We start from the raw sequence: 72089 nt of genomic DNA on the forward strand, positions 1-72089 counted from the left end.
GCTGCCACGCTGGCAGAGGCAGCTTCGCCGGAGTTGCTCGCTGCAACTCCTGCCCTGCCGTCGACACCTCAACCTGACCATCGGCCTCAGGTCCAGCTTGGTGCTCCCGGTTCTTCAGCACCAGCGCCCATTCAGCCTTCCCAAAATGGACAACAGCCCGTAAGTGAACTGTTCTCTGGGCGGAGCACGGCTATGGCCACTCAGCTAACACGACGAGATGCACATCCAACAGTGCGTCCTGAGGAGACAAGCTCTTGAATGGACCTATCGGCTCCACCATCCGTATCAACGAGCACCCGTGCGCCTCACAAGCGTCCTTCGGAAGATAATCAACCGAATTCGTCCTCGGAAAGTGGTGGCTATCAAGGAAAGCGCTCCTGTTTAACTATCGAAAACCAGGTTGCACCTACACCGGGATCGCCATCTTATAAAGTGGCGATTAAATCTCTAGCCAACAAAAGCCTCACCGATATACCAAATAGGATCATCCAGGCCAACTTGGACGCGTGTCTCGGAACCAGAGGTTTTCGGGGCTTCACGGCAAGGAAGAAGTCAAACACTATAGCTGTGTGGCTCCCGACACTTACTGCGGTGGAACGTGTCCAAACGCTTAGTTATATTTCAGTCACAAGTGAGATCTCAGTGCCTGTGCAAGTGTATCTAGTTGAAGGCTCCGACTTGCAGCGTTGCGTTGTTTACAACGTCGACATAAACGAAGATCAAACCACCCTTCAACGTGAGCTGTAGTGCCCAACGCACCGAGTCATACAGGCCCGACACATAGGAAAGGGGCGTTCCTGCATGATCACCTTGCAAGGCCCTCCGACACTCCCAGCTTGTCTGTACTACTACGGCTGCATATTAAGGCCACGGCCGTATAAACCGAGTGTGGTTTACTGTTATAACTCTTTTCGGGCAGGGCACATGCGCAAATCTTGCCCCTTTGCTACTGCCGATGAAGGTGCGTCTGAAGGAAAAGTTACGTACCGATGCGGCCTCTGCAAATCGGACGACCACGAGATAACATCTCCAAGTTGTCCGACAAAGCAAAAGGCAACGCAGAAGGCTCGTCTTCGGAACACTAAGCGTTGGCCAATAGAGGACATGACACCGGTGCAGACATCCAATCGCTTTGCAGCTCTTCAGTGGAATGATGACGAGTGGCCATAGCTTCCTGAGCCCGCTTCGAATGCACCTCCAGCTAAGACAAAGTCTAATGATACGGTACTCAAGAAACGCCGTCGACAACAGCCAATACAGCAGTGTACTGATCTACCAGACGACGATATGGCTGTAGTGGATGAGCAAATCAATCGTCTCTTAGCAGAGGTCTCAAAGCTCCGACAACACCGCGAAATGCTTGCTCGACGTCGGCGAGTTGCAGAAGTAACCGCCAAATCTAGTAATTGCCCAACACAACCGCCTTCATTCCGCACAACAGGGCCATTTCCTGCCTCTTCCCAGTGTACCACAACGCCCAATGATAACTCTGCAACATCGCTGCTCCGCTATATGGTCAACCAGTTATCCAACCTGACATCTGTGATACTACATCGCTTGGACTAGCACACAAAAATGGCGAAATCCGGTCGTCCTGGTGTACTACAGTGGAACTGTAGAGGCATTTCCACGAAGGTTGCCGAGCTCAGGACCCGACTGCGATTTAACAAGCTTCGGGTGTGGGCTATGTTACTTCAGGAAACGAACGCCTTACCATCTATTCCTAGCTTCAGCGGCTACGTGTCTCCTTCAATGACCGACCGTCGCGTGCAGACTGCTTCTCCCCCGGGAAAGGCGGCGATATATGTTGAAACGAGTATTCCTCATGTACGCCTTTCTCTCGAAAACTGGTGCACATCATACCAAGAGGTAGTAGCAGTTGCTGCGAAATTTCTGAAAGGAACCGTTGTTCTTGTTTCTTATTACGTTAGACCAGCTGGAGGCGCCTCTTCCCGTATTAATCTTGGCTGGTTATTAAGTGTTCGTCGGCAATACCCCGGGTGTCCAATTTTAGTCGGAGGCGACTTTAACGCCCCTCACCCAGATTGGGGGTATCCGACTGCAAGCCCTCGTGGTAGGCGTGTGCGGGACGCCTTCACTGATGCCCTGTTTGTTCTGCTTAATCACCCTGGGACAGCAACACGGCCTGTGCGTCACATACATAGTGCTGCCTATGCTCCAGACTTGACGTGGTGGTTGGGCGCAGGAACTCCCTCATGGCACATGGAGCCGGACTGCTGGGGAAGTGATCACCACCCTATCCTCATCGGTCTCCATCCCTCCCGCCTCCGCCCTTTACGCCGCAAATGTTCTGTGATAAACTGGGACAGCTTTCGCTCATGTCTCGACAGTATGTCTTCAGATTCGCCGTCACTCCTTGTTGACCGTATACAGAGAGCACTAAACAGCGCTACGACTACTACCTGGATTGATGTAGGTCGACCGGCACCAGATCTCGGCCTGCTTAACTTGTGGGCAGCCCGCCGTCAAGCTGAGCTGGCTGCTACGCGAGACCCTACTTCGGGGCAGGCACGTACACGACTGAATTATCTTACCGCGAAGGCTCGGAGATATGAACGCGATCTATCGCGACGCCAGTGGCATGCATGGTGTGAACAATTTTCTGATAAATCATCGAATGCCTCACTATGGCGAACGTTTCGTGCAATGGAACATGGTCGTCGTTCTACTGACGCAGCAGCAACAGCATGCTTTGCGGCTAATCTGTCGCCGGGTGATTTCGCCAAAGAAGCTGCTCGAAAATTTTTCCCAAAATACGATACACTGCCTCCTTCAGCTGTAAACCTTAATTTGGCAGGTATCCCTGCAGACGCATGGAAATTACCATCTGCTGCCGACGCAGATGGAATTGCGAGCCCCTTTTCGATGTGCGAGCTGCTGGCTGCAATTGACGATGCGAAACGGAAAACAGCGCCCGGCCTGGACAAAATTCAGTATGAGGTTTACAAAAACCTCAGTACTGCTGCACTTCCTCAACTACTAGACACCATAAACAAAGTGTGGCTTGATGGTTTCGTACCCGAGAGCTGGAAAACCGCTGTCGTGATCCCTATTCCCAAACCTGGGAAGCCTCCAACGGACCTCGCCAACTTGCGAACAATCTCCTTAACATCAACGCTTTGCAAGCTCGCAGAGAAAATGCTAGCCACACGACTTTCTTGGTGGCTTGAACAGCACGGTTTTTATCACCCTGCTCAAATTGGATTTCGTCCATACATAGGTACAGAGGACGGGTTGGCTGTCTTGGCCTCAGCAGTTCTGTCATCTACCCGCAGCTGCGATGTACGTACCATATTAGCAATGGATGTTGAAAAGGCATATGACAACATCAGTCATGCTGCAATCCTGAATGCCATTGACATGCTCCATCTCCTTCCGAGAGTACGCACTTTTGTCGCATCATTTTTGGACGGACGAAAATTTGCAATACGCCTCAGCGGTGGCACTGTTGGTTCATTCGTTTCACTACGTGGCGTGCCCCAGGGATCAGTATTGTCTCCGACGTTATTCAATATTACTTTCATCCCATTGGCGTGGCGCTTACATGATATCCCTGAAATCAAGTTTTTGCAGTACGCAGATAATATCACGGTATGGAGCACTCACCATGATCTTCTCACTCAAGAGGCCGCCCTTCACTCAGCATTAGACGTAACCTCTGATTACGCATCCTCCATTGGCCTTCAACTTTCTGTGTAAAACTTCATACACGTCAGTCGCCAACCGCTGGGGACGCCGTAAACTTGCCTCAAATCCAATTCGTCTCTCTCTATCAGGCACCCCAATACAAGAAAGTTCGAGTCTGAAAATTCTGGGCTTAACAATTCACCAATCAGGATCAGCGACTGCTTGGCTCTCTCAGGCAAAAAAGCAAGCACTTCAAACTATAAGTTTAATAAGAAGAATTGCACCTAAAACGGGTGGCGCTGGCTCGTCTGTTGCACGCCAGTTAGTGAGGGCGGTTCTGCAGCCCGTATTGTTTATCAGGCCCAGTTCCAGCATCTTACAAGGGCACAATGGGATCGCCTTGAAGCCGTAAATCGAGAAGCTATAAGGACCATAACATGCCTTCCACGAATCACACCGGTCGTAGCTTTACAGGAGAATGCGCAGCTCAACACCATCGATGAACTGGTGCAGCAGCGCCGAGATGCTCGCAGACTCAAGGCCACCTTGTCACATTCAACGCAAGCACTGAGGGTGTATGCAACGTCACACATTATTCTTCAGCCACCTGCGCCAGTTCTCCCTCCCTGCAAATTTATACAGTTAGGAGACAACAAGCCAACTGACATCCGCAGAACGACGTCTGCCAACTCTGCATCGTTGCTACGCCAGAGATTTGAAGAGCAAGATACTAACCTGCCTCAAGATTCCATAGTAGTGTACGTAGATGGAAGCCTGCAAGGCTGTGAAGCCAAAGCGGCAATCTACTGTCCACGGAGACCTAGCCTGAACCAGGCAACTACGTTTCAGCTTTCAGAACCACTTACATCTTTCTGCGTTGAGCTTGTGGCAGTTCAAGAGGCACTCTGCTCCGTGACTTCTATAACCATGCTCCCTACAGCCCACATTGTCATCCGCACTGACGCATTACAAGCAGTACGTCAGCTCCGACGTGTCAGCCGCTGGCCTAAAATTTGCCAAGACATCCACCAGCTTGCGGCGCGCATCCCACAGTCAATACGCATTGAGTGGGTCCCACGGGATCTGCTGCCTTCCCAAAGTCAAGCTGATTTTGCAACCCGCCTCGTGAACCAAGACGCATCAATCCCACGGCTTCTCGAAGTCGACGACGCTACCCTCCTTTTGTCAAGAAAGGAGCACCTCCGGTGCCGCACACGTGCACTTATCCCTCCGTGTGCGATATCCCTTCCCCGCGGTCTCACCCGTGCAGAGGAGGTTGCGCTTAGGAGGATCCGGGTCGGTGTTGCCCTTACACCAGCAGTAACCAGGACGTGGTCATACTTCCAACACTTATATCCTCGCCCAGGATGCCCGATCTGTAACAACGAAGATGTCGAGGCCGACATCCACCACTTGCTGTGGGACTGCCCAGCACTCAAGCCAACACGAATCCGGCACCTGAGAATAGCTGGCCTTTCAGCAACCAATCCTGCCTCATACGTCACTTGGACGCAGGGACCTCATCATCGCTCACTTCTGGACTTCATAAAATCAGCCAACCTTTTTCCATTCATTTAATCATTTATTCATCCTTCATCTCATAACCTACTGATGCCCTGAGGCAATAAATATCGACTTAAAAAAAAATTCACTGTACATCATTTGTCAAGAGTTAGTAAATTTTTGTGCTAGTTTGTTATGAAAAATTCGTGCTAACAATAAAAAATTCTGTTTTCTTTAGCCACCAGAGAGGACAATGCCTTAACGATAACATGCCTAGGCACAATGTTTCAGTCACCGATAAGAGGATAAAGGCTGTTTTGCCTGATAGGAATGCCTATTGCCAAGTTTTATATCTGGAATACACAGGCATGTCCTTTGTTGAGGTAAGAGGCATCACTTTCCTTTTCAGGGAGTTAATTCGGTGCATTCTTTTTGCAGAATGTATAAATACAGCAAAAGACTCCTCCTGAATGATTGAGGCGATCCGTTAAAAATCCAGCAGTAATTTTTTATACCTCAGGAAAACAACAAAAATGGTTCATTTCCTGATTTAGCTGTGGCGTATTATTAGATAATGTTCTTATTGGGCAAATAGTTAGGGGAATCCCCCAAAGTGGAGTAGATTTCTAATAAGGGAGTAATTACTAATTGACATCCACCCAAGCGCATTCATACGGCTACGAAGGAAAGTTATAACTTTCTCATAAACTTCGTAAAGAAAAATTCGTCCTGATCCTAAAATTGAATCCGGCACCACCGCCATTCCGAAGCAGTCGCTCTACCGACTGAGCTAACGAAGACGTCCAGCAGATCAGACGGTAAGGCAAGAGCGAATTGATCTATAACTGGAAGTGGGAAAGGTGTTGGTGAAATATTTAGGGGAACCCCCCAAGGTGGAGTAGATTTCTAAAAGGGAGCACTTACTCAGTGACATCCACTCAAGCGCATCCATACGGCTACGAAGGAAAGCTCTACAGCTTTCTCAGAAACTTCGTAGTTAAAGAAAAATTCGACCTGATTCTGGAATCGAACCTGGCACCACCGCTTTTCCGGGGCAGTCGCTCTACCGACTAAGCTAACCAGGACGGCCAGCATATTAGTCGGTAGGACGGTAGCTTTCTCAGAAACTGCGAAATTTCTAAAAAAGTGTATAGCTTTTCTTCGTAGCCGTATGGATGCGCTTGGGTGGATGTCACTGAGTAATTACTCCCTTATTATAATGCTCTTATAATGAAGGCGTGGGTTTTCCTATAAAGCATGAAGCTCGCTCACGAATTCTTATTTTGTCTTGAAAGCCTTATTGTCACGCGTCTTCGTAGAACGTCGACGGAAGATGAAAAAGAGCGGTCGGGTAGATCGGTGAAGAAGAAGAAAGAGCAAGGGCAGAGGAATGTTTGTACGCTTCGCCGCAGTCCTCTTTGTACAGATCCCTGTAAATAAACCCCCGTGCGTACAAAGCACGTAACATCTTGGTGGAGGTGCGGGGTAGCGACCACGGAGCGTTTCATCTACCGAAGAAGCCGTAGACTTGCTGGCCTATCACCAATGCCATCAGACATGGCTGAAGACGGCAGTACCGAGCAGCCAGGACCATCCACGGCGAATTCAACTGGCCCCATTATCGAGAGCCGCGTACTTTTTCCGGAAAACCTGAGGAGGACGTTGATGAGTGGCTGAAGCACTACGAAAGAGTGAGTAAATACAATCACTGGACCGCCGCTACTAAGCTGGCTAATGTGGCGTTCTTCCTTGCCGCCACTGCCTTTGACTGATTCGATAATCACGAGGATTCATTAAGTACATGGGCTACCTTTACAAGCGAAATCAAGAAAAATTTTGGAGATGAACCTGCAAAGAAGAAGCGCGCTGAACAAACTTTGTTTCACCGGGCGCAAGTACCCGGAGAAACTTGTACTGCATATATCGATGCCATCTTAAAGCTATGCAGACTCGTGAACCCCACTATGCTTGAAGAAGACAAAGTCGGTCAACTCCTGAAAGGAATAGCGGAAGACGTTTATAATTTTCTTATTAGCAAAGAGAACCTGAGCACCACCGCTGATGTTATAAAGCATTGTAGAACATTTGAGGCTCTCAAGCTGCGACGAATTACACCTAAATTCGAAAGACTGGCCAATGTCACCTCTGTAGCCAGTGTTGAAGCCTGTCCTTCAGTTTCCATGGCTGATATGATACGAGAGATTGTACGCGAGGAATTGCCAAGATCTAGGGACGCCATCTATAGTGAAGAATATGTGCGGCAGAGTTGTGCACCGCAGGCAAATGTTGCCGCCCTGTCCACTCCGTGGGTTCAACCTAGCGGCGCTTCGCATATGGATGATCAGCGCAACTGTACTCAACGTTATGAGCACCAGCCGATGGAAAAGAGGCCCGCCTACTCTGAAAATGTGGTTCGTCAGCAGCGAGAGCCTCGCTACAACCAACGTCGCGACTTTGTTAGTGAGGACTCTTATGCTGATCGCTGGCGCCCTCAACCTGTGTGCTACAGGTGTGGCGTTGCGGGGCATATCGCTAGATACTGCCGCCGTCGTTTTCCAACTGTCCAAGATTACCGACCCCACGCGAACATTCACGGACGGCTGCACACCGAACAACAGCGATCCCCGACTATGCCTACTGGGGACTCACGCCATTCGACATATTTGCGGAATTCATCTCCTGCATCTGATCGTAGTGTGACGCCGCCACCCCAGTGCCCGCGCAGGTCACCTTCCCCTCGACGTCGTTCTGCCCCTCCGCCTCCGGGAAACTAGGGGGCGCGGTCGATGGAGGTGAGGCCGCCGGGGAGTCGATGACGTCCATACCTCTGCCCGTGTTTAGGTTAAAGAACAAATTGGAAATGTTTGTTGATGGTGTCAAAACAATGGCTCTTGTGGACACTGGTGTTACAGTATCTGTTATGAGTCTGAGTTTTAAGAACCGTTTAGGTAGAAAAGTAATGTTCAGTGGTGACCGTGCAGTGTTATTCCGTGGTGTTGGTGGTGAACCTTTAGTTCCTCTTGGTGTGTGTGCTTCGGATGTTGTTATTGGCGGCCTCAAGTTTAGAGTAGAATTTGCAGTACTGCCTCGGTCTACGCATGATGTGATTCTTGGGATTGATTTTCTGCAAGAGTGTGGTGCAACTTTAGACTGTGGTACGGGAGAGATTGTTTTGAATCCTTCACTACTTTCGGTTTTTGTGGATGACTCGACACCTGAATTTGGAGCATTTGCTGTGGAAGAAGACACAATTGTGCCAGCGTTATCTGCAGCATTCGTGCGGGTTTTCTCTATTCGGAACCAGTGCGAATCTTTTGAGGCTATAGTAGAACCTACGAGATTCACCTGCTCTAAGAAGAGTATCCTTGTGCCTCGTTGCGTCATTCCCGTGACTAAAGGCCGCACTGAGCTATGGACAGTGAACCCCTCCGAAAAGCCAACTGTGTTGCCTCGGGGCCTAAAACTCGCCCGTTTCGAGGAAGGTATATCCGGTTCCGTCGCGGCGTTAAACAGCTCTGTCACTGAGCAGCAGGTGCGACCAGGCATGGAGACCCAAGTTACGGCAATGATTAGTAAGTCTCTTTCTAGAACTGAGCGCCGTATTCTAGTAGAACTACTACTGAAACACGTGACAGTGTTCGACTTTGCCAAGGATGACTCAATACCACTGCCGACCAGTCGTAGTCATCACACGATCAACAATGGGTCCGCCCCTCCAATACGTCAGAAGCCCTATCGAGTCTCAGCAACTGAACGTAAGGTAATAGATGAGCAAGTTCAAGACATGCTAAAGCGCGGCATTATTCGAGAGTCCTGTAGTCCTTGGGCAGCTCCAGTTATCCTTGTTAAAAAGAAAGATGGCACATGGAGGTTTTGTGTTGACTACCGCCTTTTAAATTCGGTCACGAAGAAAGATGTCGACCCGCTTCCACGTATAGATGACGCAATTGACTGTCTGGACTCAGCTTCATACTTTTCTTCTATTGACTTGAGATCCGGTTACTGGCAAATCGCCATGCACATTGCAGATAAAGAAAAAACGGCATTCGTAACACCAGACGGACTTTACGAATTTAATGTTATTCCTTTTGGATTATGTAATGCACCTGCCACATTCGAGCGGTTCATGCATACAATTCTACGTGGACTAAAGTGGCAAATTTGTTTATGTTATTTGGACGACGTAGTAAATTTGGCGAAACATTTAGTGAGCACAACGGCCGTCTGGATATCGTACTTAATTGCATGGAACGAGCTGGTCTTGTACTAAACGCAAAGAAATGTCATTTTGGCGATCGTGAAACAATTGTCCTCGGTCACTTAGTTGACAAAGAAGGTGTTCGACCAGATCCCAAGAAAATTGAAGCCGTCAAAAGTTTTACCGTGCCCGAATCAGTAAAAGAGCTGCAGAGCTTTTTGGGATTATGCTCGTACTTTCGACGCTTTATACCAAGGTTTGCAGACATCGCTTACCCACTTACGAGTCTACTGCATAAAGATACACCATTCAATTGGACCAGCGAATGTGACTCAGCTTTCCGTCATCTGAAGTTTCTTTTGACCTCGGGCCCAATCCTCCGCCACTTCTGCCCATCAGCTCCAATTGAAGTACATACTGACGCAAGTGGTATCGGTATCGGCGCTGTACTTATACAACGCCATGGACGCGATCAGCACGTGATAGCGTATGCCAGCCGGTCATTGAGTAAATGTGAAAAAAATTACACGGTTACGGAGCAAGAATGTCAAGCCGTTGTTTTCGCTGTACAGCGCTTTCGTTCCTATCTGTACAGGAATGCTTTTACGATTGTGACCGACCACCATTCCCTTTGCTGGCTCGTGAGTCTTCGTGACCCCTGCGGGCGGCTCGCTCGAAGGGCTTTACGCTTACAAGAGTTTAATTTTACTGTGGTGCATAAAAGCGGCCGTAAACACTCAGATGCTGACTTTCTTTCGCGTTTGCCGCTTCAAACGACTGATAATGACTCAGACAATTTCGTTGAATATTTGGCTCCAATTTCACAAACCTTCCCCGATCTCCAAGTTCTCCGAACCGAGCAACGCAGACAAAACATTAACTTCACTGTTTGATTCCGCCAACGATCCTATGAAGAACACATTTAGCATTCGCGAAGGAGTGCTTTACAAGAAAAATTTCTCCTCTGGGGGAGCACGTATGCTTCTTGTCGTTCCGGAAAGCCTACGTATCACAGTTCTAGAAATGACGCATGATGATGCCACGTCTGGTCACCTGGGAGTGGCCCGAACACTCCACCGCACACAGCAGCGATTTTACTGGTCGAAGATGCGTTAAACGATCAAGCAATATGTAGCCAGCTGTGTGCAATGTCAGCGCTTTAAGCTGTCGACTTCAAGCCCACATGGAAAACTGCAGCCAGTCACACCTCTAACAGCCCCATTTGAGCAAGTTGGTATTGACCTTCTTGGACCTTTTCCACGGTTCTCTAGAGGAAACCGATGGATTCTAGTGTGTGTTGATTATTTAACCCGCTACTGTGAGACAGCCGCGATACCATCCGCTACTGCGTCTGAAGTATCAAATTTCTTACTTCGACTCTTCATTCTTCGGCACGACCCTCCTGCAGTCATCATTAGTAACCGTGGACGCCAATTCACAGCGGACATTGTCGAAGAACTTCTTCGCCTCAGCGCCTGCAGTTTTCGCCACTCCACGCCATATCATCCCCAAACGAACGGTGTGGTAGAACGAACTAATAGGACGCTTACCACCATGTTGGCCATGTACGTCGCTGCAGACCATAAGGACTGGGATGGCGTTCTACCGTTCATTACGCATGCATATAACACAGCGCAACATGAGACAACAGGCTACAGTCCCTTCTACCTTCTCTATGCTCGCACGCCTCGCTGTGCCCTCGACACCATACTGCCATTTTTTTATTCATGACGAACCTTCTCTTGCTACCACACTCTGCAGAGCTGAAAAAGCCCGCCAGCTGGGCAGAGTTCGAATTTTAGCTTCGCAAGAACGTTCTAAGAACCGCTACGACACCCGACGCCAACAAGTTTCCTATGCTCCCGGTGACTATGTGTGGTTGTGGACACCTCTCCGTAAGCGTGGTCTTTGTCAAAAACTGCTGTCACACAACACCGGACCGTTTGTTGTGTTAGAACGCATCAATGACCTGAATTACGTCATATCACGCATAACGGCGAATGGTCGACGGTCACGGCAGTCACAGGTGGTGCATGTAGCCCGCCTCAAGCGATTTCATTCCAGAGGATCTCTGTAACTCGCCCGACGGGCTTCGTCTGCGAGGAGGGAAATGTCACGCGCCATCGCAGAACGTCGACGGAAGATGAAAAAGAGCGGCCGGGTAGATCGGTGAAGAAGAAGAAAGAGCAAGGGCAGAGAAACGTTTGTACGCTTCGCCGCAGTCCTCTTTGTACAGATCCCTGTAAATAAACCCCCGTGCGTACAAAGCACGTAACAATATGAACTATCTCATTGAATCCACCCACTATTCTGGCATTGGTGTGGCTCACCTCAATTTGAGGACCATTTCAAAACTGGCGCCGTTGTTATCCGTCGTCCTGGTAAGTTGGAACAACTTGAAAAGCTAAACATTCGGGACACTCCAACGCATAATTAGTAGAGGAAGGCTCCTCTGATAATGTTATTTTTAATAAAGGTAATTTATTAACCTAAATGAGTTCTAAGTCGAGTGTAAACCCAGATATCGTGCGTTCGGGGCTGGCACAAGATGCATATGACAGTCAGGAAGTTTTGTATATATTGGAACATAAATAGTCATTGAACCACATTTTTTAGAGAAATACCTCGCGAATATTTTGGGTACGTATCGGTGTCAAAGTGGTATTATATAGACGTACATCACTCAGTCACAAAAATATAAATCATCAGTATTTAAAGACGAGTTCTGGGGCTCAGTGTACTGAAATAAATGGTCTGTATGTAAAGGACTATGTAGAGCCGTAGTTTAGAGTTAGTTTAACTACATAGAGAGTGCAAAATGAAGACTGCTGTGAGCGATTCGGAATTAGGTACGTAGATTCTTAATTATGACACTTGTCAACGACCATATTTATCAACGTGACGACACGGTGTCGTTTACATCACAAATGACACACAAACCATAATGAGCTAAACGTACCAAGCGCGCCGTCGTGTTTTGCCCGTCTGTAAGAACCACTGGACACTCATTGGCGTTACTAGGGCTTTTAAATTTTACGTTTTTCCATATTCACTTTTTTTGATCTAGTGTTCCGTCATGAAACTTCGTTAAACGAGATGATGAGTCAGTGACGCAGGAATTTATTCATCATTTGAATGTGTCGACCACCTAAAAATGCTTAACTGCGTGAAATCATGCGCAAAGCATCTTAGGTTGTTCCAACCTCTGCAACAAACCAACCGCTCCTAAATCGAGCAATTTATCTTTGCTTAACGTTAAAATTCGGAGTGTCAACAGAAATCTTTATGCAACTTTAGCAATGATGATTCGAAGTCATGTTCAATACGAAAATATGGTACTCTCATAAACCTAGCTTAAAGAAAATGAATTCATGAACATACCGTAATATACATATGTATCACTTTCAAGTAGAGATGGTAGAAGAGGCGTAAGTGTGGTGCTTTACATATCTTTATTAGAATACAAAAGTTCTGAACGACATACAGTAACATAGGGAGGAGAATATGACAAGTTGAACTATTAGAAGGTGGCGTCGTAATCTGGATATTATAAAGACCACCGAACTCATGGCTACATTCGTTTATTCAAAAATTAGAAGCAATTTTAGAAATTTTTTCGAAGACAGAAAGAAGGGTAATAATAGGTGGAAATTTCAATAATAACATAGGCGATCAATCGAGTAGTGAGTACCAAAACCTTACGTCGTCCTAAGGCGTCCAAAAGCGTATTGATCATCCGACAAGAATAACTCCCATGTTTTCCTTGCGCGACCATTTTCTCTCCAAATTCGAAGAGAATCTAGTGAAGGCTGTTGTAATAACAGTGTCCATAGCTTACCATTTTCCCATAATCATATCTTTAGATATCGGTGCTAAGAGCTTCGCTAACACAAACATCAGAAAGTAGCTCAAATGCGATCATGTAAAAACAAGTGCATTGCTTCGCGAAAAGAACTTTTCAGAAATTAATGACGATGATTTTAATGTAGAATATGAAAAGTTTTCCTCGCTGCTAAAATCAAACTGTGTTAGCATTAACTGCAAGACTTGGAGGTAAAGGTACTTCACCATCCCGATCTGTCCCTGGTTGACTGATTCAATACTGCAAGGTATTAAAAATAAACAGTGACATAAGATGAAGCAAAATAGAAATAGCACCTACTATAGAGAGCAATGCAGGATTACCCGAAACCTATCCCTCTCACAGATGCGTAAGCGCAAAAAGCAGTACTACAACATACTAGCCTCTAAAGGATAAGGTAATTCTCAAAAGATATGGCGTATCATCAACTCGAGCATGAAAGCATCATCCCAATCCCCTCTTTTAACGCATGTTAACAATAATCAGGTACATCTGGCAGAAACATTTACCCACTTTTTTTATTAAAATGGTCATTTTTCGTACACAAGCATATCATGCGACACTGTTCTGTGAAATGCGGTAGATGAGACGTTTGTATTGAAATTACCGCGCAAGAAATAGTTGACGCCACTCGCCAGATGAAAGCAATGAGGCTATTCATGGGTTTTGATGAAATATTGGCCCATATACTAAAGAAGAACGTTGATGTTTTGTGTAATGTTTTAGAAGAGATATTCAATCATTCTTGAAAATGGTTTATTCCAAACAGGTGAAAATTCGAATAGTAGCACCAGTATACAAAAGGGATAATACGAATATCATAGTATATTACAGGCCATTTGCAATTTCATAAAGCAATTCAGCATAAAGACGCTCTTTAAACCGGAAAAGCTAACAGAGTGACACATTTTATGGCGAAATATAACATTCTTAAGTCTAAGCAACAGGGCCATACGTGTATTTCTAGATATAAAAATGCATGTGACTCAGCTGATCATGATATATTTTTATTAAAAGTTGAACGTTTTGTTTCCGTGCGATACCCAATAATTTGTTCAGAAGCTACCTATCAAACAAATTTTACTCAATATGTAAAAATTAATGGTTATCAGTCTTCACGAAGAAAACCTATAATAGGAGCGGCGCAGGGCTCCGCCCTTAGTCAAATATTATTTTCTTTATTTATAAATGACTACCCTAGTTTCCTACAAAGTGCACACCCAGTTTTATAGACCGATGATACTGCTCGTATTATAGCGCACAAGTCCTTAAAGGGGCGACGACAGTACCGTTCGACATACAGCCATTGTTTTCTGTGAAAAATATGGAAGTCTGGTTCTACTCGCAATGTTTTAGTGCCTAGCGCGCGGCACATATTACAAAATCGCGATAGAAATTGGGATCTGGAAACTCCTCCCACCGAGCGTGACGGCCATTTATAAATGCTCGATTGTGCGATGTCACAAGAGAATAGGCGGCGGAACGTCGTCTGCAGTACTAGCTGCAATTTCAAAGGACACGTCTCCCTTACCTTTATGGGACGATCATCAACATGTTACTATATAATGTTTTCTTCTGCATAGTCAAGGCAGTCAATGGGCTGCGCGGTTAGGTTGCTTAGCTTATCGACACATTTGTCTGTCGCATTAAACCGGCCATAACGCCAACACGACGAGCGGTCGCCTATTGCCGTAGTGTGAGGTTTTCGGCCCCTTGACGCTGACGCGACTGATCAGCGGACGGTCGTCTGATTTCTTTTGGTCAGATCGTAGATTGAGCGAGAACTTGGCGCCGATATGAGTTAACGTCCTAACAGCTGCATTTGTCTGTAGCGTATAACCGCATTAGAAAAAGGAAAGCAAGCAACTGCACTTCATATATTTCCACTTGCTCAGGTGTGCAATTTCGGGGATTACGGAGCACACATTCACAATCTTTAGCGGTTGCATGTGGCCATTGAGTGTAGTTCTGGCAATTGTGGCCCCAAATTGACGACTGCTTACATCACAAAGCGTGTGAACATTGAGCGGGAAGCGTCGATACATGACCCAGCTGCCTGGCGAGCGCAGCCGGCAGCTGTCGCCGCCACTTGTGGGTATCCAGCGCAGGCAGGGGACCTAGCATTATAGGCGCTTCTTGCAGAACTATTGTAGTTTGTGAACAAATAAAGCTGGGAATAGTGTGAAAAGAAGAGATATTTTCGGTATTGTCAGCTCAGCTTTCCTTTTATGCCCTGCGCACGAGCAACATGCATCCAGTTTGTATATAAAAGCGGTGTAAACAAACACGCTGGAGGCGCAGTCTTAATCCGCGAATCGGCGCATTCCTGCTGGAGGTTAGGGCTCACAGATTAAGACACCCATGAGTCATTTGCTTGACAGAAATCAGAAAAAAGCAACTGAAGGCTCGATCGGGAGTCGGTCGCAGCCGTGCGTGCGCGCGGCTGCGTGTCAGGCGAGACGTAGACGGCGGGGGCTCGGAGGCTCTTGTCGTGTGCGGGCAGTGAAGCGCATTCGAATCGCGCTGGGTTTCGCGATGACGGGACTCAACTGGCTGCGCCGGCTCATGCTTTCGTGCGCTGCCCGCTACCAGTTTGAACATAGTTTTGTGGAAAATTTTTGATATCCGAAAATAATTAAGTTCGACAAACACACGCATGTAACAGTATCGCGAAAGGTACCACATCGTTTAAATGTTTTCTCTGTTTCTCAAACGTCGCAAGGTGTGCTTTCGCGTCAAAGCATTCTTTTCTGGGGTTTCAAAATAATTTTTAAACCAAACGAGAGACGGGTAATAGCTCAGTAATTTGCATTCCAACGCTAACCCCTACCCTCTTTCGTGGCGCACACGCTGGAAGTAGACGTTGAACACGCCTCTTTTTGTATGCGGGAGCTCGATCTTGTTCGTAAAAGAAGCTTACTCTTATAAGATACAAATAATATGCTTCTAATTGCACGCTTAAATAATACAGCATGAGCACATATATTTCGGCCTCCTCGACGATCTCAAGACAGATGCCCAAAACAAATCCAGGTCTCCGAGGATCACTAAGGTGGCATAATAAAGTGAAAGCTTTTCAAGACAAATATGCAAATAAAACATTTTTGCCAAAGAGAAAACTCTCCGCGACCACCGTCTACGGCGTCCATGCAAGGGTGCCGGTGACACCGCGAATAGCAGACGACACGGGGATGATATTGTTGCAGATTAAAGCAAAAATCTGCGAACATAAGAGGGAGAAGGAAAACGAAGAGGTTTTTGAACGTAGCGCGCGCGATAGAAACTTATTGCCATGTTGGTTTATCAGTAGCCGGAGACAGCCGGTAATTAAACGCATTCAGAGGTGGCCTGGCGCCTGCCCTTCTTTTATTGCGAAAGCAATATTACTTTCACTTTTCAGCCTTTCGCGTAGCGAGGCGGTAGCTACCACTGACCTTTAGCGTGACCTTCGGCGCGCCGCTAAACACAGCTGCGCAAAAACAGGGGCCCCGACTCACGCCGTCAACTCGCTAGGCGGTAGCTACCAACCGCGGAGTTGCAGTTTTGCCACATGCTCCTAAAGCTAAGAAGAATTATAGGGCTGCAGCCGCAGCTACCGCCGGGGTTGCAACGTTGGATACTATAGGAGGTGGTCTAGTGGCAGGTGGAACCAATGCAGTCTCCAGGGATGCTTTCATTTCTGCTGGTGTAAAGAATGCCGTTGCAGCCGGTGCCGGAGCGGCAGTTGTACATTCTGCCTTAACCTCACCCACAACCAAGTATATCGTTGCAGCCACGGCACTCCTTGCCTCGCTACTAGTTATACATAGAATAACCAGGTAGCACTCCGCAATAAACAATAGTTGAACCATATGCCGTGGCCAGAGTGAATCACTGTATAACCATACGCATAACCACAAGCACCACAACCAGCTACACCACCAGCTGAGCCTAGGCGTAGCCATAACTATTGCTTTCGCAATTACCAGGCTTAACCAAGCTAAGCCACTGCCAATTTTTTTTTTAATAGACATACTGTTATGACGTCAGCGGCCAATGCTTGCCTGACCAGCAAGCTGCTCTAGAAATAATAAAATAAATTCCTTTTAAAATATGTGGTAAACTTAATCACCTGACATTTCAAGGAATTATAATGACACGTGTGTGGTGTCAAATCCAATAAGCAGTTTATGCCCAAATGTTAGTTGTCATGACCCCATTAAAGGAACCAAAATAATCGCAAATCGTAAACTGGAGACTACAATGGAGTGGTTTAGCATAAAGAAGCTTTTATTTAAGAACAAAAAAATTGAGCTTTCGCCTCTAGCAGAATACAGGTGACTAAAACATTTGCATTACTGTTCGCAGTAATACCCCTAGAAAAGTTTGAAAATTTTAAATACTTAGGAATAACTTTAGCTGAATCTCTCCATTGGGTTGTTCATATAGAAACACTGTAAAACATAAACCTTTGGATACGCGAGTTTGATTAAAGCTAGAAAGCATTTCAACGCCGATACATTGCCTATGGCCTATTCAAGTATATTTCATTGTCACCTCACATACGGCCTTAAGTAATGGGGCTTCAATTACATATCGTACCTCGCACCGTACTCTTCAGAAAAGAGGGTTAAGAATAATAACATCGGCACCTAGGCACTCATCGCTAGAACTCCTATTCAGAGACCTTAACATCATGCGCTTTGATATAATTCGCGATCACGAAACAGCGCTTTTGGTAAACACTGTTATAAACGTAGATATAGCGTACATTTCTTTCTTACTGAAGCTTTCTGCAAGTCACACTAGACACGCTGATTATAGTAGCGTCACTTAACCATAACCCACAATGTATAGGAACGTAGAACCATAGCTTTTGTCAGCTGTAAAACTTGGAATGTCATGCCATTCATAATTAAGTCCCTCGCAAAAAGAAAAGACACGCTCTAAAAGGCACATGCTGTCAGAAAAGTATTTGTCTTATAACTTGTGAAATGTTTATTGCTACGGTAGGGTAATTGTAGATGAGGGAGACAAAGTTTCTCTGCGGATGGTGCCAGCGGATGGTGCAGTTTGACGTCCAGTGCACCCTGGGCTTGTGTCTCCCTTGGTGTGAGTGCGTCAGTGTTTTACGTTGCCTGAACGCATCCTGCCCCGTAACATCTTAGTGTAGCTGCTGACTTTTCCATCCTACGCGGCCTAGCTTATTGCATCACGGAGCTTCCCAGCGGTCGCTTCACCGGCACTGCCAACATGATTCAGCCCAGTGACTCGCGAAGCCCCACTGCCCCTACATTCATGGGCATGGCTCATCCACGTAACCCCAACATTTTTTCGGTGCCTGAGGTGATAACGTCAATAAATTGATCTCGATGTACGAACGTATCAGCACCTATAACAGGTGGGACTCCACCATAATGCTGGCACACGTCAGTTTGTATTTGTCTGGCAGAGCGAGGCATTGGTACTACACCGACGAGGACGAATTAACGAGTTGGAGATCATCAAACAAAAGCATCGCACTCTCTTCGGGCAACAAGAAGCTTTGAAGCTCCGGTCAAAGCACACCTTGAGTCGCGTGCGCAGTCCCCCACTGAAAGTTGCGTCACCTACATTCAAGACCTGCTAACCTTATGTCACCAGGTCGACACTGCACTGACGGAATCTGCAATGATTGGCCACTTCTTAAAAGGGATTAAGGACGACGCTTTCCATTTCCTCCTTTGGAAGCGCGCTGATACTGTGGATTCCCTCATCAAGGAGTGCCGTCTCTTCCAGAAAGTAAAGAGCCGGCCCATATTTCAACAGTTACAACGACTTCCCCGTACCGCCGCCACATCCTCATGTGTTGCGCAACAACTATCAGTTAGCACACCTTCCGCTTCGCCGCTTAACATCACCGTTGCCGCTACCCGAATAGTTCGCCGCGAAATGGAGGCCAGTGCACCAGCGTCATCTCAAACATCATCCCCAGCCCCTCCCCCACCTTTTCCCGATGTCTCTCTTATTGAAGATGTTGTGGACGAAGGACTTTCAAACTTGTCGCCTGCTGTATGTTCCATCGCTTACCCTAGCGTCCGGTCACCACGCACCAATATTTTCCGTCCCCGGGCCCCGTATTATCGTCCCTACCGAAACCCAGCAGAGTGGCGAACGCCTGATGATTGCCCGATATGCTTCAACTGTTCCTGTGTAGGCCATATTTCCTGGCAATGCCGCAATACCTGGCCTTCGCCTCCTCGCACAGAATTGTCCTATAATTGTCGTCCAGCACTGCCTCGCCGTTTTCCGCCTCAACCACAGCCTGACCAGTCAGATTCGGCCGAAGATTTCGCCAGCTCCCAACCCCGTCACTCTTCCCGCTCCCCTTCTTCACGAGCCCCTCGTTTTTGATCCCTGCAGCCTCCTTGATCCTTGGCTGCTGCCTCATACGGGATCTGGCTTGAAAACTTAAATGATGCAGCTCCCGTAGGTGACGCTGCATCCACGACGAGGCCCAAAAATCTGCTAAATAACTCTGACTTGAACCAACTAGACATCTGTGTTGATGATGTTCCCGTGCGTGCGCTTGTAGACACTGGAGCGCATATCTCCGTCTTGAGCGCAAACCTCCGGCCGGCTCAGTCTCAGGGGCGAGTCGCAGATGACGGAAAGGTTGGTGTCGACGAACTCTGCACCATGCGCGCTATGGTTGCTGGTCATCACCTCTAGGTGGAGTTCACTGCTTTAAACCCTTGTGCCGATGACCTCATCCTCGGACTCGACGTCCTATCAGAACAGTCTGCTCTTATCGACTGCTCGCAAAGCGACCTGAACCTAGATGTCGAATCATCAATACTGAACCGTTGAATTATTCTCCCGACTGTGTTAGCCCGATCAATTTTCTCTGCTCTCACTAGCCACCTCATTCGTTGACTTGAATCCTACTTCTTTCTCGATGGTTACTACATGGTTGTGCCTATTTCTGATCTCGTGCTGCGCAGCAAAGTTGCACTTCCCTATACCGTCACTACAGTCAAGGGGAACACTGTGTCACTACCGCTGGTCAAGGTCAGCTATTCGGCCCACTTGGCATAAGCGTGGCGGCGTTCACAGCTCTTGGATCCTGTCAAGTTGCCCCACTGGATACCGACCATGCCCCAGCTTATGCAGACCCCGCCGACGATTCTACTCAGACTGACGTGACCGTGGCAATGATGGCCTCCAATTTGCTCCCTGCCCATTCTTGTCAGCTGGGTACACTTCTTGAGTTCTATTCCGATATCTTCGGCCTTCATAACAGCGCCCTCGGCCAAGCTCTTACTGTCACGCACCGCATCGACAGCGGCGACGCTTCTCCTATCCGTCGCCGACTATACTGGGTCTCCAATGCAGAACGGCAGGTAATCCAGGCGGAGGTAGCAAAAATGCTGCAGTAGAACATTATTGAGTCCACTCATGGTCCCTGGCTTCGCTCGTCGTCGTGGTCAAGAAGATAGCTCTTGGCAATGCTGTATGGACTACCGTCACCTGATTAAGATCACTAAAAAGATGTCGCTCCACTTCCTCTAATCTACGATGCCCTAGATTGCCTCTACGGACCCCAATTATTTTCTTTCATTGACTTGTGATCTGGCTATTGGCAATTTGTAGGGGATGACCCGGACCATGAGAAGGCTATGTTTGTCACTCTGAAAGGGCTGCATCAATTTAAGGTTATGCCCTTCGGCTTGTGTTACATCTCAACCACATTCGAACGCATGATGGAGTCCTTGCTGCAAGGATTTAAATGGTCCACTTGCCTGTGCTACTTGGACAATGTCATTCTGTTTTCACTCACGTTTTCATCCCACATGGCAGACTTCTCTTAAGTTATTCCGCTATGCTGGGCTACAGCTCAAATCTTCAAAAGGCTGTTTTGTCCGTCATTAGCTCAAAATACTGGCTATGTCGTCAATGCTACGGGGGTTGGCCCCGATCCAGAGAAGTTCCGAGCTGTGAAGAACCTCCCAGTGCCCTATTCGAGCTATGACGTCCTAAGATATTTGGGTCTTTGTTCCTACTTTCGTAGGCCCATTTAAGATTTTGCAGACATTACTAGCCACTCACACATCTTAAAAAAGATGTACGTTTTTGTGAGGGTTCTCTCAAGGTCAAGCTTTTGCCCAGCATATAAGAAAGCTTACCACCGCACTTTGATGTGCTAGCTCCTACAGACGTCCGTACAGATGCTAGTGGCCTTGAATCGAAGCCATTTTTGCCAGCGTTAATCCATCCTTTATTGTAAACTCTCTCAAAACGACAAAATAAAAACAAAATAAATGTGACAGAAAGCCCGCACCGAACCAGAGGTTATCGCAGACAAAAACCAATTGAAAATAAACGAAAATGGGAAACTCCCGAGAGAAAATTTTAAAAAGTCAATCAAACGAAAAAGAAAACTATTGCAAAAATGTCGGGCAGCAAAAGTGGTTTTTAGAGCAGTAATGCCCCGAGACAAAAGGGCTCATTATAGAGACGAAACAAAATAAACCACAAGGCTGGATCCAGCGTGCCATGATCCTTGCGATGTGCCCGCAACTGTCCACAATAAAGGAAGAGGCTGGGAACTGTGGAAAGGAAGAGAAGTAAAAAAAGAAGACAAGGGGAAGAAAACAAGGAGGAGTGAAGGGAGAGGGGGCAGTTCAGTAGGGGGGGGGGAGGGGTAAAGAATGCAGATCTCAAGAAGAAACAAAGCGTGGGAGAGAGAAAAGAAAACAAGGAGAAACAGGTAGGAACAAGGAAACTGATGCGCAACTTGCGATAAAAAAAAAAACGAACAGAGTTCAGCTAACAGTCATTACGGAATGTATTAATACAGATCAAAATAAATGAGGGCACTCAGGGAAATCAAACAGGAAAGCCTCATGTCCACATGGCAAGGACAGAGCCGCAGTACAACAAAATCGGTCATATGGCGCCCCCGACCACACAAGACATGTTAAAGACTGTATTGACCGGTAGGGCTACGAACCATCCGGGCGGGAATGAACGCGATTGAGAAGTGGAAGCAAGGAAGAGACACGAACAGCAATGCGTATAAGTCGCACGTGAGAACGAGCGGAGGATAACAAAGAAGGGAAGGCTTGAGGGAAAACAAAGTTCAGATACCCAGGCAGCATCTTTGCTATATCTGCAGTGAGTGGACAGGCCCGTAGGTAAGGAATCACGTAACCCTTAGCTTCACCGCATGGACAGGAAAGCGAAGAGACAAGTGAAAAGCGATGGAAGTACGAAGGAAAGCAGCCGTGGCCCGTTAGGAGAGGAACAAGAGAACGGGACGGAGGGAAAGAGAGGGGTAGACGAAGAAAGCAGGGGGCAAAAATAGACAAGAGGGCGTATGAGTGATCTGCGGTCCAGATGGATGCCCACAGCTTTAGAACAGTAGTGCGCATACGAGTGCGCACAGACATGGTTGCGTCCAGTTAAATAAGTTCCTCATTCTGTGCTTGATCCTGCTTGCCATAAGCCGGAAGTCTCGAAAATCCACCTCTGCCAAGATGTGCCTCAGTGTCATGGTGGATTTCTGCATAGTAGATGACTTCGACGTGTTCATGACCGAGTTCAATGTGAAGCAAGAAGCGGTTAATTTTTGATGCGTTCTCTTCGTGTGCTGATAAGGCTCGTGGCTGGTACATGTTTATTTGGTGTTTCTGAATCAAGATAGAATGGTTATTATGTGATTTTCCCGTCTGGTCTGTTGGTTTATCAGGACCCATTGGAATGCCGGTCTCCTTTCAAGATAGCTGTGTCAGCATCAAACCTGCTTTAGATGCTGATTCATCATCTATCCGCATCGTTGTTTTTCCTGCGGCAGCAGCTTTTATTTTCCCGTTCAGGCGACAGAATACCTGGTTCCAGGCTGAGGTATACACACCAAATAACATTTTTCCCATTTTTTACCTACGTTCTTCTTCCTCACCGTCCTTCTTCATACTGTGTAGCCATTCCATTTCTCTCCTTTTTCACCCCACAGTCTAAACTCCGCTTGTCTTTCCTCACGGTCGTATGAACGTTTATCCTGTGTCCTGCACGTATGGTTTCAGGGGCTGTGCTACAAACTTCCCTTAAGTTGTTCAGTGCTGTTTCATACTGTGTAGCCATTCTGTTTCTCCCGTTCTACACCACACAGTCGAAACGCCGCTTGTATTTCCTCGTGGTCGTATGAACGTTTTTCCTGCGTCCTGCGCGTATGGTTTCAGTGGCTGTGCATCAAACTTCCCTTAAGTGGCAAAATGACTGTTTTTTGTATGTTTCACAAAAAATATTTTTCTCTACACTTCTTGCCTGTACGCGTTCATGGACTTCACAAACGAAAATCTATGTGAATGCACGTTTCAAGCATGCAAGCTTGAATAAGACCTGAAACCTTTAACCTGACCACTGTCACCCATGCAACAGCTCGCAGTTTACAATGGCTAAGAAAATAATCTTGGCACTCTTATTAACTTTTCTTCCTGCATCCTACACTTGTGATGTCAAGTGGCTCAGCAACAAACTACCCCATGGCGGGAAAGTGACCGTTTCTTTCTGGTTATAGTAGATGTTTTTCTGTAAAAGTTGTGTAAGTTCATGATTTCATAAAATATACGAAAGGAAAGCTAAGTGAATGCACTTTTCTGGTATGCAAGCTTGAATAAGAGCTACCGTTTAACCCGGACCTTTTTGATAATGTTCTACACTTCGAAATTCACAGTGGCTAACAAAAGAATCCTGACGAGGGTATGAGCTTTTGTTCCTGCATCCTGTGCTTATGATGACTGCTGACTCTGCTCCAAACTACCCTGAAATGCGTTAACTTTCATTGCCTTAGCTTTAAATAGCTTTTCTTTTTGGTAAAAGCTCTTACATGAAAAATTTTATTTTATGGATAAAATGAAGGCTAGGTAAAAGCATCTTTGAGGCATATAAGCTTGATTAAAAAATAATTTCTTTTCTAACATTATCTTTTCCAAGCACAATAATTTTTATCAAAACGTTGAGCAAGAGCTGTGAAGATGGCTTGCATCTCAACTAATATAATTTGCACTAAATTTCACATGCAAGTTGACTTGAAAAGTTGTAGTCCCGCAAAACATGACTTGCTATCTCAAATAGCCCGTTTCGCGTACAAAAGAATTGGAATGCCTTTTTGTTCAGCATTCCATGTGAGGTTATCAGTAGTTGTCCGAGTGTGTCTGTGTAAAACAATATACAAGTTTAAAGGAAAAAAAAAACTTGTTTTTCAAACACACATGATTTGATAACAAATAAGAGAAGAATCATTGCACACTGCATAGGAAGCGATCGCTTTAACGCGTATCCATTGTTTCCGTCCCAAAATATTTTTAAAGAAGGCCAGCTGCACAGACAACAAAGCTACATTAAAACCATGCAGCCGGATTCATTTAAACTCTTTCATTATAAATGTCTGGTAGAAATACACTAACGGTTTGACAAAACACGGCGAAGTGTCCTCGTTTTGGCAATCATAATGCTACAATTTTTATATTTGGCAGGTGGTATATCGAAGTAACCAAAGTATCGATTACAGTATTGAGAATCTGTGTCGCAAATTGAGTTCTGCTCTAAATATTGTATCGATATCGGAAATGCGATTTTAAGGGTATCGAATATTCATTTTTTATTAGCTTACCCAGCGTTTCCATCTAGCACTACTTGGAGCTACGCTTCTCATTATCGTACTTACCGGCCGCTGCAAAAGTAAACGCAGTGACTTAGATCATTAGATCATTAGCATGTACTCATGGTGCCGTTTGCTGCCCTACAAATGAAAGCAAAGAGATGTTGACAAATATAAAAACACGGTGGTGTTTATGTTCCAGAAGCGCAAGGTGTGGTATTTCACTCAAAGGTTAGTCAGCGCATAAATTATTATATTGGATCACTGCGGTTGCCACACAGAAACACAGAGGAGATATGATCGACTACTCTTGTCCTGTCTGTGTGGTAGCCTGCGAGCGCTGTTATTCAAAGGTGATTACCGCAAGCAACAAGCCCAGCAACAGGCCATTCACAGTTAAAAGTATATATTTCTACATCTAGCCAAAACTAAGCCCTATTAGTGGTAAACAGGAAGTATTTAAGTGAGCACTGATCAGTAAGGTCACTATCAATGAGAGCGACTCTGAAGATGTTTTTTGACATTCGGGGGACATACAATGACTCGAATGCACTAAGGGCATTCGTAAAGCATCTTAATTGCTTTTGCGTCAGCTTTTACAATCGCAATGCAATCTGAATATTAAAAGTTAGGTCTTTTCCTCAATGCACAGCAGCTGTGCAGGAAAACCTTTAATGACATCATGTTTGCTAATTATTGATATTTCCCTTGTCTTCGCAATTTTGCGGTTGTGTGTCGTCCGGTGATGCCAAACAACTCTTCGTGAGATATACATTCGTTGGCGTTGGTTTCTTCCCTTCAAGCAGCCTTTTCGTTTTCTTGGCTTGAAACGGAGCACCGCTATACATGACGTCATTGTTGCGTCTAGTCTGGTATGGTATACTGCATTGAAGTCGGAATGCCTACGCTAATTATTTCTGCAATTACATCGGCAATTCAAATGCTTGCACGAAAGAACTTCGCATTCGTTATCTGCCAGTTCACACATTTGTACCCTTTAAGCTTGCCGAAATCGGAAACCTATTCAGCTGCCCTTTGTTTCCTAGCTGATAGCGAACCGAATAATAATCGAGAGAGACCAAGGGAATGAGAAAAGTTAAATTTGTCCTTGTTCTCTAATAGATGATTTTCGTTTTGCTACAACTTGGAGATCGAAACTAAAACGTCAAAGCCACCGCTACTACAAGGTACTAGTTGCAACGACAAGCATCAGTTGCCTCATATATTACAGAAACATTAGAGGAAACAAACCGTTTCTTCTCAAGATATTTGTTTTCTTTTTACATTTTACATAACAATTATTACCGGTAACATAATATCAGCTCGGTGCCGCCTCCAAAATAAATCTTAAACAGTATTTAAAACATATACGCTCAGTACATCATAACTGAAGCAGGCATGGTGTAGAAACTCTTACACAAAAAATACTTTCAAGGTCAAACGAGTTGTTATCATGCATAGGTTCGGTCGCAATAAGTAATCTTTATATGGCTGTTCCAAATACGAATGTTTTGCTACCATAAAACGCTAAACGTTACCGTAAGCGCAAGTTGCTAAGAATTCCTCCAGCAACGGTCGAATGCGTTTTTGACCAGGGATAAAGACTGGTCTTTTAAACTGCGCACAGTTTACAGGAGATATATGCGACATGGTATGTTGCATCATTACTTCACGGAGTGCAGGGTCTACCTCTTGACTCAATTAGCTTTTGAACCGCTTATTCAAAAGAAGTGTAATCTTTTTTTGGGGGGTTAAAGCGGCATTGGTAAAGAAGATGCCAAAAGTATTAAAATAGTGTACATCACTGGCGATGCCTGTGAATGCGAGATAACCAACTTATCGCAATGTGTAGCTTTTTAGCTTACCTGGCTGTTGTACAGCTATAAGATTGAAAAAAAAAAAATAGCATCCAGCTGCAGGGATGTGTGGGACAAGAGCCAAATCATTACCACTAAGTAATAATGCTGTATTTTGTTCCAGAATTTGCACGGGGAGAGTATAAGAGAATGCACACTTATCTGCCGAGGGGATAAAGATGGTTATACCGATGCGTACTTTCTTACTGCTCCGGACTTTACGCCATGTGGTATTGCTCCAAATGAACAAAAGGTAAGAAAATAATAAAAAAATTTGTCTCCTGACTTATCACAGCAGCAACTGCAGACGCTTTACTCCCGAAAATATCTCTGTACCCCCATTGCATAAGAAGGCATTTGAAGCAGAACAGCAAGAGGTAGCATCGAAGATGAAGGGCTTGATGAGAGCAATTACTTTCTGGGAAAGGCTTGTGATAACTCCTTCATCAACAGGATCCTTCATAATGTACTGCCTGCAATCTGACTATAAGTAGAACACTTTACTACTTTAGTAGAATACTTTCCTTAGCCACCACATTTCAACCCAATAGTTGTGTAGTGGGAAGATGCAATTCCTATGTAGTTTCTTGTTTAGTCACGATAGGAACTGCGCTAACACAGGGCAGAGCGAGGACACAATGCAGGGGCTGACAAGCAATTGGCGTTTATTGCAGAAACACACACACACACACACACACACACACACACACACACACACACACACACACACACACACACACACACACACACACACACACACACACACACACACACACACACACACACACACACACACACACACACACACACACACACACACACACACACACACACACACACACACACACACACACACACACACACACACACACACACACACACACACACACACACACACACACACACACACACACACACACATATATATATATTATATATATATATATAAAGAGGATGTCACACAACTTTCCCGATTATCTATTTTATTCCAACAGTTTCGGACGGTGGACCGTCCTTCTTCAAGGTAGAATTGAGAATTTGAGAATAAGTCCGCACATTACGCCACTGTTAGGAGAGGGAGAAGGAATTCTCGCTCTCCATCTTTGGAGAAGCAAACATTACTGAATAGATAGAAAGGGCGAAAAGCTCCAGTTGATTATTGGCTGGTAATGCAACAAAGACGGAGAGAGAAGAAAAAAAAAGGGGGGGGGGGGGCGGGGGGGAAGAGAGAGAAAAGGGCAAAAAGAGAAAGTGGAGAGCCGACGAATGTTACATACGCGCCGTGCTTGCACGAAGACGACACTAAAAGCAAGACAAGTCTCCCTCGAAGGAAGCCAGAAATTGAGCAAAAGTTAAGAATAACATAAAAATAATAATAATAAAAAAAAATTAAAAAAAATTTGAAAAACAGACAACGCGAGCATGCACACCAGGACGGCCCGCTCCCCAGCGGTGCAGGTGTTCAAGAAAACCGTTGGGATAAGAGTTATGTGTTCTAGACGGAGTTGTTCCACCCCGCGACACGCCAGCGATCGGAGCCAGGGCGGCGCGCCGCCGCGGCGACGAAAGAGCCGTCGGCCAGACGCGCTCTCCCGAAACCCGAAACCCAATGCCGCAGCCGGGCATTCGCGTCAAGTGGTTCCCGCGAGCGTGTCCTAAGTGAAGACGTTTGTTGCGGGATAGAAAACCTACCAGAGGGGGGAGGCCAAGGAGCTAAATAACGAACAGTATAGTTTGCGTGAGAAGGAGGAAATTCTTAGGAGCGGGCAAATGAGGGGAGATAAAGGCCTCGTCTATTAGTTATGTAGGCTTTTCAGAAAGGCAAAGTTGCCCAATGTTTCATTAATTCCATGGGTTAGAGTCTGAAATTTGTGTATGAAGTACGATTCTCTTTGTTCTCTTTGTCGATTTGTTTGGAAGCCTGATTGAAGGAGAATGACCCGAATGTTTTCGAAAGTGTGGTTTGGAAGGCACAGGTGCTTGGAAAAAGGGAGATTTGGCAGTGTGTGGACGTGGGCCTTGTGGTTATTGAAACGAAACCTGAATGGTGTTTCGGTCTGGCCGACGTATTCCACGCCGCACACACCGCAGCTTAGCATGTATACCACATTGGCACTGTCGCAGTTCAAGGATTCTTTGATCTTAAAGGTGAAATCAGAGAAGTTGCCCTTTACAATATTTGTCGCCTGCACATGATTGCAAACTTTACAGCGTGGTTTTCCTCACGGTTTACATCCGGGGTTAGGGTTAGTATTGGCGGTCGTTTTAGATTTAACTAACATGTCCTTTAGGCTTCTAGAGCGCCGATACACTGCTCTCGGTGGCTGTTTGAAGATGGAAGACAAGTGACTGCTTTGCTGGGTTATATTGAAATGTTTCGAGAGGATATTATTAACCCGTGGCATGTTTGAGGAATGTGTAAGAACGAGGTTTGTTGGCCTGTCGTTCTGCTGTGAGTTTTCAAAATTGATTATTTCATTTCTGTCTAAGCCTCGAGCTTTCCCAATAGCATCATCAACAATGAAGGGGGGGTGTTCCTTTTGCAGAAGATTTGTTTTTAGTTGCTCCGCATGGCGGTCAAAGTCCTCTAGTTCAGAGCAAATCCGTCGGAATCTATGGGCCTGTGAGTACGGTATGCTGGTTTTACAGTGGTGTGGGTGGCTGCTTTTGAAATGTAGGTACTGCTGGCGGTCGGTTGGTTTCCGGTATAGGGTAGTCTTAAGAACGTTGCCTTTCCTCTCTATTGTAACGTCCAAGAAGTTAATTAAGGATTTAGAAAAGCTGTGAGTGAACGATATGGATGGGTGAAATGAATTGTAATTTTGTATAAATGTTAACAGGCTGGCTTCCTCGTGGGGCCAAATGAGGAAAATATCGTCAAGAAAACGTTTATAGAGGAGGGGTTTCAGAGACTGAGTGTCCAGGAATTGCTTCTCGAGGGCCGCCATGAATATATTGGCATAGGCCGGTGCCACCTTAGTTCCCATCGCCGTACCGTTAACCTGAAGGTAGTGCCTTCCCTCAAATTCGAAGTTATTGTGATTAAGCACCAGGCTAAAAATAGTGGAGAGGGTTTCCTCATCCAGGTTCACCGAGGGGTCCGTCTTAAGGTATGCATCCACTGCCGCGCGTATGCCGTCTGAATGGGGGATATTCGTGTACAGGGATGTTACGTCCATTGTGACTAAAAAGCTTTCCGTCGGAATTTCGAGGTTGGACACGACCCTCAGGAAATGATTTGTGTCCTTAATGTAGGCAGGGATAGTTGGTATAATGTCCTTAAATATGAAGTCAAGGACTGCGGAAATATTTTCGGTGAGTGTACTGTTACTTGACACAATTGGGCGGCCGGGACGGTTGGGTTTGTGAATTTTTGGGAGGAGGTAGAATCGCCCGGGAACCGGTTTGATGGGCTTCATTGCTTTAAACATATCCTGGGATATCTTTTGCTTTTGAAACAGAGACTCTAATTGATTGTTGATTTTGATTTCAAAATCTTTTGTGGGGTCGCTATCCAATTTAGTGTAGAAACGTTCATCTTCCAATTGTCGGAAACCTTCTGTTAAATATTCTGCCTTGTCCATAACAACAATAGCGCCGCCTTTGTCCGCAGGTTTGATGATGATGTCGGACCGCTGACTCAAAGCGTCGAGGGCTTGGCGCTCTTCGGGTGACAGGTTGTTACGGACTGCATTAGGTTTTGATTTTGTATACGCAGCCAGAATATCCTTTTGAACAGCAGCGATGTACATATCTAAATGTTTGTCTCTGTGTCCCCTTGGTGTCCATGATTTATCAGATAACCCCGGTATGTTAATTTCACGCTTCGTTTCCTGGTTACTAAAGTATTCACGGAGACGCAGACTCCTTGCAAAGCTATCTAAATCTTGAAATAACTGAAATTCATTGAATTTTCCTGTCGTAGGACAGAATGTTAGACCCCTAGAGAGCAACGTTCGTTCCGAAGGTGAGAGTGGCAGACTCGACACATTCACTACATTATCAGTAGCCATGGTAGACTGGTTTCCAGCAGACCCGCAAGGCTGGCGATGAGCTACTTTATCTTTAGCCACAGGTGGGGCTGGTTTATCCTTGGCCACAGGCGGTGTTAGAGGATAGCTAGGCGTAGGGACCACACCATCCCGGCTGAGTTTTTTTATTTTCTTTTCGTTGACTTGTGTTGTTTTGCGATTTTCAAATTCGCGGAGCTCAATTAGTTCATTTGCCGTGAATGATTGTTCGCGGCGGCAGCATTCGTCCATATGTTCAAGTTCGAGAGCTTTTCGATGGCTATGTCTTATGATTAGGTCCATAAGGCGCAGTGAGCTGTCATGTAGAATGCCATTCCACTCCGCCTCTTCATCGTCGTTTAGAGTTGTCATAGCCGGGGATAGCTGCAGCCGCAAACCCTTTGGTATTGTTTGCGATTCACAGTACTGCGTAAGTGTTTTAACGTGAGCGCGGTATCGGATGCGTTTTTCTGTAATCTTACGGATTTTTAGGAATGAACGTGAATGCGTATTTGGGGAGCGGGCCGTACCTGTGGCGGTAGCGAGGCAATCGCTGCGGTGGCCGTGCCGCCTCGCTGCAGGCCTTCCTGGTCATGTATCGGCGGCGGGGTGGCACGGGGGGTGTCTCGGGTCCCTGAGACAGCGGGCGAATCCCAGTTGAATTCACTACTGTCCTGCAGCCACCTGAAGTCCTTGGAGCCGGATGTTGACGGGAGTTCCACCCTGTCGTCGGGGTCGAGGCGCCAAGTGTGCGCTTCACGTGTTCGCACACGACAGCCACGCCCTCGAAGCTCAGGTGGAATCCATCAGCCGCGAGGACCCTCCACGGTGGCAGCTCCTCGATCGCGTGATTCAAGTAAACCACACCTCTTCCGAGCTGTCGTCGGTGACACAGACGACGCACCTGGAACACATAACGATGTAGTTGTCCATTGAACCAGGTGACGAACCGCCGGTTGGCTGCGTGGCGTCGGCGGTTCTGTGCACGGGGGAGAGGGAGGCTCATGCAGAGCTTTATCGAGGGCCGCTCACGGCCTATCCTCTTCACCAGCTCCCTCATCGATGACAAGTTGCCCAATGTTTCATTAATGTTTCATTTCATAATGAAACATTGGGCAACTTTGCCTTTCTGAAAAGCCTACATAACTAATAGTCGAGGCCTTTATCTCCCCCCATTTGCCCGCTCCTAAGAATTTCCTCCTTCTCACGCAAACTATACTGTTCGTTATTTAGCTCCTTGGCCTCCCCCCTCTGGTCGGTTTTCTATCCCGCAACAAACGTCTTCACTTAGGACACGCTCGCGGGAACCACTTGACGCGAATGCCCGGCTGCGGCATTGGGTTTCGGGTTTCGGGAGAGCGCGTCTGGCCGACGGCTCTTTCGTCGCCGCGGCGGCGCGCCGCCCTGGCTCCGATCGCTGGCGTGTCGCGGGGTGGAACAAATCCGTCTAGAACACATAACTCTTATCCCAACGGTTTTCTTGAACACCTGCACCGCTGGGGAGCGGGCCGTCCTGGTGTGCATGCTCGCGTTGTCTGTTTTTCACATTTTTTTATTTTTTTTTATTATTATTATTTTTATGTTATTCTTAACCTTTGCTCAATTTCTGGCTTCCTTCGAGGGAGACTTGTCTTGCTTTTAGTGTCGTCTTCGTTGAAGCACGGCGCGTATGTAACATTCGTCGGCTCTCCACTTTCTCTTTTTGCCCTTTTCTCTCTCTTCCCCCCGCCCCCCCCCTTTTTTTTTTGTCTTCTCTCTCCGTCTTTGTTGCATTACCAGCCAATAATCAACTGGAGCTTTGCGCCCTTTCTATCTATTCAGTAATGTTTGCTTCTCCAAAGATGGAGAGCGAGAATTCCTTCTCCCTCTCCTAACAGTGGCGTAATGTGCGGACTTATTCTCCATTCTCAATTCTACCTTGAAGAAGGACGGTCCACCGTCCGAAACTGTTGGAATAAAATAGATAATCGGGAAAGTTGTGCGACATCCTGTTTGAATTTAACTCTGGCCCATTAGTAACGAGCAATCCATGTCTATTTTCACTGCTATGGCTGCCAGCTTCAACACAACTGAACGATTGTCAATTCACTTGCCCAGAAGACCCATCCGCACAGCTATTATTGGTGACGAAATTCTCAAGCACCTATATCAACACTTCAACTTGAACCATCCTGACACACCTGGCTTCATTATCTATAAGGGAGCAACATTCTCCGATGTTCCAGCCTTTCTGGAGTACCTTCCCACGACCACCCAGAAAGTGATTTTACATGTCGGACAAGCGGACATGGCGGCAGCCGGTGCTTCGGATGCCTTGTCATCGATGAGGGAGCTGGTGAAGAGGATAGGCCGTGAGCGGCCCTCGATAAAGCTCTGCATGAGCCTCCCTCTCCCCCGTGCACAGAACCGCCGACGCCACGCAGCCAACCGGCGGTTCGTCACCTGGTTCAATGGACAACTACATCGTTATGTGTTCCAGGTGCGTCGTCTGTGTCACCGACGACAGCTCGGAAGAGGTGTGGTTTACTTGAATCACGCGATCGAGGAGCTGCCACCGTGGAGGGTCCTCGCGGCTGATGGATTCCACCTGAGCTTCGAGGGCGTGGCTGTCGTGTGCGAACACGTGAAGCGCACACTTGGCGCCTCGACCCCGACGACAGGGTGGAACTCCCGTCAACATCCGGCTCCAAGGACTTCAGGTGGCTGCAGGACAGTAGTGAATTCAACTGGGATTCGCCCGCTGTCTCAGGGACCCGAGACACCCCCCGTGCCACCCCGCCGCCGATACATGACCAGGAAGGCCTGCAGCGAGGCGGCACGGCCACCGCAGCGATTGCCTCGCTACCGCCACAGGTACGGCCCGCTCCCCAAATACGCATTCACGTTCATTCCTAAAAATCCGTAAGATTACAGAAAAACGCATCCGATACCGCGCTCACGTTAAAACACTTACGCAGTACTGTGAATCGCAAACAATACCAAAGGGTTTGCGGCTGCAGCTATCCCCGGCTATGACAACTCTAAACGACGATGAAGAGGCGGAGTGGAATGGCATTCTACATGACAGCTCACTGCGCCTTATGGACCTAATCATAAGACATAGCCATCGAAAAGCTCTCGAACTTGAACATATGGACGAATGCTGCCGCCGCGAACAATCATTCACGGCAAATGCACTAATTGAGCTCCGCGAATTTGAAAATCGCAAAACAACACAAGTCAACGAAAAGAAAATAAAAAAACTCAGCCGGGATGGTGTGGTCCCTACGCCTAGCTATCCTCTAACACCGCCTGTGGCCAAGGATAAACCAGCCCCACCTGTGGCTAAAGATAAAGTAGCTCATCGCCAGCCTTGCGGGTCTGCTGGAAACCAGTCTACCATGGCAACTGATAATGTAGTGAATGTGTCGAGTCTGCCACTCTCACCTTCGGAACGAACGTTGCTCTCTAGGGGTCTAACATTCTGTCCTACGACAGGAAAATTCAATGAATTTCAGTTATTTCAAGATTTAGATAGCTTTGCAAGGAGTCTGCATCTCCGTGAATACTTTAGTAACCACGAAACGAAGCGTGAAATTAACATACCGGGGATATCTGATAAATCATGGACACCAAGGGAACACAGAGACAAACATTTAGATATGTACATCGCTGCTGTTCAAAAGGATATTCTGGCTGCGTATACAAAATCAAAACCTAATGCAGTCCGTAACAACCTGTCACCCGAAGAGCGCCAAGCCCTCGACGCTTTGAGTCAGCGGTCCGACATATCATCAAACCTGCGGACAAAGGCGGCGCTATTGTTGTTATGGACAAGGCAGAATATTTAACAGAAGGTTTCCGACAATTGGAATCAGAATCAGAATTTATTGGTTCAATGCAACGAATGAATACAAATATTGGTAAGTACAGGAGGAGGTCCCAAAGCCAATGGCTGCACAGGGGACCTCCTGTTACAAGTATACAAAACAAAAATAATTAAGTGCAAACAACAGCGGATGAAAACTGTAACTGTTATATAATATAAATGTGGAACACGCAGAAATACATGATAGCGTAATATAAACAGAATATAAATATAGAACATGTTATATAAATGCAAAACAGTGGAAAACAATTGTATGTGGCATAAGTATTTTTATCAATTAAATTTTTTTTTAAATTTTTTAGCCCGATAGCAGAAAAGTACGAAAATTACGCTTGAAGGCATGAATATTAGATGATTGCTTAATTCTGAATGGTAATGAATTCCACAGAAATGAGCGAAAGAAATTAACTGTGGATTTGCCGTAATTAGTTCTGGGTTTTGGCAGTAAAATATTATTTTGGCATGAAAACCGAGCGAAGCTATGTCTCGGGAGCTGGGTACTATTAATTATTGAGATGGGAAGTGATCCATTCATGAATTTAAATACGAGGATGCCAATAGAATAATGAAACATGGATGATACTTCAAGGATGTTATGAGCTTGCAGCAAGGGCGCAGCACTGCACAAATGGCTGTTAGAAGTAATGATGCGTATGGCTTGATTTTGTATGTGTTGTAGCGGAGCTATGTGTGTTCTGTATGTGTTTCCCCAAGACGAATTACAATAGTTCATATGGCTATGGATGAAAGCATAGTAGAGAGAAATGCGCGTATGTAAACTGAAGTAGTTTCGCACCTTGATGAGCACCCGTATGCCGTATGCTAATTTTTTTAAAAGGGAGGATATATGTCAGTTAAATTTTAAGTGACAATCAAGATCTATGCCAAGGAACATCGCATGATCAGTGGCAAAGAGTATGTGAGAGTTAAGGGAAATATGTAAAGATGCAGGAATAGCCTTGAGAGGAGACGAAAAGATGACAAAGCTAGATTTGGATGCATTAATTGTAAGCATGTTATTTCGACACCAGGTTGCTATGTTTGCTGCATCGGTATTCAATTTGCGTGTTAAAGAATCTATGCACGAGTCAGATGCTAGTACGGTAGTATCATCAGCGTATAATGTACATTCAGAAGGTTTAAGGCACGAGGGAAGATCATTAATAAATAAAACAAAAAGAAGTGGTCCAAGGATGGAACCCTGAGGAACGCCAACATTAGTAGTCTTAGGTGTAGAGTAAGTATCAGATATGCAAACTGCTTGGATTCGGTTTAGTAGGTAGCTACGGATAAATGAAAGTGCAGGACCAGATACTCCAAGGGCATTTAATTTATCTAAAAGTATGTTGTGATTAATTGAGTCAAATGCCTTCGAAAGATCAATGAATAATGCGCCAGCTAATTGACCACGATCAATAATATCTTTAATCATATCAGTTAAAGAAATTAAGGCTAATTCAGTTGAAAAACCAGACCTGAAGCCGAACTGATTAGAAGATATGATGTTAAATTTTGTGAGGTATTTTGTCAGACGGACGACAAACAGCTTTTCAATTACTTTGCTAAAAAAGGAAAGAATAGCAATGGGACGATAGTTACTTGTTAGGCGTCTGTCACCTTTTTTGAAGACGGGTATTAGTTTGGCTTTTTTTAGTGTGCTAGGGAAGATACCGGTCTTGAAGATTAAGTTGACGATGTAAGAGAACACATTGCGAATCAGAGAAGATATTAGCTTGATATGGAAAGAATGGAAGTTGTCAAGGCCTGGGCTTGCATCTTTCTGATTCATAATGACAGTGCGCACCTCATCAGGAGAAACCGGGAAAAGGAAGAAACTATGAGGTAGACGGGGGTACATGTGAATGGGGTGAGTAACGTGAGGTTGATCGATGACAAATGAATCAATGAAAGCATTCGCAATGTCACTAGTATCACGATAAACATGTGTGTCTGTCTGGATTTCCTTTATAGGAGCCGTAGTAGGAGTTCTATTTAATAATGAATTGATCACTTTCCATTGTTTTTTAGAATCACTACCAGCTTGGTTTATTTCAGAGTCATAACATTTTTTCTTCGCAGTTTTGAGTAGCCTGCCAAGTATATTGCTATAAGTTTTATATCGTGTCCGTAAATTAATATTAAATGGCTGCTTCTTAGTCTTTTTATGCAGATTATCCTTTTTCCGTAGACATTTCAAGAGACCGGTAGTTAACCATGGGTTGTAAGGGTTGTGATACCTTTTTCTGCAATATGTCACTGTTGTAGATGATGTATCAAGAGCTTTAGCAAGTACAGCAGTGAATGCTTCGTAAGCAATTTCAGGGTCATCAATCAAAGTAATTGGTAGCCAATCTATGTTAGCAATTGTTTCATAAAATAGTGAGGAATTCAAGCGTTTCTTAGTAACCTGCACATGATTATCAACGGGGATAGATTTTATTCGTACAAAAATAGGGTGGTGATCTGTTAATTCAACTTCGACTACGCCAGCATCGGGGGAAGTAATTAAGTTAGAAAGCGCATGATCAATAAGTGAACTGTTTCCGTTATTAGGGCATCTTGTAGGTACTTTTAATAGGCATTCGAAGCCATGGCCATTAATGCAGTTGTTGTATTCATGATATGAAGGCGTTGAAGCATCTAGAAGGTTGATGTTAATGTCACCCATGATAATGACATTTTTTTGTTCCAGTGAAAGCTTATTTAAAATTTCTTCAAAAGCCAAGAAGAATTCACTAACGGATGATGAAGGAGATCGATATAAGCAACCGATGATAATGTTTCTTGAATCTTGTGACACAAACGACTTATCAAGCTCAATCCATACAGACTCACAATTAGTCGTGTTGATTGACAAGTCTGAGCGTCTGAGGTAATGGAACTTAGATGATATAAATATAGCAGCGCCACCATGGTTACTATCCCCTCGATGACAGTATTCGGCTGAGTAAGACGGAAAAGAGTGTAAGTATTGGTCGTGGGAGCTTAGCCATGTTTCACTGATACAGATAAGCGAAAAATTGTGATGAATCGATGATAGGAAATTAGAAATGTCATCGGAATGTTTGCGAAGGCTACGCGCATTGAAATGAATAAATGAACGGCACGGGACAGAAAGAAAGGTTTCAAGCTGAGAAGGTGAAAAGTAAGTCGTCGTTGCAAAAAAAAAAAAAAAAAAAAAAAAAACAAACGATGAACGTTTCTACACTAAATTGGATAGCGATCCCACAAAAGATTTTGAAATCAAAATCAACAATCAATTAGAGTCTCTGTTTCAAAAGCAAAATATATCACAGGATATGTTTAAAGCAATGAAGCCCATCAAACCGGTTCCCGGGCGATTCTACCTCCTCCCAAAAATTCACAAACCCAACCGTCCCGGCCGCCCAATTGTGTCAAGTAACTGTACACTCACCGAAAATATTTCCGCAGTCCTTGACTTCCTATTTAAGGACATTATACCAACTATCCCTGCCTACATTAAGGACACAAATCATTTCCTGAGGGTGGTGTCCAACCTCGAAATTCCGACGGAAAGCTTTTTAGTCACAATGGACGTAACATCCCTGTACACGAATATCCCCCATTCAGACGGCATACGCGCGGCAGTGGATGCATACCTTAAGACGGACCCCTCGGTGAACCTGGATGAGGAAACCCTCTCCACTATTTTTAGCCTGGTGCTTAATCACAATAACTTCGAATTTGAGGGAAGACACTACCTTCAGGTTAACGGTACAGCGATGGGAACTAAGGTGGCACCGGCCTATGCCAATATATTCATGGCGGCCCTCGAGAAGCAATTCCTGGACACTCAGTCTCTGAAACCCCTCCTCTATACACGTTTTCTTGACGATATTTTCCTCATTTGGCCCCACGACGAAGCCAGCCTGTTAACATTTATACAAAATTACAATTCATTTCACCCATCCATATCGTTCACTCACAGCTTTCTAAATCCTTAATTAACTTCTTGGACGTTACAATAGAGAGGAAAGGCAACGTTCTTAAGACTACCCTATACCGGAAACCAACCGACCGCCAGCAGTACCTACATTTCAAAAGCAGCCACCCACACCACTGGAAAACCAGCATACCGTACTCACAGGCCCATAGATTCCGACGGATTTGCTCTGAACTAGAGGACTTTGACCGCCATGCGGAGCAACTAAAAACAAATCTTCTGCAAAAGGAACACCCCCCCTTCATTGTTGATGATGCTATTGGGAAAGCTCGAGGCTTAGACAGAAATGAAATAATCAATTTTGAAAACTCACAGCAGAACGACAGGCCAACAAACCTCGTTCTTACACATTCCTCAAACATGCCACGGGTTAATAATATCCTCTCGAAACATTTCAATATAATCCAGCAAAGCAGTCACTTGTCTTCCATTTTCAAACAGCCACCGAGAGCAGTGTATCGGCGCTCTAGAAACCTAAAGGACATGTTAGTTAAATCTAAAACGACCGCCAATACTAACCCTAACCCCGGATGTAAACCGTGCGGAAAACCACGCTGTAAAGTTTGCAATCATGTGCAGGCGACAAATATTGTAAAGGGCAACTTCTCTGATTTCACCTTTAAGATCAAAGAATCCTTGAACTGCGACAGTGCCAATGTGGTATACATGCTAAGCTGCGGTGTGTGCGGCATGGAATACGTCGGCCAGACCGAAACACCATTCAGGTTTCGTTTCAATAACCACAAGGCCCACGTCCACACACTGCCAAATCTCCCTTTTTCCAAGCACCTGTGCCTTCCAAACCACACTTTCGAAAACATTCGGGTCATTCTCCTTCAATCAGGCTTCCAAACAAATCGACAAAGAGAACAAAGAGAATCCTACTTCATACACAAATTTCAGACTCTAACCCATGGAATTAATGAAACATTTTGCAACTTTGCCTTTCTGAAAAGCCTACATAACTAATAGACGAAGCCTTTATCTCCCCTCATTTGCCCGCTCCTAAGAATTTCCTCCCCTTCATGGATCACTGCCTTGTCGTGGCGGAGGGGCTTGCGAAACTCGATGAAGTCGTGAGCTCTGCTGTGTAGGGCCACCCAAGATAGACAGGTCACGGCAGAGAGTTCTGACAAAATGTGATTCACTGGAGAAGGTAATGGCAACCCACTTCAGTATTTCCTGCCAAGAAAACCCTATGGCCAGTCACAATACCATTATCGATATGGCGCCGGAAGATGAGCCCCCCAGGTTGGAAGGCGTCCCACATGTTACTGGGGATGAACAAAGGGCGATTCCTAGTAGCTCCAGGACGAATGAAGCGGCTGGGCTAAAGCCAAAAGGACGCTCAGTTGTGGATGTGTCGGGAAGCGACCGGAAAGTCCGATGTTGCAAGGAGATATATCACATAGCAACATGGAATGTCAGATCTATGACGCAAGGTAAACTGGATATCGTCAAGCGAGAAATGGACAGATTGAACATTGATATCTTGGGTATCAGCGAGCTCAAGTGGACCGGAATGGGAGAATTTAACTCCGGCGACTATTATGTCTTTTATTGTGGGCACGAATCCAAGAGAAGGAATGGGGTCGCTCTCATAGTAAACAGAAGAATGGGCAAAGCAGTGCTAGGGTACAACCCCAAAAACGACCGAATGATTTCACTTCGGATCCAAGGTCACCCTTTCAACATAACAGTTATCCAAGTCTATGCACCGACCACTGCTGCTGAAGAAGCTGACGTTGAGAGATTTTATGCGGACCTACAATGCCTTTTAGACCGCACCCCATCATCAGACGTCGTTTTTCTCATAGGAGACTGGAATGCTAAGGTCGGGAGTGAAGAAATATCCGGAATTACAGGCAAGTTCGGTCTTGGTGAGCCAAATGAAGCTGGGCAGAGGCTAGTAGAGTTCTGTCAAGAAAACAACCTGACCATAGCGAATACTCATTTTCAACAGCACAAGAGGCGCCTGTATACATGGATTTCACCGGACGGTCTGTACAGGAATCAGATCGATTATATTATTTGCCGGCAGAGATGGAGAAGCGCTATACAAGCAGTAAAAACAAGGCCTGGGGCCGATTGTGGCACCGATCATCAGCTTCTTGTTGCCAAAATTAAGCTTCGATTGAGGAAAACGCAGAAAACTAGAAGGCCTTTCAGGTATGATCTGGATCAGATTCCATTAGAATATGCTGTGGAAGTGAGGAATCGATTTCAAGAATTAGATCTAGAAGACAAATAGCCCGAAGAGATGTGGACTGATGTTCGTGATATAATACAAGAAGCTGCTACTAAGGTAGTTCCAAAGCAAAAGAAATGCAAAAAAGCAAACTGGTTATCTGAAGAGGCTTTGCAAATAGCTGAGGAAAGGAGGATGGCAAAAGGTATGGGGGAAAGAGAAAGATACAAGGTTCTCAATGCGGATTTTCAGAAAATAGCAAGGAGAGATAAGAATGCCTTCCTGAACATACAGTGTCAAGCAATTGAGGACAACAGCCAATTAAGAAACACAAGAGCTCTGTATAAGACAATCAAAGATATCAAAGGAAGCTTCTGTGCTAAGCTGGGCGTGATAAAGGACAAACGAGGCAAGGACCTCACTGAAGCCTCAGAGATAAAGAAGAGGTGGCAGGAATACACAGAAGAACTGTACAAGAAGGACCCGGATGTGCAATCCCAACATAGGACGGTTGTGATTACTGATCTCGAGCCGGGCATCCTGAAGAGTGAAGTTGAATGGGCCTTAGCCAGCCTTGCTAAGAACAAAGCAAGCGGAATTGATGGTATTCCAGCTGAGTTGCTTCAAAACCTCAACCACGACGCTGTTAACACACTGCATACATTATGTGAAAAGATTTGGACAACCCTGCAGTGGCCACAGGATTGGAGGAGGTCAGTTTACATCCCCATTCCAAAGAAAGGCAGTGCCAAAGATTGTTCCAACTACCGCACGATCGCGCTTATTTCGCATGCTAGCAAGGTGATGTTAAAAATCCTGCAAGGTAGGCTGCAGCAGTATGTGGATCGGGAGCTTCCGGACGTGCAAGCTGGGTTTCGCAAGGGCAGAGGAACTAGAGACCAAATTGCCAACCTTCGCTGGATCATGGAAAAAGCAAGAGAGTTCCAGAAACCCATTTACTTCTGCTTTATTGATTATGCGAAAGCGTTTGACTGCGTAGATCACAGCAGATTGTGGCAAGCTCTCCGAGAGATGGGAGTTCCAATTCACCTCATCTGTCTCCTCAGGAACCTGTATGAAGGGCAAGAGGCCACAGTCAGAACTGGGCATGGTCTTACTGATTGGTTTCCGATTGAGAAAGGGGTGAGGCAAGGCTGCATACTGTCGCCCTGCCTATTTAACCTATATGCAGAGTGCATCATGAGGAAGGCCGGTCTGGACGAGTCTTCAGCTGGAGTGAAGATTGCTGGAAAACGTATCAACAACCTTAGATATGCGGATGATACCACTTTAATGGCAGAAAGTGAAGTGGAACTCAAGAGACTTCTGATGCGCGTACAAGAAGAGAGTGAGAAGTTTGGGCTTAAACTGAAAATTAAAAAGACGAAGATCATGGCGTCTTGCCCTATCAAGTCCTGGAGCATCAATGGACAAGAAGTGGAAGCTGTGACAGATTTTCTGTTCTTGGGCGCCAAGATTACCTCGGAAGGAGACTGCAGCCATGAAATTAGGAGACGCCTGCTTCTGGGAAAGAGAGCAATGGTTAGCCTTGACCGCCTAGTAAAGAGCAGAGACATTAGTCTGCCAACCAAGATCCGTATAACCCGTGCTATGGTCTTTCCAGTTGTGATGTATGGATGCGAGAGTTGGACTGTGAAAAAGGCTGACCGCCGAAGAATTGACGCGTTTGAATTGTGGTGCTGGCGAAGACTCTTAAGAGTTCCTTGGACTGCCAGAAGATCAAATCAGTCGATATTGTCGACCATAAACCCTGACTGCTCATTGGAGGGTCAAATTCTAAAGTTAAAGCTCAGCTACTTTGGTCATCTGATGAGAAGAGAGGAGTCGCTGGAGAAAGATTTGATGTTGGGAAAGGTTGAGGGTCGCCGGAGAAGCGGTAGGCAGCGAACGCGATGGTTAGATGGCATTCTCGAGGCATTGCAGATGAAGCTATGTGATGTTAAGAAGATAGTGAGAGACCGGAAAGCGTGGCGTGACATGGTCCATAGGGTCACGAAGAGTCGGACACGACTGAACGCCTGAACTGAAGAATTTCCTCCTTCTCACGCAAACTATACTGTTCGTTATTTAGCTCCTTGGCCTCCCCCCTCTGGTCGGTTTTCTATCCCGCAACAAACGTCTTCACTTAGGACACGCTCGCGGGAACCACTTGACGCGAATGCCCGGCTGCGGCATTGGGTTTCGGGTTTCGGGAGAGCGCGTCTGGCCGACGGCTCTTTCGTCGCCGCGGCGGCGCGCCGCCCTGGCTCCGATCGCTGGCGTGTCGCGGGGTGGAACAAATCCGTCTAGAACACATAACTCTTATCCCAACGGTTTTCTTGAACACCTGCACCGCTGGGGAGCGGGCCGTCCTGGTGTGCATGCTCGCGTTGTCTGTTTTTCACATTTTTTTATTTTTTTTTATTATTATTATTTTTATGTTATTCTTAACCTTTGCTCAATTTCTGGCTTCCTTCGAGGGAGACTTGTCTTGCTTTTAGTGTCGTCTTCGTTGAAGCACGGCGCGTATGTAACATTCGTCGGCTCTCCACTTTCTCTTTTTGCCCTTTTCTCTCTCTTCCCCCCGCCCCCCCCTTTTTTTTTTGTCTTCTCTCTCCGTCTTTGTTGCATTACCAGCCAATAATCAACTGGAGCTTTGCGCCCTTTCTATCTATTCAGTAATGTTTGCTTCTCCAAAGATGGAGAGCGAGAATTCCTTCTCCCTCTCCTAACAGTGGCGTAATGTGCGGACTTATTCTCCATTCTCAATTCTACCTTGAAGAAGGACGGTCCACCGTCCGAAACTGTTGGAATAAAATAGATAATCGGGAAAGTTGTGTGACATCCTGTTTGAATTTAACTCTGGCCCATTAGTAACAAGCAATCCATGTCTATTATATATATATATATATATATATATATATATATATATATATATATATATATATATATATATATATATATAATTATCTTTCCCCTAAACAGATTACATTACTAATTTCTGTGATTATCTAAGCAAACATTAAAAAGAAAAAGACATAAAGGTACCACCCCCAACGCTTTCCTTGGCCTCGCCGACTGTTGGCTTCTTTCCTTGATATATATATATATATATATATATATATATATATATATATATATATATATAAAAGCAACCCCGCAATCAAGACAAATAGAATCAACTTGCGGCGGGAAGAGATGGCAGAAGAAAAGGCACCTGCTCAGCTCATGACAAATGAAAGTTAACTAGATATGCAATGGCAAATAAGTGAACGTGAGTGACAGGGCTGAACGGCGGAAAACGAACCAGGAAAAGCGATAACAAGGGTAAAAGGAATTTTAACTTACTACAGGCACGCGTCAAGGATTAAATAAAAGGTAAGTGGCGAGGTGAATGGCACGTGCTCATTTCCGAACGAAGAATAAGTGGAAATGAAATGACAACAAAAAGGGGTCGATCCGGTGAAAACAAACAAGAAAAAACAACAACAAGGGTAAAAGCACATCGGAGAGGCGGCTGGCGAGTATAAAAACTGAAGTACAATGGGATAAATGCTACGTTTGGAGCAAGTGTAATTTTTTTGTGCTCTGAAACACCTTGGTGCTCTGTGCAAACGTGTGGATAGAGAAGAGACCGAACGGAATGAATGCAAGAAAACACCGAAATCCATTTGTTTTGTAAAAGAAAAATGTTGTGTACGAAATTTAGCTTTCCTGTGGCAGGTCCTATGTAGGGCGCACTGGAAGACGCAATAATGACAGTTTGCGCGCGCACGCTAATTCTCAAAATGCTACTACTGGTTCTTACCTAGTAATTCAGCACACCGAAAGCAAATGCTCTCCCTGCTTGACAAAACTCGCATCAAGCATTGTTTTAGCCAGCATGTTCGACAAAATATGGATGCCTTTATGATTAATAAGAAACATCACCGTTGTGTTAGTGCGCCGTCTACCTCACTGCTTTCAAAAGAAATTGCTTTTCTTGGGCATCAGTCCTAATACTCGCCAGCCACCTCTCTGATGTGCATTTACCTCTGTTGTTTGTTTTCTAAGGATCATCCCATTTTTTTGTTGTCGTTTTGATCTCCCTCCAACCTTCCGTCCGAAATGAGCATATGGCATTCACCTTACCATTTAGATTTCTTTTCATCCTTTACGCGCGCTTGTAGCAAGTTAAAATTTTTTTCACCCTTGTTAAAATTATTACTTCTTTATTTTCACCTGGACACCAATGCTTTTACTCCTATTCACTTTTTCACCTGTGCTCTAGTGAAGTTTCATTTGTCATGAGCTGAGCACGTGCTTTTTTCTTCGCCATCTTTTCCTGCAGCAAATTGATTCAGTTCGTCTTGATTGCAGAGTTGCGTTATATATATATATATATATATATATGCAGCAAGCACTGTCCCCCACATCTTTTATTTTTCTCCCGAGGTTGTTCCGCCGCTGCCTGTATTGTATACAGCTGACTTCCGGCCGGCGCCTTGGGTGGACGACCCTTCGTGCCTACCCTGCTCTCCGCGCGTGCGTGTGTTTGTGTGTGTAATACACATCACCTCTTATCACCTCTGTATCACCTCTTGAGTAGTAACACTATAAGAAGACAAACAAGAACCATGTACCCTCAGTCTTGAGAAAGGAAGGGCTCCTGCCGAAACGTAGACTCCAATTAAACTTGAAAACAGCCTGAAGCTATTTTTCACTTATATATATATAAATATATATATATACGCTCACAGAAGGCTCACAATATATATATATATATATATATATATATATATATATATATATATATATATATATATATATATATATATATATATATATATTGCCTACTCTGCGACTAGTTTCATATTTATTTATTTATTTGGTTACTATCAGGGCCGTTGAGGCGTTACAGATAGGAGTGGTTTGACTACTTATACAAACATTAAAACTAAGAATTTTTTAACATAGGTGACGAAGAAGCGCAGATTTGGACGCTTATGGTTCGGAAATGGAGACGATGCAGGCGGGCAGGTGGTTCCAGTCTGAGCTGGTCTTGGGGAGGAAAGAGTAGAAATACTGGTCAGTCCTGCAGTTTGGAACGTTAACTTTAAAACGATGGTCAATGCGGGATGATATGTAACTCGGGTCAGTGAAAAGACTTTGTTTCAAGATTGATTTCTGTAATATATTTTGTGGAATGTGGAAAGTCGAGAAAAATGACGCCGCACCGAAAGTTCAGGGAGATCTAGAGATCTCTTCATGCTCCATCCCAACCTTATTGTGCTAGTTGTTTCATTTTCATTTTCATGATCAATATCTGCGATAACTTCCCTGTCATAAATAGACGTATTCGCTGCACATGCATTTCCAGTGTTTCGCTACCAATTGTAAACTGTTCTATTATTACGTGGCTGTTGAACATAAAATTCTACAATTTAATTTGGGCCTAACTTTCTGCTTTTACTCTCTAGTCAATCAATCCTTCTCTGTCGTTTGTCCACTGATTGAATAAAGAAGGCAATATCATCAGCGAATCGCAGATTAGTGAGATAATCTATATCATCCCTTATTCCTCGCTGCTCCTACCAGAAATCTCTGAATGGTTCCTCTAAGCAATCTGTGAATGGTACTATGTACATCCTATCTCTTGACTTGCCCATTTCTTTATTTGACTTTTCTTACGTATTTTATGCAGCACTATATCTGCTGTGTACCCACTATATATATATATATATATATATATATATATATATATATATATATATATATATATATATTTATATATATATATATATCTATTCCACTACTTTCACTTATCGCTCAGCTCTACCCTGATTTCGATAAGAACTCTATCAATGCTGATGTTTCGACTGATTAAAATACTCTGCCATCAGAAGGGAATGTAATTTATCGAGGATGGTTACATTCTGAGCATTTTTCTGCCACCTATTTGATAGTAGAGACATAATGCACGGTGTGAACTTTTTCCAAATACCTACGTGGTCCTTTGGTAGATTAAAATGTAATGTTGCGCTGATTTTATTGGCGACGTCTTCAGAAAATACCTTGTACAAACGAATAGAAAGCTTATCGGTGTGTAATTTACATGTCCTTAGAGTCTAAGTTTGCATGAATTAAAATTAATTTAGCGATCTGCATTGCATATGCAGGGTGGCCAGTTTTACCAGCCCGATATGCACGATGTCGTCACCGTCCTTCATCAACACTAATTACGTGATCCTCCGCAACTCCTTTCCTCATTTTGATACCTTATAAAGTTTTTTGACCACGTTGCTTGTGGACGAATGTATGTGGAATTAATTGCTCTGCGCTAGTGCCAATCTTATTATTGTCCTGTCTACATCAGCTGTTGTATTGGTCAATATAGAACTCCTCGGCTCTTTGACTATCTTGTCTTTTTGCCAGAATTAGCACTGTCGTGAAGAATTTTCGGAAGGTTAAGGTCAAATCCCGCACGTTATAAACAGAAAAAAGAGGTTCCATTGTCACAAGTTAATTTATAAGGCCCAAAAAAGAAAGTGAAAGATACTGAGCTTGGCGTTCTTGAAAAATGCTTTTTTTTTTTGCGGCAAGGAAGCATAAACCTGAGATTCCTTTCAGGACAATAGTATCTGAGCACTTCTCTTGTTGTTTCCACGTGTCTGAACAAATAGCTCTCAACGCTACACGTGTGTGACCGCCTTCCTGGTTCCAAATTCACAGGAAGGTTCTTATGTACCTGCTCTGTGAAAACCCTAGAAGCTGTTCTGGCTTTAGCGTTGATGTTGAAGATATTTTTCCCTAACGCATGTTGCTTTTGTGCAGTATGTACGGCAATCCATTGAAAATCAAAATTATGAGCACGCTTTCCAAGACAGATGCCTCGATTTCTACCACGTCATTTCTGGACCTCCTCACTTACAATCTCAATACACACGTCGCTTGAGAAAACCAAACACTTACAAAAGTCCGGTGTTTGTATAGGTCAAAAGTAGCACCAGTGCTCAGTACCATTTTTCTTAACCAAGTCGATAAAAGAGTGCCGAATGATTAGGCTGGTGATGTTGTGCGCATTTTTAAGTACGTTGGTAATTATGTTATAGTTACAAATTCCCTTCCGCCAGAAACTGAAGCATATGTTTTAGATTGTCTTGTAAAAACGGGTCCGGATTTAAATTTACGTATAAAATTACTCAGAATACTACACAGCTATATTTGGACTTACGGCTCGCCAGGCGCTTTAGTGTGTACGCTGAGAAATATGTGCACGACTTTATAATCCTGCATAATTTTTTGAGAGAATGGGTGCAGAGAAAGCTGCTCCTAAGCCTTTCACTTTCTATAATAGGAAATAAGCAATCAACCAACGAAGTCCTGATTCTCCCACAATGACCATGCCAAGGACATAATATGCGATTAACCTTTTATGCACATAACCTAATCCTACGGATCTATCTAATTTCTGTGTATTTGTAAACGCATAGAAAAATAATAAAACTGCTTCCCATTCTGAGAAAGCACATGTTTATCGCGTGCGTTCCTAAATGTTAAACACATACAACCAAAAACATTGTGTACATCGTTTATGAAACATTGCAATATTCTGTAAATTTTTTTGGTAGATGTTAGAACAGAGTGCTGCTTGACAGGATAAACGGGCTGCAATTAGGAAAGGCTATAAAAAGAATAACCCTGGAGTTGCTTTAGAGCGTAAGCACCATTACACACGCTCGAAAATCGACTGCCTATCATGCTTAGTCTCTGGGGTCCTTATAGAGGCAAAATCGGGTCCAATATCTACAGCAGTCTGCTAAAACAATATAATTCATTTATATAAAAGGAATTGCGCAGTAACGCTCACTGTCCTCAGTGTACAAATGAGCCGCGCAGGAAGAAAAGGAAGGTGGGAGTATAATAACAGAGAGATGCAGCCGAGACCTATGGAAATTTCGACCTTCAGGTGATCTTCCGACTTGAATGTCTGAGGAATGAAATTCTATTTGGTCTCCCGTCTCCGATTTTCGCTGAACGCAAATCGTACACACACCTATATTAGTCTTTGGGAATAAATACAAAATAATATGGGAAATATTACAAAAATCATTTCGGAACAGCATGTAAGTTTTCCTACCACTCTCCTGACACTTTCAATATTATGTTATTTCAGTGAAATTACAGGATCAATTGAGAAAAAACATTGTTAAGTATGTAATTTACTTATTTCTGATCCTATGGCTCCCTGGAGCTAGTACTCCCGCTCGGCAGAACAATTCTGTGCAGCGCTTCGCACGCAATCAAACTTTACAGACTGCTCACCACAAAAGGAGGGTGTCCGATAAACAATATTACAAATTTCGTATTTTGTAATAGTTCCTGCATTCTCATATTAGCCTGAAATCTTATTATGCCAGCTTCTATGCATTCACATCTATGTCACTCTGTAGGGGCTCAAAAAGAGCCGTAATGTTCCTAAAGATGGATCTCTTTTCGGTCTCTCATAACCAATAAGATATTTTTGATTATGACCTTACGTTTTGCTCATTTTTCAGGATATTTGTATTGCTGGAAAATGTACTCCACTCCCAACAGGGCTTACAAGTTTCAAAAAAAATCTGAAGGAAACTTTGAAGGTGGGCCCTTAGAACGTAGTTATGAAAATATTCGACGAAACTTAACGGACACGTTCATTTGATGCAGACGACTCACCTTCATCTGATGGCACGTTTGGGAATAAAAAAAATGAGAGTTTCACAAAATTCGGAATTTAGTGAAATTAACCCTGAAACAAAATATATGTTTTGATCTCGCTTCTTTCTCATTACAATAAAGCATCCAGTAACGAAAGGAAGCGCTCTAAACTGAGGCATAATATAAAACGCCACTTCAGCACCCCTCTGGAGGCGGTTTACAGTATGTGAAACAAAAACGACTTGCGCTTTAGGTATTAGGTAGTCTTGGCAAGCACTAACAAATCTTGATGGACTCTGCAATGCACTGGCATAGATTGGGTTGCGTACAAGAAGTTTTAGGACTTGCTTGCGCAACGTTTTGCGACGTTCCAACTACATATATATTATGGTGAGGCTACCCCCCCCCCAAAAAAAAAAAAAAAGAACATAAAATAATGTGCCTCTGTCCGTGCCACTAGGTACAACGGGCTTAAACCAATAGTAAGAAAAATGAATAGGGATTGCCCAAATAACAAATTTAAAAGAAAAAGGGGAAACAATAAAATTAAAATAAACAAAAATTTAATCCACTATTCAGCCCAGCCGCCGCCACGGGAACGGGCAAGTCATAGCGGATTTATTTGATTAGATGTTTTCACTGCAGTTATGTCGCGTTATACATGTTGTTTGCTGATAACATTTCTTCGTTAATGTAGTTTTCCGGGTCGGAGCAGGGTCTTTGAGGAGGCCGAGCTTTTGCTGTGTGGAGGGGGCCGGTGAAGCCAGGCTTGTATTGCCTGGATGTTGCTCCTTGCGGAGATGGTTGGCGGACGGCTTGGGTACCTGTAAGATCTTGATACAGATTAGATTAGAGGCCCCCACCCCTTAATTTTGTTCCCAGGTGTTTTTCCCCTCCCCCCCTCATCAAAGCATCCCCGCCCCGGTTCCCCACCCACACTTTCTTCTTGATTTGTTGGTTTTTCCGAGTCTCGGGGTATCGCAGAAGACTTTTGTTGGAGGAATTAGGGCGAGGCAAGATGAGGGAAGGCCCTTTGCTTGGGCTTCCTGTTGGGTATGATGGAGATGTAGGAAGATGGGGAAGAGAGAGTTGGAGGCCAATAGGACGGAAGGAGGCAACGCGGAAGGAGAGAAAGAGAGAGAGAGAGAAAAAGGTAAAATAATAATAATAAAAGTGTGTCTATAAATATATAAAAAAATCGCCTTCCTCTCTTCTCTTTGAAAGGGGAGGTTGTGTTAAATTGGTACTTTTTATGTGACTAGGGAGTTTGCAGTTTACGTAGTTAATTAGTTTAGTAACGTTCCAACTACAGCAGTCCTGCAGCCGAATTGTGCTCAGATCATGTCACTGTCGCAAACCTTTTAATCAGCCCCCACTCCTATTTATAGACAGGTCCGCCGGTCAAAACTGATGTACTGGTGCGCGGCTAGTCGATTGGTTTGTGACAGCTTTTCCGATGTGATTAGAGCCACACTTCAACCCTCCGGTAGATTGTTCACAAGACCAATACCGGCACCTATATTTCAAAGAACTTTACTGTTTACAATTAGCGAAATAAGAGAAATTATTAGTGAATATTGTTTGCATAGTTTACAATCTGACAAGTGAAGCTTACCTCCAATGATCTTTCAAGGCAATAAAAAGTTTCCAAATTTTAATATCCATTCTTCGGTAAAATATAGACCGGAACAGCGCCCCGTTTCAGCATTCATTTTGCGGGTTGGTTCACTATTACTCCAATGAAAGTAAATGATGCTATCCCGCTCCAAACACAAGATTAAATTACCTTGCTGTGAAAGAAATGAAATGTTAGTTACAGCCGTTGGAAAACTTCCGTTTCAGAAAGGTTGGGGAGCATAATTCTGCAGTGGCTACTTTACCTAAGGGTAGGATGCCTCAGGATAGGGAGCAAAAGTCATCAGGTAAACTACATGCATTTCAAGCAATGACTCATTTGTTCTAGAAGTAAATAAAACATAGCCCACAGATCTGGTCGACATGATTCCCAGGAGGATATGTTTTGTTTGATAATAAAATAGTCTGCAAGACATCTGCGTCCAATACGAAGACAAGCATACAACCTAAAATTACTGTCACTGTCAAGGATTTTATTCTGATAAGAAACACTTCGCCTGTCATACTCTTCATTTATTTCAATACATCACAGGACACATTTCTGGTGTTTTGAGCATATACCGGCGGACCAGAACACTAATGCTGAACTGCGCTCAGAGGGGGAAAAGAAACGCCCGCGAATGTTGTCTTTTCGTTTATCGCAGTAATGGATGTGCTTGTTTTTTGTTAATCGTTGTATCGTATACCAAAGCAAAAGTGCGAATCAATTCCTAGGACTTAGTGCTGCACCTGCTTTTAGCGAATTCATCTATCACTGTCGCAGGTGCGTTTGTTTGATATACTTGATAGCTACCAAACAGAGCAATGCTCAGATATTTCAATTTACGTAGATGATGGAATAGCACATTGTAGATGTCTACTCTATCATTGCAAACGAAATTCCAGCTTACCTATAAACCCGGATTTTCATATATAAGCAAATGCATACATTTTCCTTCCCCTCGGAATTCTCTCGTGTTCCACAGGCTTATACATCGATCCGCCATTTTTTTCCGCGCATGCCCAGTCAGCGCTCTTGGCAGACTCCAGATGCAGCTGAATGTACGCGCAAGGGATTTCGGAATTTTTCCAACAAGATTTACCGTAGAAAGTTCTTATTTGCCAGAAACTGCGGCCGCTCGTCAGGAGCGGCCGCATATCTTTTGAAAGCAAATGAAGAGAAAGGGGTAACGCTATAATAAAATATGACAAGAGACCAGAAGAATTGCAATTCCTTCCCAGCTGACGGTTGACATCTGCATTCCAATATTGATGAAGGCAGCAATGAGAGGTCAAAATTAGGGAGGTCATGAGATGTTAGCAAATATTTGGAGAATGAGCGAGTTCGAAGCAAGTTTTTCTCTGATCTTAAAAAAGCAAATACTGAATCGATGTTTGTGCCTCGTCTTTTTCTTTGTCCTTCGTCTTTTGACTGTTTTTTTAGTTCAAGAACAAATACTGAGTTTCACAGAAGATAGCCTATTTCCCGACACCGCAGCTAGAATAGTTCATTTACCTCATTTATTCGTCCAGGCTACTCTTCTACTCAACGTGGCTGTTACAACGGCTGCCACACTCTCTCCAAGAGAGCCATGTCATGACCGCAACAGGAGGCCGCGAGTATTGGACGCAGCAGACAAATGTTTCTGCCGAACACTACCTATCCTGGTAACAACGTGCACACACGGGTACTATCAGCGACGATGAAATGGGATATTAGCAGCAGCCAGACGCCGCTGCTTCGGGGCACGATACCGCGCACCGAATTGTCCATTTACAGCATAAGTTATACCAGGTTGCCCTTCTACTCAACGTGAATGTGGCAACCCCTGCCCTAATCTCCCCGAGAGCCTATGCCTTGCCTAAGACAGAATGGCCCGAACATTAGACGCAACAGACAAATTTCACCAGTATCACTACCTATCCTGGCAACGACGCTCACACTCGGCTAATATCAGCGGCGACGAAAGGTTATATAAGCAGCATACGAACGCAGCTACAGCTGGTCATGACACCTCATCTGTTCTGCCATGTTTCTTTCCGACTCAACGTGGCTGTCACAACGCCTGTCACAATCTCCCCGAGAACATGTCTCTAGACTGTGACAGAATGGCACAAGTATTGGACGCAATAGACAAGTTTTACTAGCTATCCTGGTAACTACGCGCACACTCGGCCACGATCGGCGACGACTAAAAGGGGATACACACAGCCAGAAGCCGCCCTGCAGGGCATGACACCACATCTAGAATGGTGCATTTCTCTCATCGGTTATTACAGGTTCCTCTTATAGTCAATGTGGCTGCTGCAAAGCTGTCATATTGTCGGCGAGAGCATGTGCCTTGCGTGCGACAGAACAGCCAGAGAATCGGACGGAACGGACACGTTTGACCCCTGATCACTACCTGTCCTGGCAAGTAAGTGCACATTGGCCGCTATCAAAGGCGACGAAAGGAGATATAAGCAGCAGCTAGGCTCCGCCAGTGCTGGCTACGACACCGCCATCTAGAATTGTGCATTTACCTCATCTCTTCTTCCATGTTAGTTACCTAAACGGTAACCGTTGTGTTCGATTCAGCAATCGTTTCTTCGTGGTGTCATGCCCCGGGGTTTTTCGGTTGTCATGCGATTGCTTAGGTACAAGTTGTATTTGTAGCATTTATTTGTTTCTCTTCAGTAAAACGGACACGAATCTTCGTCCTAACCGAGAAAATGATGATGCACAATTGATTGTACTCGCTACGTTTAAGCGGATAAATGCTAGTCAAAACAAGATGTGTAATGACTTAAGTGCTCTTATGCACTGGCAGACATCTGCGATGTTGAGCTGAAGCGACTGTCGAAATGAATTCGCGCGGTTGAATTAGACCTGGATGAAAATAAGACAAAGGAGACCCCGACAATGTCTGGCAATTTATTCTGGAAAATGGGAAGAAGGTTAAGCCACCGATGATGTCATGCGAGGATTTTTTGTCTCAAACGACGGTGGCCTGGAAACGGCTGCTGCAATTGCAGAAGTAGAAAAGGTAGCCTAAACCGTTTCGGTGGTGGACGACGGCTGTTGTAGCGGCGCGTGTCTTTCTCTCCCTCTTCTTTTTCTTTCTTCTCTATTTTTATTTCTGTCTGCACGAGGCAGCGGAGGTGGCTCAGCTACAGAGACAGTAGTAGGCCCGTGCATTTTTTTCCTTCTTCCTACAGCCACAACAACAACAACACCCCTTCGTTTCACCTCCATCGAAACGCAGTCGCCGGCGATCGCGATCGAACCCAGGTGCACTGGCCCAGTAGTCGGGCGTCGTACCACCGCACCATCGCGGCGGGACTTAAGCGCTATCTCCCACTATCTCCCACATAATCTAAAAAATTCATTCTACACAGCGCAAACAAAATTCTGCCTGATTTCTTAGCAGATTGATAATTACGTGTTCAGTGCTCTTTCATACTGTGTTGCCATCTTCGTTCTATCGTTCTACTTTAGCCAATATAGGGCATACCAGCTGATATTGGGCAGACTGCTCCGGTAACGAATGAGACAGTGCCGTTCACGTTCCTTATTTATTTCTACATTGTGCATCCTTCACTAACCGTTATGTCTAAACCAGGTGTAGCAGCCGTATTATGTAATGACCCGCAGTGATCACGCATGATACACTAGGGATAACTAATTTATTGAACCAACGATGTTAGATGCGTCAAACGTAGAACATCTAAAGAAAAAATGATTACGTGCAGGCATGCTTAGACTGCCAAGGATAAGCTTATTGACGGCGATCCTAGATCTCGCGACGCAAGGAAGTAGCGAACTTTAACACCATCGCCACTGGTTCTCAGCAGCGTCCGCTCGACCCGCCATACACTTCATGCCTGTATAACAAGTGGCCACGACGAGATGTAGGTCCTTAGAGAGCCTCGGGGTCTGCAGGAGGCAGTCCAAAGTGCCGCAGGATGTTCAGCCTTCAGGAATCGGTGACGGCCAGGAGAGCATCGGCAGCTTGGTGGAGCCACGCAGGCCACGGCACGCAAGGCGAATCCACACAGCTGGCACCGAGTGCATAAAGAGGGCGATGGGGCAGAAGATTACGACTGCCAGACGAACGCTCGATGTGCGGATTTATGTACCAGCCCACATAGCGAGCAGCCACGTTTTCTGCCTGCGCGTATAAGGACAAAGGGACGATATTAACTCCATTCCACCTGTAGGGTTTGGGTTCACAGAGAGCTGTAATTCGCATCCTTCTAGCACAAGACATCTTATGCGGTATACTATTATTGAGGAGGAATAGAACAAGCACAAGGCCTTTATCGCTGCGCATAGTAGTACTAATAAAATAAAAAATTCCTGGTGAAATTCTAATGTTGCAAGCGGTGTCCAAGAGGTTTCGCACTTCTTTCGTCTTCGTAGTTAGTTGTATATGGGCCATTCGCAGCTGCTGAATAAAAATGCCAAGAGTTCGACCAAACTGCTCATGTTTTTGTCTAAGACGACTCGAAACCATGATGGTCTAATTGCATATAGCTGCTCTAGGTTTGGCATGGCGTGGCATCACAATAACAGTAAAAAAAAAAAACAACAATGACAGCAGACACAACGAGAGCAACCTTTGCTTCCTCTCAACACTCGCAGCTTACCAAAGGGCACTGCAGTGAATAGGCACGTACAGCCGCTTTATTTCCGGTCTCAAACAGCACCTCTCTCTGGGTTTCCTCTCCATAGCATTTCTGCCAAACATCAATATAATTATTTCTCCTGGAAAGCGTGATTAAATTTAATATTTAAATGTGTTGTAACCTTCATGGCTCAATACATTATTACGTACCTCACTGGTTAATAAAACCTTCAGGCATCTAACGCTTCATTGCGGTGTGCACATGTGCCAATCAGAGTAACATCACAACTTCATTTTCGGATTCATTAGATCTTTCATTTGAGTATGACGAGAATCCGAAATTTCTAAAACATCGAGGCGGACATACCTATGCAAAAGTAATGCTGATATGCGCAGTCTCTGCGAAGAGGGCGTCCAATAACTCAGAGCTAATGACGAATTTTCTACTCGCAGGTATTGCCACAGTAAACGTGCAAATTATCAAGAGATGGCTTTAAATCCTATGTGAACTTGTTCTTGGGCTCCAATACACGGCTTCTTTAAAACGCTATCCTCAGTTTGCATGGATTTTGAGCGCATTAACCTGCTTTCACGGGAAGCTCTACACTTGACCTGGTTTGATGCCTCGTTTACAGTGCGTCAAGGACAGGCCTGTCCTTGATAGCTCGGGCAATGTCATTGCATAGATGGTTGGGAGAAATATTACACGCCTTATGGTCTGCTCTTCAGCAGTGTCGTGAAGGCGCTATTCCATTCCTCCAGAAGTTCATGATTCCCAAATGAGCAGGTAAGGGCGCATTCGTATATTTAGGGCGACGCCTATCACGTGGTTGCCTTTACTTGCTATATTAAAATTGTACCTTGGCCTTGGATTGCGACAGAGTATATCTATATGCATACGTGCGACAGATATATACCGCTGTTGTGCCAATAACAATAGCAAAACGTTTTCTGACGTCAAGTGTCCGGCCTAGCTCCACTTGGTCGTATAGTTCGCGGCGCGCATGGGATAAGTAAATGCGATGATTTGAACGAAGATGCGGTTTGCAAACAGTTACGTTTTTTCAAATATGTCGGTGTTTGTTGTGAAGTAGAATTCCTTGTACCTCGAGTCTTTCCTCGTCAGCTGCTGTCATAATACCAAATGGACAATACGCCTGTAGTCTACCTTAACTTTCAGGGCGGCTTTTCGTAGAAACAGCACGAATTCTGCAGCCTGCGTTCGTTCTACAATGATCCATTTGTGTAATCCATGAAACGAAATTCGGCAAGGTGACCGGTAAGCGATTTGTTACCCTTGGCACAAACGTACAGCTGGATTAGTTTGGGGCGCCAAGTGGTTGTTTTTAAGCAAGTACACCTCGCGGAAAAAGGAGTGCCAAGGCACAGAACTCGGCCTAATTCCAATCCACAAATAACTACGGAATTCTGTTCTAGTCACTGCAACGTGCTCCCACAGCTTTTGTATATCCACCCAAGCTAGATATTGGTATTTGTGATCCCGAACAAGAAATGCATATGAGTTGCACAAGTAGCTTATCTTATTGAGCAGTAGGTCGCTTATATGTAGAAGTTACTTCGACAGGGGCTCTCACTTGTGGCGGTGTTCGCAGTTCTAGCAGCTTCGTCGTCGTACAGAAGTCTTCCGCTGTGGTCACGACCCGTGCACTGAGCGATGGGACTCATCTCGCGCAGCTCGAAAACGGCGTGGAAGCCTGGGCATCGACAACCGGGGAACAATGGCTTGTAGGTGAGGTTCCTGGCGCCACTGGCACACCCGGTATCCAACTCGAAGCATCTGGTCGTATTGGTGCTGTTCCGGCGAGAACTCGCCTCGGCGTTGGTCGCCTTCCTATTGACCCTTCGGACTCCGTAGCCAGCGGGCAGACACATCACTCCGGTCACTGTACCAAAAAGAGAACAGCGTGACTGATCTTCCTGATGTCATAGCAGCTGCTGCTTCAACCGTACGGTCTAGACCAGACCGCTGCATTGGATGCAACAGCTCCGCTTAACGTTCAGCAAGCGAAAAAAATTCTGTGGGGTATTTTGGCCCACTAAAGTGCGATGAGGAGTAAGCGCCTATTAGGTGATTGCCCGAAGCTTCCCTCCACTACGGTACCTCTTTATCTCCTTTTTCACTCACACCTTCTTCCCATGGTTCATGTGTCCGCGAATAATTGTTGTTGTTGTTGTTGTTGTGTTGGGTTAATGGCGCATAAGCAGCTCAGGCTATCATGCGCCAAGCACAAGGTTGTAAGTGGCGTACGCTATTTATTTTACAGTTTCCGTAAAACATTTGCTTCCTTTAAAAAGCTAAAAACACATGATACATCGACAAGTCCGCTTTCACCTAAAATAAAAGCTGGATGGAAAGGAATGTGTTCACCGTAAAATCGAGTAAAATACTTTTTCCTTAGCATTTCAAATCTTGTGCATGAAAGTAAAATGTGGTTTATGGTGAGTTCCCATCCGCATTCTTCACACAGAGGTTTGTTTTCTTTTCTCAACAAAAACTTGTGTGTCATGTGTGTGTGACCAATGCGGAGACGGCATAAAATCACTTCTATAAAACTTTCTTGATGGCGACATGATTTCCATTCCCCTAAAGTGGACTTCTCCAACTGCAGTTTATTATTTACCTCCCTACTCCATGCTGACTGTCATTCGTCCTTTAGTTTGTTGTGCACCAGCATCATGCAGTCTCTGTATGGCATATCTATGTTCTTTATTCCTTTTCCATGGGCCTGGGCAGAGCAAACGTCTGCTCTCTCATTGCCTCCAATGCCAACACGACTCGGGACCCGACAAAACGTTATTTTATGTCCTCGAGCAGGGGCTGTTGATATGTTGTGTATGATTTCCCCGAGTAGTGGTGCAACTGCATTTTTGTGGTGAATGGCTGTGAGAACACTTAAGGAGTCTGTGTATATAATACTGTTTGTAATGTTTTCGTTGACTATTTTGCTTACAGCCACTGCCAGAGCATAACATTCAGCTCTAAAAATACTTGCACACTGAGGTAATTTCACCGTTTTTTCCCATTTTCCATGCACTATTGCACTTATAACGTGTTTTGTTGTCTTGGATCCATCCGTGTAAAATTGTGTGCAATTGTCATACTTTTAAGAGCTAGAAATTCTTGCAGGATGTGTTCAGGTGGTGTTTTATGTTTAGAAAACTGAGTTAGTGTGAAATCGCACACAACAGGAAGGCTGTACCATGGTGGCAGTGAATTTTGTCTTGATGCAATATTGGGGAGAGCGTTTAGTATTCCTAATTCTTTGCATTTATCCTCAAATCGATGTAACAAGGGTTTGATTGACTGAGGTCTATTTTTGGACAATATTCTGGAGGCACATTTAGTGGCAATGGAGTAGCATATATGTTTTGATAGGGAGCGTATTTTCAGGATATATGAAAATGTGAGCGTAGTCGTTCTAAGTTCTAGGGATGGTTAACTTGTGTCTACATAAAGACTTGCGATAGGTGATGTCCTATAAGAGCCAGTAGAAAGACGCAAACCTGAATTATGTACAGGGTCCAAGCGCTTCAAATATGAAGGTCTTGCTGACCCGTATACAATGCAGAGATAGTCTAGGCAAGAGCGAATGACTGAGCGGTAGATGTGCAAAAGGCACGTCAGGTCAGACCCCCAGTGTTTGCGTGAGAGGACTTTGAGTATATTCAGAGATTTGGAAGCTTTCGTTTTCAGGACGTTTACGTGAGGAAGAAAAGAGAGCTTCCTATCAAAAGTTAAACCTAGAAATTTGTGTTCGTGTTTTACTTTACTGGTAGTGTGATTTCATTTAGGTTAGATGGTGGGGTCAGTGTGCAGTCCTCGTCTAAGAAAAAAGCGAACAGCCACAGACTTTTGCGTGGAAAACTTGAAACCATTTTTATCTGCCCATGATGCCAGCTTATTTACAGTTAGCTGAATCTGCCTCTCACATGTTTCTACGTTTGATGATGTGAACGCAATTTGCAAGTCGTCTACGTAAACTGAGTACATAATACAGTTCAGAAGAGCGTGTTGTCGGGCTAGTTGGTTCTGCATAGCATATAAGAGAAATGCGCAACAACTTAAACAGGACTCGTGAACTGTTGTGTGTGTTTCTTCCTGTGTCCTGTTTAAGTTGTTGCGCATTTCTCTTATATACAATGAGTACATAATGGACTTCGGTATTATTTTAGCTATAGAGTTCATTTTTACTATGAAAAGCATGGTACTTAAAATGCACCCTTGGGGCACACCAGTTTCTTGTGTGAATTTTTTAGAAAGTATGGAACCAAGACGTACTTGAAAGGATCGATTATGTAGAAAATCAGCTAGACATTTTAGCATCCTGCCGCTAATTCCAAGCTCTCCCAAATCATGCAGGATCCCAAACCTCCATGTGGTGTCGTAGGCTTTTTCAAGGTGAAAAAAAGACGGCAAGGCAGTGTTGCTTATGTAGAAACGCTTCTCGAACTGTATATTCGAGCGGACAAGGTGGTCAGTAGCGGAACATGTTTTTCTGAAGCCGCACTGGTGAATGTCAAGCAGTTTTTTGGGATTCGAGGACAAATATCAATCTTATATTTAGAATACTTTCAAATCACTTCGCAAGACAGCTCGTCAGGGCAATTGGCCTATAACTACTTGGAGAATTTGGCGATTTTCCAGGCTTCAAAAGTGGCACTATGATGGCCTTCTTCCAGGACTCAGGAATTTTTCCCGGATATCCAGATTTTGTTAAACAGTTTTAACAATGCTTCTACAGAGGTTTCTGATAAATGGGCTATCATTTCATAGTGAACCTCGTCGGGTCCTGGTGCAGGGTGTTTGCCAGCTGACAGTACTCTATGTATTTCTTCTAGTGTAATTAAAACATTAAAAGGTTCATTTACTCTATCAGTCATAGGTAGTTGTTGTTTTTCAGCTGTTGATTTGTACTTTAAAAAAAGATTGTGTATAGTGTATAGAGCTTGAAACTGCGGCACAATATTCTCCCAGTATGTCTGCTTGTTCCTCTATACTGGTTTGTGTGCCAGAGGTTGTGAAAAAATGAAACTGTGAACGGGGCGTATTTTCCCTCCAGTTTATGAACCTTTTCCCACATGTCTTTGGATATAACTGAGCTGTTGATAGAAGATACACACCTCTGCCATGTTTGCTTTTCAGCTGTGCGGATATAGCGCGCTTTAGATTTTGCCTTCTTGAAGTTTATCAGGTTTTCATGTGTTGGGTAGTGGCGTAAAATTCCCTATGCTTTGTTTTGTTCCTTTTTTGCCTTTCTACATTCTTGCGTATACCATGCTTTACGAGTTTGTCTCACCACACCGGAAGTCCGTGGAATGGCTAGGTGAGCGGCGGCAATAATACATGCTGTGTAAGTTTCATTTATTTGTCCACATCAGAACTCTCCGAATAGATTTCTTCTAGGGCAGCTTCTTCGCGAAAAAGCGCCCAGTCGGCCAAATTTAGCTTCCAGCGCCGTGGTTTTGTTAGAGTGATTGATGGTGATGACGCTAGGCTGATAATGATTGGAAGATGATCGCTCCCATAGGGGTTGTCAAGAACGTCCCATTTAAAATCGGTAAAAACACTTGGTGAACAAACCGACAAATCTGGCAGCTGAATTTGCCAGTGCTTGGAGAGCAGTATGTGTGTTTCCCCGTATTTAACAAACAGACATTGTTGCACAGAATAAATCTTCTAAAACCAGACCTCTGGCGTCAGTTTGTCTGCTTCCCCAAAAAGAGGAGTAAGCATTAAAATCCCCAACTAAAAGATATGGCTCTGGTAGTTTCTAAGTCGTGAAGTGGGACGGTTAGATGAAGTTCAATGTATATGGAACATATTGTTATGGTTTTAAAATGAAGCACTGTGACTGCAACTGCTTCGTATGTGGTATTAAGGTCGATTTTTTCGGTTAGAATACCACCTTGGACCACAATAGCAGTGCCACCAGAGAGACTGCTTGGGTTCTTTCGATCGTAACGAAAGACCTGATGCTTTTTAAGCATGTGTTTATTCTGTGGTCCAAGGTTTGTCTCCTGAAGACACAATGCGACTGGGGAAAATGAACCTAATATATCTGTTATGTCAGTGTAATTGTTTAAAAGTCCACGACAGTTCCAGTCAACTAAAATGCCATGGTAAAATATTAGTTGAGGATAGTTTAAAAACCAAGCTATTTCGGTCCTTTGGGCCTCTTACTGGGACTTTGTCCCTTCTTTTTCGCTCGGGAGAGCTTTGCCGCCGCTGATGCGGTCGCGAGGAGGGAGATGTGTCCATCATGACAGATACTGCGCCTTTTTATTCCTGTAAGAAAGCTGTGCCGTACTGAAGGGCTGCGGAGCAACATCGACCATCTCGAGTTCCAGGTTTCGAACCCAACCGCTGGCAGCTGCATCTCGGTGGAGGCTGAGCGGAGAGGCGACCCTGCGCCGTGCGATGTCAGTGCTGGTTTAAGATCCTCACGTGGTTGAAATTACTCCTTACCCCTGCACTACAGTGGCTGGAATATGGTACCTGCACTCAGTTGCTCATTTGTAGCGAAAGCTACATTGGCCACGAACGAGGAGTTTCGCGTGACGGGAGGCACTGAGCCGTTGCCTAGCAACTACCGCAGCTGGCGGACGCCGCGAGCTGCCGCGCCATCTGGCAATGCAGAAGCAACCTGAAGATGTCTCGTCTTTACTACAAGAACGAATCGTCTGCACCGGGAATCAAATCTCCATCCCTCAGATTGGACTAGATTAGATTGGACTCGATTGGATTGGATTCGAATAGACTGGTTTGGATTAGACAGGTTTGGATTGAATTGGAACAGGATTGGTTGGAGTGTATTGACTAGAATAAACTGTACTTGATTGGACTAGATTTTACTACACTGGATTGGTTTAGGCTGAAATAAATAAGACTGGATTGGATTACACTGGATTGGATGGGATTAGATTATTTGGAGTAGTAGACAGCCTAGAGCCAGGCACACATGCTTTCGCTACGTATATTCTGGCCCAGCTGAGCTAAGTCGCGGCCACTTTTTTTCTCTTTGCACTTTCATAGTCGCCTTCCTCCCTCCACCTGAACCACGTTTTATGTGCCCACAGAAACGTTTCATACCCTGCCTTCCCTTTCCTGACAGCCAAATATTATTCTTGGGGATCTTTCAGATGGACTGGCATCACGTAGCTTACGGGTACCTCCTTTTGCCTCCATTTAAATTCAGCAGCGGTTGGTCAGGTTCGAATCGCGAACTAGAAAATAGTTATCGGGGAGTGTATAAAGCGAAAGCTGTTAAGGGCTCATACTTATGAAGGGTATGCTGTTGGGCTAGTTGGTGGTTGTTGTCAAGCACTATGGTTTCGCAGCGCTGGCAGACAAGGACAAAAGGACTAGGGACACATACAACTGCGCTGAATTTCCAACTTTATTTTGGACGCTATTGATCCGCGCATTTATAATTGACAGAAGAAACTGGACACGCAAGCGCACTCACAACACCGGTATAGCAACCTCAGTTGCAGCATCGCAATCTCTCGCAATCTCAGAGCCGAATCGCTATCCCAGTAGCCGTATCGCAATCTCAGTACGAGAAGACCATTTACCATTGTATTAGTCACCCCGCCGGGGTGGCGCAGTGGTTACGGCGCTCGACTACTGTTCCCAAGGACGCGGGATCGAATCCCGGCCTCGGCGGCAGCTTTTCGCTGGAGGCCAAAAGCAAGGCGCCCGTGTGCTGTGTGATGTCAGAGCACGTTAAAGAACCCCAGGTGGTCGAAATTACCGGAGTCCTCCACTACGGCGTCTCTCATTGCCTGAGTTGCTTTGGGACGTAAAACCCTACAAACCAAACCATTGTATTCGTCCTCTCGAGCTGGGAATAAGAAAACAAAAAAGGAGAGGGAGCCCGGACCAGCAAAACCTCTGCCAGGCTTAAAACCAATTAAAAATAAATAAAAGGGAAGGCTAGTTCAGCGCAGTTGTGTGTGTCTCTAGTCCTTTTGTCCTTGTCTGCCAGCGCTGTAACACCTAAATGCTTGGCTTACACTGTCGGCAATGATTCTATCACACATTTCCATCACACTATAGCCAATGTGACATCACATCCGGTTAGGCAGCGATTTCGAAACTAGTCAGCAGGAGTCTGGTAAATCTAACTGATGACGGCACCGAGGTAACTCAGTAATTTAGTACTGATGACATGAAATTATAATCAGTCAATATTTAGTAATAAATAGATTAGGAATCCCATCCCGAACCCGGAACCGAACCTCTATCTCTCGGTTCTCCGGCCGAGAGCTTTACACTGCGCCGCCGCGGATAATGAAACGCGCGTCATAATTGTTGTGTACCCTGAGGACGATAGTCGTGATGTCAATGATGCAGCAGTTAGTCATAATGACAATGATTGCGATTTTTGTCGATAACAATAATGAGAGCAAACGTCATATACAGTGTTCATCAGCAACGATCCGGCTTTCGCATTTCTGCAATGTAGATTCCACAGTGGTCTCGGAATTTATATCACTGCGCCATCACGCCGGCGCATATATCAATTTTCAATCATGCATGGTTTAGCAGGGTTACACACGCTTTGATAGTTTCAATAGGCTGAACACTTAAACTTCGCCTTAAGAGTAGATATCGTACCTTATTTCACCCTGACATTTCATTACGCAACTGTTGCATTCGTTATTCACCACGGCTTGTCGCCATCGTGTTGAATGATCATACCGAACATTACAGCCATACGCTAATACAGCAGCTCATTATGTATGCGACCGGAAGTCACCGGAACCTGTTTGTTACCCTGTCTATGTGACCATACCATGCGAGAAATGCAACACCAGGATGATGGACAACAGTGTAGAGGACACACACAACACAGGTGTTGCGCTTATCGTATGGTATGCATCAGTACGACTTGCCCCAATTTATACCCTGCTGTGTGACCTTCACTCACAACATTCAGATAAGAATACCGCTGGAAACTCTTCCTTTTTAATTTCAATCTACGACACCCGTATCTATTTTTGAACAACTTACTGAACCCTGCCGGCACAATCATTACTTCCCCACAAAACTAAATCCATTATTCACCGGTCCAAGTACAGTGCCGTTCAAAATAATAATTTTGTTATGCCGAATAATATTTTAATAGATTTAGTTGACTGATTCAAAACATTAAGTGTGATTTCAAAGAGAAAAGATCACGCGAAAGAAAATTCCTGACAACTAAACTGCCCCGTGTCATGAAATCAGTTTACACTCACAAGACAAATGATGCTTTATTCTCTTCTCACAAATTACCATCACTTGGTATGGGTAAATACATCCTCTAAAAGTCCGAGAACTACACAGCCGCTAAACAACAGTAGAGAATACTGCGTATGACCGACCATGTAAGGCACCTTGTCAGAAGGGATTCAATGACAGTTTTGACTTGGTAGGACTTCATTTGTAAATAAATATACGAATGTAAAAACAAGACTCACTAATGCACAACTTTCTTCGTAACGTGAGAAACATCCTATTTGAAGTTAAAAAGATTTATATTCTGCAGAAGTTTTTACAGAGAACCGGGTATGCACAACAGATTCCTACATATAGTCTTCCACACTTCCTTACGCTTTTCCGAAACCACAATATGATTATTGAACGCATACAGAACAAATAGTTCCACCATTGGGCTTCACTTATTTGTAGCGGTGTATTTTTTTATCACTTAGATATACGTTCTTCTCTGGTGAGCTCTTGCATTTTTGTTAAAACTAGATGGTATTTTGGTAGAAGAAAATAGCTCAGGAGGCGGGACATGGAAGTATATACAACACGACCGCTGACTAACGTCTGCTTGTAATCAAAGCGGGAGCATATGAATACACTGAGCGACAGATACGCAGGAAGAAAAAAGAAGAAGAAGAGGGGCCACAGCGTAACATCAAAAAAGGTCATGTTCATCATTAAGCATTAAGATAGGCCAGCTCGTGTCACAACAACGAAACTGAAGGTATGCTTGCACATGAAGCTACCTTGAAAAACATTCCAGGGAAATCTTTGAAGCCCTTATCATCGCCCGCAAAGGGCTTCATGCGCAAGCATACATTCTATTTCGTTGTAGTGCAACAAGCTGGCCTATCTTAACTCTTAATAATGAGCATGGCTTTTTTCGTGTTGACGTCGTGGCCATTAGTTTACTGCGATAGCAATACTACGCCAGGTTTCGGCCCGTCATGAAGACGACTAAAACGAAGAGGACGACGAACACTAAGAAGAAGACGATGACAAAGAAAAAGACGAAGAAGAAGACGACGAAGACGATGAAGAAGAAGGCGAAGAAGACAAGGAAGAAGACGATGAAGAATGCTCGGTCATCCGCCGCTAATTATTTCGCTCTGCATTCGGTTCATTAGCATTGACCATTTCTCATTTATGTGGGCCGGTAGCTTACGCTCTCGCGTCATACTCTTAAAGGATGACCTTAAATGTCCCCAAAAATGTAGCACCGTACACTGATAGGGCGTCATAGGAGAATAGTGTAGCAGGCAAAAGAAGCTTTCGCCGTTCCTAGCCCAATTAAACAAAACTAGGGTTAACCAGAGCTAAACAACTTTTTTCTTCCTTCCTTTGTTTTTCTTCCTGCGCATCTGTCACTCAGTGTATCCATACGCTCACGCTTTCAATGCATGCAGTTGTTAGCGCTCATATTTTGTCTACTTCCTTGTCCCGTCTCGCGCTATTTTCTTCCACCATGATCAGTTACCAACTCGCCCAGAAACACACTTTGATATAGATTGTATTGCGCACTGCTTTATTCCATTCGTCGTCCAGTTGATTTTTGCTTCTATGCAGGCATAATTATACTATCTTTCTTTTTTATACAATTTATGCACTTTTACAGGGAAGGCCAGAGTTCATGAAAGTACCATTCTAGCAATTTCTTTCTGTCTTGAAATACTTGTGATGAAAAATAAATTCAATGTTACCTTGTAATATTTCGCTGCTGCCCCTTTCAATCTCGAATCGGAAGTCACTCCCGAATGTGCTACTGCTTGGGTGCCACGTAATGCCCAATACCCGAGCACTTAAGGCGACCAACTGAGCCTTGGCTGCACTGGAAGCGATGGGGAACAGTCGATGGCAACAGATGAGAATCGCCAGTGCCGACACCGGGTAGACGAACTGGGCGACGGCGCAGAGGATGGCAGCTGCGAGAACAGCCACGTTGTTCGCCTGCGTATGTGCATAGCAATGCAAAGACGTAAGAATCCTCTGTCGAGTTCGAACTCGGAGAGACCGACACACAGCTACATGCTAACGCAAGAGGGCATCGATGACGCGAGTAAAACAAGCATAGTAAATTTCTTCCGTGCGGTAGTACTTACAAGTTACATTATGCGAGTAGCGCACAAAACGTTTGACACCGCGCTGCGCTAAGCCGCAAAAGAGAGACTCGCGCGCTAAACATTTGACACCTCAGCCTATAAGCGTAACAGAAGCAAAGCAAAGACTACTGGCACCCAGAACGAGATTAACATAAGGTTCTTCCTCAGTGTCGACATTCCTTGATTCCTCATACCATGCTCATCTTTGGTTGGGACGTCATCTTTGGTAGGGACTTCCTCTCCAATCATAACGCCATAAATAGACTGCGCCCGGGCTCAACATGAGTTATCACCCCTCAGTGACACTTTTTTCGACGTATCCGGTACTGCTCCATCATATCATCCTCAATCATATCATTCTTCCGCCACGGGGCTCCAAAAGAATTGCCGAGTGACAGAGGTCCCGCCTTCTTTTACGAAGTTGTCGAAGCTGTTTTAAGAGAATGCAAAATCGTTCACCACGCCACCTCCGCATGCCATCCGCAAACAAATGAAATATTTGAGCGGTTCAACCGCACCATGGGCGACATGCTAGCAATGTATGTCGCTTCCGACCACTCCAACTGGGACCGCGTTCTTTCATTCGTCACCTTCGCTTATAACTCTGCTACTCAAGCAACCAACGGATTCTCGCCATACTTCCTCCTGTACAGTTGTGAGGCCTCATCTACCATGGCCACCATTCTTCCATACCGACTGCATTCTTCCGAATTCATGACGGTTTCACAAGCTGCAACATTTGCTGAAGAATGCCGCCAGCTTGCCTGGTCCTTCACTTCTTACGCCAGCAACGACAGAAAACCACCCGAGCTCTATCTGAACTTCTTCCTGCTTACCGTACAGACGCTTTGGTCTGGCTATGGGTACCTTCCTCCAGTCCCGGCCTTTCATCCAAACTTCTGAGTAATTATCAGGGCCCCTCCGTACTGTCAAGCAAACGTCAACTACCTCATTGAACCCCTTACGCCATCCATTGACCACCGTCGCCGCAACCGTGAAATAGTACACAGTAACCGTGTGAAACCTTACTACCATCCTGCCATTGTCACATCGCCATAAGCCGCCAGGATGGCGCCTTTTCGCCCGGGGCAAGTTGTAAAACAGGTATTCGGCTCTGTTATGTTCAGCGCCTGATGCTGAAGAGAACGACGACAGCCACGTTCGACGACGACGCTCGCTCCGATGCTCGTGCGTGTGCTGATACAAGCTCTACGACTGATCGCCGAACGTTCCCTTGACTGTTCACGGCCCACTGTGCAAGGTCTTCTTTTACAATATATATATATATATATATATATATATATATATATATATTGTGAGCCTTCTGTGGACCTTCTTTCATTTGTACATGCCATGATCTTCTTCTTTCATTTGTACATACCATCATCATCGTCCTGCGGCGCCGGCTCCGGCGCGCGCCTGGGTTCGTGATCGGATTGAAACGCTAGACAAGGCTTCGCTGTCCTTGCCGTCACGACCTCGCCGTCTCGACCTAGCCTTATTTTACAAGTGGTGGAGGTGAAATTTGATCTCCTTGCTGCCTTGGGCCCTGCCTCTCGCTGGAGCTACGTTCCGGTCGCCGTTTGGCAACTGCCACCATCGCTATGTCTACCGACAGTACCCACGAACAAGCCGGACCCTCTACATCGGCTGCACCACCCCCTCCGACTGTGCCCACACGACAGCGCGACCCGCCGCTGTTCGCTGGTCGTCGCGATGAAGACGTCGATGACTGGCTTGACACCTACGAACGCTGCAGTGCCTACAACCGGTGGGACGATGCTGTGAAATTTCTCAACATCTCTTTCTACCTTATTGAGGTCGCCAGGACTTGGTTCATCAACCGCGAGCCCCACACAACTAACTGGACCACCTTCAAACAGCAGTTCCGACAGTACTTCGCCGACCCGGCAGTTCGGACTGAGATCGCGAAGACCAAGCTCGCTTCACGCCGTCAAGGTCCTGATGAGTCATATGAGTCTTACATAGAGGCCATACTTGCAATCTGCCGGCGTATTAGTCCCACCATGGCGGAACATGAACGAGTACACCACGTCTTGAAAGGAATCAATTCTACGGCGTATAACATCCTAGTTGCTCAGAATCCTTCAACTATTGATTCCATTATTACGACCTGCCAACGTATCGACCAGCTGCAGTCCTCCCGATTGCAGCCCGCCAAAGCTACTGGCCCGACCTATGCTGATCTCGACCTGCGGGCACTTATTCGAGCCATCATCCGCGAGGAGCTCCAGTCGCTCAAGCCTGTCTGTCGACACGGGTGCGAACACTCTTCCGCAACATCTAATGACGCAGGTCTTCGCAGCATCATCAAAAAAGAGCTGGCAACAATCACCGAACCTATAACATCTGGCCTTCCGGCACCCCGCTCAGTACCGACTTACGCGCACGTCGCAGCATCCCCCCCTCCTTTAGTTTCCCCGCCTCGACCGGCACCAAACTACAATCACGCCAATGCAATAACGACGGCTCAACCTGCACTGCCCTATTACGCACCTTGGCACCCCTCCCGACCAATTTGCTATTACTGTGGCATTAGAGGACATATATCTCGCGTATGTCGTCGCCGCCTCCAGAACGAGCGCCGTGGTTACGATACCTTTGAAAGTGACATCCCTTCAACGTCATATTATCAACGCCGGTTTACTCCAAGCCCACCTCGAAGATCATCCCCACCTCCAGAATCCTCGTCTGAGCCTCGTGGAACCCATGCATCCCGACGTCGGTTCCTATCCCCATACCGCCGCTCAGTTTCCCCTCTCCGACCCGCAACAACTATCCCTGTCCGCCATCCGGAAAACTAAGCGTTGCAGTTTCCGGAGGTCAAACTGCACTCTGCGAACTTACCAAAAGTCCTCCAGATTGCCCGTATAATGTGATTTCTGTTTTCGCTGAAGGATTACCGGTCGAAGCATTGATTGATACAGGAGCTGCAATTTCTGTCATTCACGCTGATTTGTGCTACCGTTTGCGAAAAGTGACGACACCATATGATGGGCCTGAACTCCGTGGAGCCAATGACGTCCCTTTGCGCCCTTCAGCGAAGTGCACCGTACGAGTTGTTATCAACGGCATCCGCCATCATGTGCAGTTTGCTGTGCTCTCACCTTGTGCGCATCTGATGATTTTTGGATGGGATTTTTTGTCAACCGCTTCGGCGTTAATTTCTTGTGGCGACCGTGTTATCCATATGACAGACAGCGATTTTTCATCTGAAGTTTCTGAACGACATCATCCCCTAGTTGCCGCCGCTGATACTGTTTTGCCTCCTCAGAGCGAAAAACTGCTTACCGTTGTTTCTGACCACATCACTAACGGGGACGTACTCGTCGCACCATCTCATCGTCATCTTGCACGCGGTATCGCCTTCCCGTCTAGCCTTGTGAGGTTCTGCAACGGCTCAGCGACAGTAGCGGCCACTAACACTTCACGTGAATCCCTCGTGCTCTCAAAAGGAACTTCTCTCCCCTGCATGGTGGATGTTCAACCTTTGTCCTTGATGGTGCTCACCGCCCCTCTGCCTCAGCGCCGTGTTTCGCCAGACGTCTCTCTTTCTGTTCTCACAAAGACTATTAATCCTAACCTCACGCCGAACCAACGCCAAGAACTGCTGACATTACTTCGACACCACCAAGACATTTTTGATGCCACTTCTCCACCACTGGGACGGACTAGTTTTGCGCACCATCGAATCATTACTGAAGGTAACTCTATCGTTCGCCGACGGCCTTATCGGGTTTCCCTCTCTGAACGAAAAGTAATTGAAGAAAATGTAAATGACATGCTCCATCGCAATATTATTTGTCCCTCGACAAGCCCATGGTCCTCCCCAGTAGTGTTAGTTAAAAAAAGGACGGCTCGGTACGCTTTTGTGTTGATTACCGGGCACTCAACAAAATTACCCGCAAAGATGTATACCCAGTGCCAAGAATTGATGAAGCCCTTGACTCTCTCCAAGGCGCCGAATATTTCTCGACTTTGGACCTCCGCTCAGGTTATTGGCAAATACCTATGCACGAGGACGATAAAGAAAAAACCGCTTTCTCAACTCCCGATGGCCTTTACGAATTTAATGTTATGCCTTTCGGACTTTGTAACGCACCAGCGACATTTGAAAGAATGATCGATACTGTGCTTCGTGGCCTAAAATGGAGAACCTGTTTATGTTACTTGAATGACATTGTCACCTTTTCGTCAACTTTTAACGACCATCTCACGCGCCTGAATGAGGTCCTCACGTGTCTCGCTTCAGCGGGACTTCAGCTCAACACCAAGAAGTGCCACTTTGCACAGAAGGAAATTAAAATATTGGGACATCTAGTCAGCCATGACGGCATTCGTCCAGACCCTGAAAAAATCATCGCGGTCTTGAACTTTGCTCGTCCACAACGGATTACAGAATTGCGCAGTTTTCTCCGCCTGGCGTCTTATTTCCGGCGTTTTATAAGGCATTTTGCAAGTATTGCTGCTCCACTTCATGAACTACTTAAAGCACGCAGCACTTTCGTGTGGACTGAACAGTGCGAAGCAGCTTTTAATAATCTGAAGCACGCCCTCACATCAGACCCTGTTCTTGGCCACTTCAGTGACAGCGCTCCAACCATCCTGCACACTGATGCTAGTGGTCTCGGTCTTGGAGCTGTACTCCTGCAGCGCGATGCAACTTCGCGTGAGAAAGTGATTGCCTTTGCCAGTCGGACTATGACTCCAGCTGAGAAAAACTACACCATTACCGAGCAGGAGTGCCTTGCCGTCGTCTGGGCTGTCCAAAAATTTCGCCCTTACCTATATGGTCGGCATTTCACAGTTGTGACCGATCACCATGCTCTTTGCTGGTTGTCTTCGCTCAAAAATTTGACAGGCCGACTTGGCCGTTGGATTCTACGCCTGCAAGAATACAATTTCGACGTCACTTATAAATCGGGTCGCCAACACCAAGACGCCGACGCTCTTTCTCGCTGTCCACTTTCGGAATCGGCTTGCTGTTTTTCTTCCCAATGCATTTCCACCTATGACCACAGCCGACCATCTCTTTCCCCAACGTATATCACAACAGTTTCATTTGATGACTCTGAAAA

General features: G+C 45.2%; 1 protein-coding gene across 1 annotated transcript; it reads left to right on the forward strand.

The window, feature by feature from the left end:
• The first annotated feature begins 5395 nt into the window (after nt 1–5395).
• On the forward strand, nt 5396–49443 carry LOC146179799 (uncharacterized). The gene is made up of 3 exons (XM_084579909.1): nt 5396–5534; nt 26812–26940; nt 49255–49443. Exons 1-3 carry the CDS (start codon nt 5421–5423, stop codon nt 49345–49347), a joined length of 336 nt encoding a protein of 111 aa, XP_084436035.1. The 5' UTR covers nt 5396–5420; the 3' UTR covers nt 49348–49443.
• Nucleotides 49444–72089: the final 22646 nt, after the last annotated feature.

This window comes from Amblyomma maculatum, chromosome 9 (assembly GCF_055883805.1).
Source record: "Amblyomma maculatum isolate TAMU_Amacu chromosome 9, ASM5588380v1, whole genome shotgun sequence".
Lineage (NCBI taxonomy): Eukaryota > Metazoa > Arthropoda > Arachnida > Ixodida > Ixodidae > Amblyomma > Amblyomma maculatum.

Excerpts from the sequence above, each read along its gene's own strand:
- LOC146179799 (XM_084579909.1), top strand. The coding sequence starts at position 5,421 with ATGCCTAGGCACAATGTTTCAGTCACCGATAAGAGGATAAAGGCTGTT. Across the intron at positions 5,535-26,811 it reads CAGGCATGTCCTTTGTTGAG|AATTTGCACGGGGAGAGTAT; the intron begins GTAAGAGGCATC and ends ATTTTGTTCCAG. Across the intron at positions 26,941-49,254 it reads TTGCTCCAAATGAACAAAAG|GATATTTGTATTGCTGGAAA; the intron begins GTAAGAAAATAA and ends CTCATTTTTCAG.